Source organism: Mastomys coucha, unplaced genomic scaffold (assembly GCF_008632895.1).
Source record: "Mastomys coucha isolate ucsf_1 unplaced genomic scaffold, UCSF_Mcou_1 pScaffold18, whole genome shotgun sequence".
Lineage (NCBI taxonomy): Eukaryota > Metazoa > Chordata > Mammalia > Rodentia > Muridae > Mastomys > Mastomys coucha.
In genome coordinates, this window is record NW_022196900.1 from 84,143,434 (window position 1) to 84,215,522 (window position 72,089).

Sequence of the window (72,089 nt, forward strand, 5' to 3'; positions counted from 1 at the left end):
ACAGCCACACCTGTTCTGATGTGGTAATCACAGGTATCACTGTCACACCTGGTCTGATGTGGTAATTACAGATGTACATAGCCACATCTGGTCTGATGTGGTAATCATAGGTGTGCACTGTCACACCTGGTCTGATGTGGTAATTACAGGTGTACACAGCCACACCTGGTCTGATGTGGTAATCACAGGTGTACACAGCCACATCTGGTCTGATGTGGTAATCACAGGTGTGCACCGCCACATCTGGTCTGATGTGGTAATCACAGGTGTGCACCACCATATCTGGTCTGATGTGGTAATCACAGGTGTGCACCACCATACCTGGTCTGATGTGGTAATCACAGGTGTACATAGCCACACCTGGTTGATGTAGCACTTGGTGACTGAGCCCAGGGCTTTTGTATGCTGAGCAAGCACCCTATCAACTGAGCCACATCCCCAACTCCTACCGCACTTTTCTTTTTCAGACTTTCTCTTTGTCGTAGTGCCTGTGAAGTTTCTCATCCCTGGAGATGAGTCTCAAGGGGTTAAAGGCTGTCCATACTTACCCTGTCCAGATGTCTGGGTTAACCCTGGAGGTGAGTTAGTGGGAGAGGCAATGCCTACCTAGGGCTGGTCTAGGGAGACTGCTCAGCAGAGTTCTCAAGGTGATCTCAAGGGCAGGCCGTGGCACAGGAATGGGTCTTGGAAGAGCTGGAGTCACAGCAAAGGGACAGTGCTCAGGGATGGTCTTTTATTCAATAAGTGATCAGAGGCAGGACCATGCTGTCGCCCAACTCTTCATTCACAGATCCTAGAGCATCTCTCAGAGGCTCTGCTTTCTCTGTGCATCTGTAGAGGGTCTCCCTGTTTGCCTCCCAAGGGTGGTCAAGCCTGTAGGTCTCTCCAGCTCCACCCTTCTGTTCAGCGGACTGTGAGATGGAGCTGGCAGAGACACAGGCTCAGAGCTGATGAATGGGCTAATGTTGGTCTCCATCAAGAGGGAAACGTCCCCCATCTGCATTGCTACGTGTGGAAATGTCCCTCTTATCAGAGCGCTAAGTGCTCAGAAGGGAAGGGAACATAATGACAGAGACAATTTGGCATCCCATTTAATTTCCTCACCAAAAAAATTAACATTTTTTGAAAAGATTAACTTTCTCTGTGGCAATTCTTCTCCAGTGTAAGCACTCACTGGATGATGGGCTCTTCCAAATGGTGGTGAACATGACGACAAGGCCTCTACAGCATGGGGTGCTGCTATTGCTCTGAGCAAAATCACTGGGGAATAGGGAGGATTTCAGGTCCCACAAGCAGCTATTATCTTTGAGGAGTCCCCATGGATCAGAACACAGTTTCTATGGCTCAATAATGCAGACAGCCAGGAATCCGGGAAGAAACACAGGTGGAGGCACTGGGCTTAGGAGAGCTAAGATCCTGTCTGGCCAAGAAACACAGCAGTCAGACTAGACAGAGATGCACAAACTTGTATTCTTTTGTCTTCCAGCCCAGGGAAGGATGGAGCTCATGATTCAGATGCCTGCAGCATTTTCTAAGTTCAGCCTTAACATACTGTGGATCACCGTGCTCATTTTTCAAGGTAGATATCCACCCACATCTATCCTCTCTCTTCTCCACCCTCCATCACTGCAAATGGCTTCTGCTACTAGCCAGAGTGAACATGTCTTCAGCTCTTGCTGAAGATGTACTTGAGTGGCTTTTGTGACCGTGCCCTGAGGAAAGGACCAGCATGTCTATAAGTAGTCAGCCCTTCTCTCAGTCTCTGGATGAAAGCATCCCTTGAACAGTGGCGAGGAATTAGTCAGGGACTGTCTGCATTTTACAGAGGAAAGTGATGGCATCATTATGAATGGACATGAAGGCCATCTTATTGTCCCTGCCATAGTGTGGTGGTTAATCTCGTTGACTCCAGACAGAGGTTGATACTGCCTGATACCACAATTCTCCAGTTTCCTCTCCTAAGGAGGCCATGGAACAGCCATTACTGCTTTTGTTTTTTTTTTTTCTTTCTTGAGATGGGGTTCCATTTTACTCTAAGATAGCTTGAAGCTGGCTAGCCTCAAACACAAGATGATCATGCCTCTGTGTCCCGGGATGATAGGTATGAGCCACCATGAGGCTACCGTAACTTCTAAGGTCACACTTATTTTGGATCTTTACATCACAGGTGGTTGACTATTCTGCTGATATATGCCTATTGAATACCCTGCCTCAAAGCATCTAGATATGAGATGCCAGCAAATATCTGAAGGCTCACTCATTCTCCGTGGAAGTCTTTGTAGCCTACCTTTGTGTCTGTCTTCTGGGCAGAAGCTCCTAGAACTGAGTGGTGAGTCAAAGAGGAGGTTCTCTGCCTGACACTCCCCTCCAACACTCCTTCCTTACACCACTTCTACCATGCACTTCATCATAGCAAAGAGGAAAACAATTAAGACTGTTAGCTGCTTGTCCAGCATGTAATTTCTCCATTATCAGTCGTGAGGAGTAAGGGTCAAGCCTAGATACCTCGAGAGGCATCATGCATTGCTACCTATCAGGGAGCAACCAGATTACACTATGAGCATATTCTAAACTCTGGAACGACACAGAAAGAGCCGTGTTTGTCCAACCCACCTACTGGGAAGCAGTCCGAATCAGGAGCACCCCAGCAGACCCACAGGTCTGTGGACTTGGAAAGAAGTGGCAACTGTTTTGAGTGACTACGTCTTGGGGGTAGATTTTATGATTATTTTGTTTCCATCAAAATGTTCTCAGGGCAAGCATACTCAAGCATACAAAGTATGCGTTAAGAAGGTTCTCCTGGGGCTGTGGAGGTAGCTCGGGAGGTAAACTATTTGTGTGCAAGGCAGGAGACACATTCAATCCTCAATTACTCCACATTCAAGGAGTAAGCCTTGGCACCTAGCACATAGCTATACCAGGGAGGAACTAGTGAAGTTAGGGGGAGGAGTCTCTGGTGTTTGCTAGCCAGCCAGTCTACCTAAATCAACCAGTTCTATGATCAATAAGAAACCATATCTCAAAATGTAAGGTGGGGGATGATTGTCAATGTCCCCCAACGCTGATGTCTAGCTTCTGTAATCATGGACACATGTGTTTACTCACCCACATTTACATACGCACAGTGTGTGGAAGGACAGGGAGCCTCTACTATCCCTTAAAGCCTTTAAAGCATTTCTCTATCCTAGTGTGGCCAGGGTCCTTCAAAAACCCATTGCTTGTGAGTGAGTTCAGTTGTAGGTATGAACAGGTAGGGTCCTACACCCTACCATCAACCTGGAATCTCCTGATTCTGGATTCTTTCTCATAACAAAGAACAGAGATAGATCCCTGGACCTGCTTGGGGCCTCTTCTACCTGATTTACCACCCAGCCATAGAGCATCGCACTATGCTCTCCCATCACCTCGTGCCTCCAGGACGTGGCCTGCACACCGGAGCCACATCAGCATCTTTTCCTCCATGAGCATGTGGCGAAGATGTCCCTTTGCTTCCTTTAAGGTTTTATTTTTATGTCAAGTGCATGAGTGCCTTGCTTGCATGTGTTCATTTGTGCCACATGCCTGATTGCCCTCGGAGGCCCAATGAAGGAATTTGATCTCCCGAGGCCTATAGTTAGAAGCCACTTGGTGGTCACTAGGAACCAAACCTAAGTTCTCTGCAATAGCAACAAATGCTCTTAACGGCTGAGTCATCTCTTCAGCCATAAAAGTATTCGTGTCTTCATTCAAATCCCCTCCCAAGCTGGCTCACAAGCCCTAGCTCTCCTTGGTCCCCAGAAAATACCATGTTCTCCTTCTCCATGCCACTGGGCATCTTTTCCCATGGTTTGTGTGTCCTCTTCCCTACTGTGATATGATCAAGTAAAAAACACTAACAGCCACAAGGAGACAACAGTTTGAAACCAAGCAGAAAGGCCAGCAGTGAGGGCAACGCAGACCTAACTTCCCACTGCATCCTGCAAAAATACAGCCCCAAACTTCCCCTCCCCCAGCTTTGGGCTTGTTACCTACCACTCAGTCATACCACTGGTCTGCCCCAGGCTCAAGCTATCCGCAGCCAGGAAGGTCATGGAACTATGAGTTTGTTTTTAAATTTTTCAAACCTCACCTGTCACATGGCCAGTGCTCCGTGCCTCCTGGATGAGGGATTGGACAGCTGGAGTCAGGAATGGGAAGATAGCATCGTGCCAGGTTGGAAGGAGCTGCCTCGATGTTAGGTGCCTGCACGGAGGGACTCAAAGTTGTATTTCTCAGTGGCCTCCCTAACTCTGGGGCTGTCTCCACGAAGCATCCAAAGCAACAGTCCAGAATGTCGAAATGACCACAGTGTTCTTCAAACCATGTGAGTGCTGTTTCTCTAAGCTCCAATTCTGAACCCTTTCAAGTGATTTATAAAGGAGGGCGGTCATATGGAGCAAATGAAAATACAGCACAGAGGGGCTGGGCTCAGGGCTAGTAGTAGAGGGCTTGTCACGCAGGCACAAAGCCCTGGGTTTGATCCCTAGCACTGCATAAACTAGGTGGGGTGGTAGTTTGAGTCTGTAGTTCTAGCACTCAGAAGGCAGAGTTAGGAAGATGTGAAGTTCAAGGTCATCATCTTCTGTATAGTGAGTTGCAGGCAGGTCAGGCTACATGAGACCCTGTCTTAGTTAGGGTTTTACTGCTGTGAACATATACCATGACCAAGGCAACTCTTATAAGGACAACATTTCATTGGAGCTGACTTACAGATTCAGAGGTTCAGTCCATTATCATCAAGGCAGGAACACGACAGCATCCAGGCAGGCATGGTGCAGGAGGAGCTGAGAGTTCTACATCTTCATCTGAAGGCTGCTAGCAGAAAACTGGCTCCCAGGCAGCTAGGACAAGGGTATTAAAGCTCACACCCACAAGGCCACACCTACTCCAACAAGGCCACACCTCCCAACAGTGTCACTCCCTGGGCCAAGCACATACAAACTATCCCAGACACTGTCTCAAAAAATAACAATAGAGGTCTGGAGAGATAGATCAGCAGCTCAGAGTCAAAGTGGCTGACAACAGTATGTAACTCTAGTTCCAGAAAATCCAAGGTCGTCTTCTGGCCTCTGAGAGCAACAGTCATGCATGTGGTACACAGACAGTCATGCACACAAAACACCCATAGACAGATAGAACATACTCATATGAATCTGAATTTTTAGATGACCGTCAAATATTCCTTTTAGTATAAGCATATCCCCATGCAGAGTTTAGAATACACTTATAGTGAAGACGAATTGTTTATTTGAAAATCAGATTTATTTTGATTTTTTAAAAAAAATTGTGTATTAAACATTGGAAATCTTTTATTGATGTATATTAATGGCATTATCCAGCCACACAGTGAAAGCACACCATTTTGAGGAACTGGAGATCACCTTATTAAACAAAATAAGCCGGGATCAGAAAGACAAATATCACATCTCTCTAGCGCACAGAGTCTAGATTTCAACAAGGCTGTGAAGGGGCTTTGGATTTATCTGGCAATCCTATTTACAAAGCCCTCCACCTCTGACCCTGCTGAGCTCCGCTGCCGAGTCCTCTGTCTCTAAGCCTCAGCTTCCACCTTCTTACACACCCCATCAGTCCTCCGCTGCCTCTTTCTAGACTTTCTGGGCCAGGGCTCCTGTGGGGATTAAATGAGCTACACCACACAAAGCGCTTTGAACAGTCCCTGCTTCTAAGGGACTGAGCTGGCTCCCAGCAGCGGGCACTAGGGTTTTTGTTGTTATTGCTCTTGCCCACACCATTGGCCACACCCACTCTACATTGCTGCTGTTTTGCCTGGTTAATCTTACCTGTTCCTTTTGTTTATGTATTATTTAATTGTCTGGCCTGAATCTTCCTTTGAGTTCTATTGTAATTGATACTGGGGATGTGAGGGAGTTCAAGTGCAGCCCATTGAATTCTTGTGAGAGGATTGTCATAGGAGAACCAAACCTGACCGGGCCAGTTCTGTCTTCTCTCTCCTCAGATTTGGGGGTGTAACTACACCTCTTCTTGCTTCTTTGATGACCTCCTTCCTTCTGACCTACAAAACTGTGAGACAAATAAACTTTTCTTTGCTTCAACTTCACTGGGTCCAGGTATTTTGTTACAGCAACAGAAAGCTGACTAACATAGCCATCCTGCAGCAAGACAGTCTCTTGTCTGGAAAGCCTTCTCCAACTGAACCTTGAATGAGATCAAGGTCATTGACACATTTACTCTATTACAGTTCTGTTATGGCGTGGCTATGGCTTGTCCAGAATTCACATTGCTAATCAATCTGTAACACAGAAACAATGGAAGGTGGTGAGGTCTCTGAGAAGTGATGGGGAGTGTAAAGGAGCTGTGCCCTCCTCCTGGGATTGAGTTCCCATTCCTGTAGATTGGACCGGGTAGCATGAGGACATGGTGTGGCAGTGCAATCCTGGCACTGCCTTGAAGTCTGTCAAACAAGCTCTCACCATTCATGCCCTTCCCCTTCACTCCCCCCGCTCCCCCGCCCCGAGAAGCCAAGAAGATGTTTGAGCCTTCCTCTGGGGCCTGCATAACCTTGAGCTAAAACACACAACTTTCCCTTATGAATAACCCAACCTGAGATATTTTGCTATAGAAACAGAGAATGGATCAGGATAAGCTCTTAGTCCACATTATCATGATTTCCCAGCAGTCTATTGTCCTGGCAGTCTGTGATGTTAGGAGAAGCAGGGATCTGCATTGTCCTAAGGCTTTGTCTTCAGAGTCAGGCACAAAGCCCAAGGCAGGAGGCAATGTTCACACCCAGTGAAGAGACAGCACCCTGACACCGTCTTGCTCCTTGGGAGCAGGTTTCTTGGGTGTTTGAGCCCTTTGTGGACAAGGTCCAGAGAGGTTCCAGATGTGCCCAGCTGTGATAGCCATTCCTCTTGGTACTCAGGCTGATCTGGTAGCAAGGAGGTAGCACACCAGAGTGTTTATTTCAGCCCTGCTTTTTTCTAGCTCTATAAATCATGTGTCAGGCATTAGGCAAGTTTCCTTCCCTGAATTCCAGAATCCTCATTTAGCATGTGGGATTCCACAGACACAGCTGAACATGACTGGGGGATAGAAATATCTAGAAGGGAGTGCTGGGCATAAAAGAGGACATGAAAGAACTCAGCAGACAGTTTTCTTCTTTTCCTTCCTAGTAGGCTAACTGAGGCCTCGTTCCTACGGAGACAATGGAGGAAGCCTAGCAGCCTGTGACCAATATACCTGGTCAGTTTGCCTAAAGCAGTATATTTTGGGTTCCTGATCAAAATCAGGAAACTCCACACTTTAAAGATGAGAAGGGAAAAGTGCGGAAACCAGAGAGGCCTCGTGCCGAGACTGGACAGAGAAGGGGGAGAGGCAAGAAGCAGTGGATCAATCATCAAGGTGAAAACTTAAAAGACGATTGATTTCCCACCTTGATGTCTGCCTTTCAAGGGCCTTGTTGGGCTTCCCCCGGGAAATCAACTTTGAGGCTTGTCGGCCACAGAAAGGTATTTCCTCAGAGTTCTGTTTCCAAGTGGCTCCCTGTGTCTCCACAGGTAGAAATTCTGTCCTTGGAGATCAGCAGTTTGACCTTGAGACCATACCTCTCCTCTCTACCTATTGTCCAGACCAGGTTAGGAGTGACAGGCCCAGAGTAGCCATACCTAGATCCCACCTTGCTGCCCAGCTGGTTTCAAAGACCAGAGATTAAGTGAGCTCTGGGGTCCAGGAGAAGCCAGATGTCAGGAGCAACACTCAGTGTGAAAACAGGGGGAGCCACTCTTCTCCGGGAAGAAGAGCAAGCCAGGACAGAGGCATGGAACTAGGCACAGCGGGGAGGGAATGGTGCGAGCGGATAAGTTTCCAGAGCCTGCTGGGAGCTGGAGAAGGAGAATGGTAGGGGAGGATCTAGAATGCCCAAGGGATAAGTGGACAATTCTACTAGAGGCCCAGGGTCAAGGCTAGCTGCTTTACCTCTAACCTCAAGGATGGAGTGAGGATGACAAGAGGTGATGGGTGATGAGCCCCCTCTCAGAGGACTTGACAGGCTGAGCTGAAAGAAAACCATAAATCAGAGGCAGCTAAGGGGGCTTGTTTGGTAAAGTTCTTGCTATGCAAACAGGAGGATTCATTTTGATCTCTACAACTTACATAAAACAGCTGGGAATGGTGGTACTCACTTGTAGTGTCAGGACTGGGAAAGTGCAGACAGCCTATTTGAACACACATACACACGCACACACACGCAAACACACATGCACACACACACACACACACACACACACACACAAACACACCATATCACATTGGTGCACACATGCAACACAACAAAAGAAAAAAGGGCAAAAGAATAAAAAATTGGAATTTCTGTCTCCTTCCACTGCCTTCTTCTTCTATGCTGTGCCCACCCCGCTTTCTTAGCTTCAGATATCAGGTTTACAGGACCTTCTAGATCTACCTCTAGGAATGCTCTCCTGACCCTGGAGCCTGGATCAGGGCCAACCACCCCTGGATCTGTGGGACACTAGTGTCACGATTCACACAAGTCACCCTCCACTCACTTTCCCTATCCACTATCGCTAACATCCACACCCATGTTCTATGTGAACCCTTAAAAGCATGCGTGCCTTTGGGAAATGAGGATTGCTTTAGTCCTTGTGTCTTCAGTCACCCTGTTTGTTTGAACTTCTGCCCACGTGGCTGTATACACATCTTGTTTCACTGCTTGCTTCATCTTCTGAGAACACTTGACATGCTTCTGGCTCCCTCTTCTACACATCAGGGGTTATGTGTAGTCTTGTGCGTGCTCCTCTGGGCTGATGTGGGGTTTTCTTTGGAAGATTTCAGGGCCATAGGGTATGTCCTTCTTCATCTTGCTCTGTAATGTGACTGTACCAGTCTACATCTTACCTGTCCAAATGTAGCCCTTTCTGACCTTTCCAGCCACACCTGCCCAGACTTAAGCCTATCTGACCCTTCCAGTCACAACTTCTGTTCCTTGCGTCCTAAATTTTCACTGCATGGCGTACATTCACAGTAAAGCTGTGAATTTCTAGGAACTGCCCAACCACCATGCTTTACAGGCTAGCACACTAGAGAGTGGGTATTTGTGTCTCACATTCACATAGCTTAGCCTGGTCCAAGTAGGCAAACCCAAGAGACTCTTGGTATTTCATAGTCTTGTCTCTTTACTCCAAGGTCAAAGATTTTTCTTCTTTTACAGAAGAGGAGAAAAGAAGCCCATGAACTTGAAGCTACTGGAGATAAGAGGGAAAACTCAAGCCTGAAATTACCTTTCTTCCCAAAAGAAGTCCCACCCGTGGAGTAAGGAAGAGCTGGAGTAGGGCTGGACTCCAACCACAACATGCAAAGCAGCCAGGGCTCCGACAGCCAACTCTGCAGGTCCCTTTCTTTTACCCCTAGCCCTGAGGCCAAGACGATCCGGTGGCTCTGTCATCAGCCTGAGTTTTCCTAGGCTTTAGCTCTGGGCTATACCTTCACTTTATTTAAAATTTTTAATTTATTTTTTAAAATGTTCATTTTATTTTTCTTTCTTTCTTTCTTTCTCTCTTTCTTTCTTTCTTTCTTTCTTTCTTTCTTTCTTTCTTTCTTTCTTTCTTTCTGTTTTCCTTCCTTCCTTCTGTCCCTCCTCCTTCCTTCCTTTCTTCCTTTTGTGTGTAGGTTACTGAGACAGACAGAGAGTGTCACACACCCTGGAGCTGGAGTAGTAGGTGTTTATGAGCTGCTGGACATAGGTGCTGAGAACCAAACCCAGGTCCTCTGTAAGAGCAGAAGTGTTCCTAACAGCAGAGCCATCACTCCAGGCCCACATAATTGTAAATTGTTCCAATGGATTAAAGCTGGTTTGGGAAACCCAAGGCCACATGGAAGTCAGTTTAAAGTTTATGACAGCATTCAGGGGATGTTCACAATGTAAGCAAAAGAACCGAGCAGGTTCCTTGATGTATCCACAATGAAGTCCTTACATGGTTTCAGGGGGGTGGGGCAGTTATCTCCTGTCCTCTTATGCCTCCAGGATATTATTTTCTCAGTGAATGTAGGCATGGGAGGATCAGGATGGAGTGGAGGACACTGTCTATTGGGACTGATCTTTCCAGGTACCTCTGCCACCAGACCAGGCAAGAGGCTCACCCGTAAGGAGTGATCTCCACATACAGGGAGTGATCGTCACATTAGAGACACTCCTTTTGGTCTCATGCAGCTAGATGCCACATGTCTATACTGTATAGATCTCTTCCCAGCCTCTGAAGTGAGAGCCAGGAAATTGGTCTCCTTTGTTGCGTGTTCTTTATGCAAGACAGCCGCAGCTGCCTCCACACCTCTGCCTCCCTTCAGCTCCTTAAATCCACCCTGGAATCACAGGCAATTTAACAGGGAGATCTAATCTCACCAAGGTTTCAGAGCCATCCGGTCTCTGCCTGTCCTGTCCTTCTTCTCCTCCTCCTCCTCCTTCTTTTCTTCCTCCTCTTCTTCCTCCTTGTCTTCCTCCCCAGAGGAGACAGGACAAAGACCTGGAAGGCAGAAGTCAGAAGTCCTACTCAACAGTGACTCTTTCTACTGGACAAGTCTCTGGCATTGCTGAGACAATGCAAACTGATGGCTAAAATACAGAATGTCCAGGGAGTCACAAAAGCCTAGTTACAAGCCACGTGAACTTGAGCAAGATACTAGACCTTGACCTCCTGCCAGCAAGATGTGAGGGCACTAATATGAAACCAACTATCAGCAAATCTTGTCTGCTTGACTTGTTTGTGGTACTCACATGTGTTGAGGCCTATTGTAAATGCCAGAACCATGTAACGAGAAGCAGGTGTAACGAGCAGAATCATGGTTGATGAAGATGGCCAGCCATGAAGCCACAAAAGCCAGGGAGGGACAGGAGCTGACTGGCTACATGATCTTGTACCTCATTCCCATCGCTGTCCAGAATTCAGAGATTCTACGTGTGTGCAGAAGGGATTCTTGGACACCAGCACTGAGCTCACTGGAAAAAATAGTTGTGACGGTTAATATTGTCATTTTAACAGGATCTAGAATCATCTGTGAGGAACCTTCTAATATGTGTTAATTGAGGTGGGAATACTCCACCTCACCAAATCCCTTGGCTGGGGTCTCAGAATGAATAAAGAGAATGTGAGCTGAGCGCTCACATTCAACACTCTCTGCTTTCTGGCAGTGAACACATGACCTCAAGCTCCTGCCACCATGTCCTCCCCATAGCAGTGGACTGTACCTTTGGTCCTCCTTCTTTCTTCAGATGGCTATTGTAATGCAGCAACAATTAATTAATATAGAAACTATTTCCCTGTTGAGGCCAATGAGGTTCCCATGTTTGGGACCTCTATTTTGGCTAGAGCTCACAGAAACACATGTGGCACATTAAAGGTTAAAAAGTACTCTGGGGGGAATGAGGGGTGGAGGGGGAACCTCTAGAAAGTCCCAGAGAGACCTGGGATGTGAGAGGATCCCAGGACTCAATGGGGATGACCTTAGTTGTAATACCCAACAGTGGGGAGATGGAACCTGAAGAGACCACCTCCAGGATAGAGATGGGGCCCCCAGTGGAGGGATGGGGTCACCTACCTACCTTCAAAGTTTTTGACCCAGAATTGTTCCTGTCTAAAAGAAATGCAGGGACAAAAATGGAGAGAAGATCGAAGGAAAGGCAACCCGGTGACCAGCCAAACTTGGGATCTATCTCAGGGGTGGGCACCAAACCCTGACACTATTACTGATGGCATGTTGTGTTAACAGACTATCATGGGTGTCCTCTGAGAGGTTCTATTAGCAACTGACTGAGACAGATACAGATACTTACAGACAACCGTTGGACTGAAGTTAGGACCCCTATGGAAGGGTTAGGGGAAGGATTGAAAGAGCTGAAGGGGATGGCAACCTCATAGGAAGACCAACAGTCTCAACTAACCCAGACCCCTGGGAGATCTAAGAGATTAAGCCACAACCAAAGAGCATACCTGGGTTGGTCTATGCTGCCCACCCTCATATATGTAGAAAGACTGCCTTGTCTGGCCTCAGTGGGAGATGATGCACCTAATCCTGTAGAGACTTAATGCCTCAGGGAAGGGGGATGTGGGGGTGTGAGGTGGGCAGTGAGTGGATGAGGGAGTTGGAGGAGCATCCTCTCAGAGGCAAAGGGGAGGGGGTTGTGAAGAAGAACTCTTGGAGGGGGGAACTGGAAAGAGGGTCAACATTTGGAATATAAATAAATAAAACAATGTTTAAAAAGCACTCTGAGTTCAAGTTTCACAGCAGTGGGTTCGAGTGCAGGCTTTGTTTTGCTCTCCCACTGGACTGGACGTGAGCTGGAGCCCTGGACTGGTTTTGTATTATTCCCCATTGTAGCTTCAGTATTTAGTACCCCATGACACTCATGAAGCATGAGGGAAAATCCTGTCATGACACAGGAATGAGTGGGCACATAAAGAAGTGTTTGCCATATATAACTTAGAATCTCCATTGTTTTGGGGTCCTCTGTGATGAATGGGGGTCTATCCCTGGAGGAAACACACTCTTGAAAAGAGACCAGCCAGTCCTGCGGCATCTTATTTGCTGTCAAGACTGAGCAAGCCTGGGTTGAGAGTCTTGTTTCCTATTGGGGCTGACCTTGTGTCTACTGCGTATGCCACTGTCATACTCAAGTGAGCCCAGCTATGAAGGAGATTAGGTCGGTCTGACATGAGTTGCTGTGAATGTACCCATGCAGCCGACAGTCAACATCACTCTCCATCTGGGAACTCATCAATCCTGGACAAGCTTTTCTGGTGAATGTCATTTTTCTGTTCCCAGTCTTCCAGCCACCATCAGACTTGCATTGTTCTGCAATGATCAAAAAAATCATAGCTATCACCCTCTGCTAGAGTTAATAAATATTAGCATGTTGTTTGTCTGTGCACAGAAGCATGGGCAAAGATGACATGCAGAGTTTGGTCATGGTTTCTTTTATCCACACCAGTGTCTATTCTAACCTTTCCAGTCCAAAGACTATGCTTAAATACGGGGGGCGGGATGGGGCGTTTGTGACTCTCCCATGGCCATACAAGATCTGTAGGTAGTTTGGAAACACCCTACTGTTCACAGCTCTCTTTATCTTGCTCCCTGGAAACCCCTTCTCTATGATTACTCATAGAGAATCCTTTAAGGGTGGAAGAGATGGGAATGTGTCCAAGATTTCATACCAGGGGCTGAAGTGATGGCCTAGCAATTGGGAATATTTTGTGCTCTTCATGAGGACCTGAGTTCAGTTCCCAGCACCTAATTTCAGTGGCTCATAACCATAAGCAAGTTCAACTTTAGGGAATCTGATACTCTGTTCTGGACTCTTCAGACACTGATGTACATGTGGTATATATATATATATATATATATATATATATATATATATATACACACACACACACCACACATATATATACGTATACATATATACGTATATATGTATATACATATATATATATGTATATATATACATATATACATACATACAGACAGACACACACGCATATACACATGCATGCATGCAGGCAGGCACACACACACACACACAGATTAAAAAACAACAACAACATTTTATGCCAAACAGACCAGAATTTAAATCTCAGATAGAGAGGGGTAGACCATCAGGGCAGAGACATTATCTACATGGGGATTCACATGGGGATTCCAGTTCCCAAGAACCTGAGACATGTGAGAACCATCCCCTCCCTTAAGCTTTTTGATCCCACCTGTAGGTCTCCTGTGGTACCTCAAGGCAAAACATTCTGGCTCCATCTTCACTCCTGTGAAGTTATAAGTGTGGGAGGCTGGTGGTTGCTGGTTCTGAATACCCACTCCTGTCTTTCCTTTCCTTCTTCTCAATAAACTCCCTGTTCTGCTGGATGTCTACCATGCCCAGCTTGCCCATGTGTGATGGACCTAGCTCTTCCTAGTCCATCCAGAGTCTGTATTCAATGTGATCATTTTGGTGCTCACAGCCAGTGATTGGGTTCTATTTCTGGCCAGAAGCCTGTGAAGAATATATTCAGGGTTGTTTCTGGGAGGTGTGAGAGCAAAGAGCCATTTCTGAAAAGGCCAGAAGGGGGCTGGGAATGGGGATGACTTGAGCTTGGATGCAATCAGTAGATGACAGAGACCATGGACCATCCCACAGATAAGTGGGCCTGCAAAGGGGACTGAGCATATGGTTCTATGGGATGGTCAGTTATGGGATGAGGGCTGCCTTGGGGTGGCACATGACCCTGGGTAAGGCCATAACTTTGGAAAGAAAACATCAACTCTTGGGGAGGACACTGGGAACCATCTTCAGGTAGCATTGCTGAGCAGGTGTCTTCCTCTTATGGAGGACAATGGTGACTCATTCCCATGTCCATGATGCATCTGATACAGAGATCATAAAGTGGTTTAGTTGTTCTTAAAAAGACCCAGAGAAAAGGTGTTGCCTTTTTCTCCCTGTCAGCAGGCCTGGCTAGGGTACTTGGAAATAGCTGTGACCATAGGAAGAAGCCAACAAAGCCAAGATGTTCTAAACAGCAGAGGGAAAACATCAAAAGCACCCAGGTCCTCTGTGACCTTGGTAGCCTCTGAGTTAATCAAACCCGGGGCTGGCCTGCCTCTGGATGAGTTGTACTGTGAGATAATGAGTCTTCTTATTGTCTGGGGCTGTTGAGTTGAATTTGCTGCATCCAGAAAACCAAAAAGCAAAGCCTGTGATTAGATCTAGACATCTCAGGAGAGCCGGCGGCTTCATCGCTTATGCCCTCATCGATCTGCAAAGAAACCTGGTTCTCCAATCATGCCCTCAACCTTGCCCCTGCCACCCCCCTAACCCCCCCCCTGCAACACACACATCTGTGTCTAAGTTAGGCAGAAAATGGGAGCAGTCATGTGACTAGCCCTATAGGAAGAACCTACATATGTTTAATGTCTAACCGATAAAGACCCTGTTTTATTCAGATCAAGGAAATGAAGCGACACCAGGTAAGATTGGGTGTGAACAAGCCAATTAAATCGTGACATTTATTAGTGTCTGGTCCCTGAGCATAGGGCCTAATTGGTACACATTTGTCCAGGAGAGAGTTTCTGAAGCTATAATTCTGTTGTTAAAACTAAAACTCATAATTCTGATGCTAAATGGTCCTTCTGTTCAGAGACCATTATGCAATTCAAGAGATAGCCTGTGCCTGATACATAACGCTCTCATAAGGAAGATGATGCCAAGCCTGCTGGGCTTAGCTTAGCTGGTGTCAGCCTGCAGTGTCCCCAGAGATCCTCCCTCCCAGCTACTCTCCTTCTCATCTCATCTTCTGCCCAGTCCAAACCAAGACTTCACAGCTGTCTCAAGTAGAGGTCTCCTGGAAAGATAGTCTATGGTGGCCATTTGTATCCAGGGTATGTAATGTACAGAGGCAGGGAATTGTAGGAAGGCATTATCTCCAGAAAGGCCAAGTGAGTGGGACAAGTAAATCGGAGGTGGACTTTAGTTTGGATGTAATAGCAGCCAGTCATCCTACAGCTAAGTGGTCCGTTCAAAGGAATCTGAACCTATGACCCTACTTGATGGCCAGTTATGGGCTTCTGGCTATGGTGGGACAACACCTAGCCCTAGGCAAGGTCACAGCTTTGGAAGGGGAAGGACAGTTACCTGGGAGGACATTGTGAGCTATCCACAATTAGTACTACTGAGCCCTCGGGGACTCTTGAGTCACATCTTCCTCTCAGAGAAGGATCTGAGAGGCTCGCAGCAGCAGCACCCATGACTCAGCTAAGTCTACTACAAAGCACTAAGCAGAAACACTCTCTTACTCCTCTCTGCTCACTGCACCTCCTGAGCACACCCCGTGGATGATCCCACACTCATGTATGCGACGGCAGCATTCATCGGACTCAGTTCTTCAAAACAAGCAAGCAAACAAACATTACCTATATCTCATAGACTATGAGGCCTCAACCCAGTCTAAGATGAAACCTGCACACATCCCCCATCCCCTCTTTCTTGCCACCACCCTATCCCTGCCACCTTTGAGAGACACTTGATAACATTTAAATTGTACAGATCTACTTCAGAGGAGGAGGAGAAAGGACAGTGTGAATCTGGGAGAACGTAGGTATTGGGGACAGAGAATCAAAGTTGCAGCTGTATAGCAGACAACAGTATTGATTGTATGTAGTTAAAGAGTTAATCATAAAAAAATGAAACCATAAAAAAAAAAGGCGGATCCAACTGCCTTCCAAGTCTATGTGCTCATATCCTTGGATTTGGGCTGCACTTAGCCTCGGTCAGAGAAGCTGCAGTGGCTTGGAACCGTTTGTAGTGCTTAGACTAAGCGACTGAGTGCTTAGCTGTAGATGAAGCATCAGTACCAACCTGCCCCTTGATGCTCAGGGAACATGGTGGAAAGGGATGGAAAGAATGTCCATCCCTGTGCCCCACCCGTACTGGCAGCATGCCCATCCCTGTGCCCCACCCGTACTGGCAGCATGTCCATCCCTGTGCCCCACCCGTATTGGCAGCTTATGGCTGCCGGGCAGAGTGTCATTGTTCTTTGGGGAGTGGCCATTGGTAGGTTGCCCATGCCACAGTGGATGACTCTAAATCCAAGCACACTTATGAGTGTACTAATTAGGCTCAGTGGGTTATTTAAAAGAGAGAGGAGGGGGAGGGAACGTGAAAGGAGAAAGAGGGAAGAAAGAAAAAGAGAGAGAGGAAGAAAACATGAAGTTGGGAGCGAGATGTGTTGGGGGAGGGAGGAATTGGGAGGAGGAAGGGGAAGTTGGATATAACCAAGATGCATTATTGTTTGCATGTATGAAAATTCCAAAGATTATTTTTTTAAAAAGATCTGAAGATCAGTCCAAAAGGATGTTTGTATAAACTAGGGTTATTTGAGCCCCTTTAAACATTCTTAAGTTTGCAAGGCTTTCCAAGCAAACCAATAAAGGAGAAGATTGATGAATTTGATTACTTAAGAACAAAACCTTCAGTGGGTCAAAAAAACACCATACGCAAAATTAAAAAGCAAATGGCACACTGGGGAAAATATAATAAGCATATATTATAGATTAAAGGTTGATGCATATGAAGAACTCTCCGAAGTCAAAAAGGGAAAGATAACCAAGCCCATAAAAATGGGCAATTGACATAAATAAGCAATTTACTAAAGAAAAATTACAAATAGACAATAAACTTATGAGGACAGATTTGGCCCCACTGGAAGCAGAAGCTTTGTAAATTAAATCAGCAATGAGTGTGGGGAATTGGGCTTCCTGCAATCCTCTGGAAGGAGTGTGAATCGGTGCAACCTTTTCAGAGGGCAATTGGCCATATCTATCAAAGGCCTTTAAAATGTGCATCCATATACTTGACTCAGCCATTCCCTTCTAAGAACTTATCTTAACCATCAAAACCAATATATATGAGAGCTACTTATGCATGAGGACATTCAATAAAGCGTTATTTATATCAAGGAGACCTGGAAATAATCTGCATATGCGACCATAGGCAATTGGTAAAATAAAGTATAGAATATCCATCATGTGAGATAGTAGGAACTATTAAAATGAAGCCACTGAAGAATATTTACTAACATGTGAAAATGTGTGTAATGTGTTGTTAAATGGAAAAAGAGGACAGTGATGCAAGAAAGATAAACACCATGATGTGTGTGCATTTACTTATGTGTGTATGTACTTGAGTATATGCATGTGTGTATATGTAGGCATTTTTGCATATATATGTGAATTATGATACAGGTCTGCATATGGTGTGTATGTACATGTGTGTATTTATGTATGCGTGTGTTTATGTATGTCTTGTGTAGGAGGTGAATATATGTGTGTATATATATATATATGTATGTGTGTGAGTGTATTTGTGTAAGCATATGTATGCATGTGTCAATTTATGTACATATGTACCTGTGTTTGTGCATATTTATGTATGTATGTAAATATTTATGGGTTTATGTGTATATATATGCATATTTATGTATATTTGTATATCAATATAGGGTTATGTGTGTTTATGTATGTGTATGTATGTGTATTTATGTACCAGTGTATGTGCATATTTATGTATGTGTATAAATGTTTATGGGTTTATGTGTGTGTTTAGGTATATGTGTGCATGTATGCATGTCTATGTATGTGTGTATGTATATAAGTTTGTGTGCTTAGTTTATGTATGTGTGACTATGTATTTGTGTATATGTTTGTGCATGTGTTTATGAACATGTATTTTCCAAATGTTAATTTTATCTGCTTGGCATCAAATTAGTGATTTTTTTATTTCCTTTATGTTTTTTCTGCATGCTTTCCAAATTTTCCAAATTAATCAAGAATTACCTTTATATTTAGAAAATAAAATGTCAAGAACAAAATAATTGGGTTTGGTAGAACAGGTACTAACAATGGTCTTGTTAGTATTAAGCAGCAGGACTGGACTCCTGGCATCAAGGTCAGTCAGGCTCGGATCTGTCTTGTTTGAAAGCAGAGGACTAAAAGCTCACCTGAGAACCATGGAAAGTGCCCAGGGCTGGTATGAGGCCATCTGTTATTGTAGGCAAAATGAGTGCCAAGCACCTCAGTGCCCAGCCCAGGACAGACAATGAGGTGGACAAAGGTGTAAGTGAGCAGCATAATTAGTAATCCTGCCTTCTCCCTCTCCTTTCTCACACAAAGTTCACTGCAGGAGAAGAGCCAGCAGGATGCTCTTGTCACCAAGGCAACCTGATTCTGAGCAGAGGCTGTGGCCCCAAGGAGGCTAGCTTCCACCTCATTTTCTTCCTCCAGCCTGTCCTTCCCTCTGGCTTTAGTCCAATTTTCTCTCCAGAGAGTGTCTCTACATTGAAGAGCAGAGATAGCTGAGTTCACTGTATGAAGACGTTTTATGTTAAACTTGACCCCCCGACTCAGCTGCACAAAACTCCTAAGTGCTCCAAGCACAGACTGTTTTGATTTAGCTTTACTGCTGGAATGGATGGTAATGCTGCTATGAAGCTAGGGTGGGGGAGTGGATACATGGATTAGATAGATGGATGGGCAGGTGGGTATAGATGGATGGGCGGATGGGTGTAGATGGAGAGGCGGATACATGGATGGATGGGATAAAGGAACGAAGGATGGCAAATGGGAGAGTGTGTGGATGGCTAGACGGGCGGGTGGGTGTAAAGGATGAAGGAACAATGGGTGAGCGAATGAATGGATGCATAAAGGCATGGATGGAAGGATTGGTGGGTGGAGAAATGAACTGATCAAACATCGACTGTTTCTGAGCAGTCTACTCCAAATCTATGTGAATTCCATTTAAGCTCAAGCCTTGTTAAAATGGGTAGGATTCTCCATTTTACAAACTGGACAACTGAGGCCTGCAGAAGTTGAGTCACATGTTCAAATTCATTCATGCCAGGCCCAACTGCTGATCCCATCCACTCCTCTTTCTGGTCTTCTTCACTCCCTCTATAGCCTTAGGTTGGGAGCTGTGACTAAACCACATGACTGTGTCACATGCAAAATCTGTATCACTTGCCAGGCACAGAAGGCTGTGCAGTCGGACCACACAGACAATGTCGCACTGCATGCTTTCCAATGGTTCCCCTCAATAGAACAATCCAGGCTAAAGATCACAAGATAACTAGTTTGGCAGCTCCACATGCCAGCTCCGCTATTCTCTGGTCACTGGTTGATCACACCATTGCATCTGAGGTCGACTCTATTTTATAAGTCTACTGATGGCACTGCCTGCATGCCCTTCCCAGCTGTCTCTGGATCAAGAACAGCATCAGTTCCAGCACTTTTGGAGAAGATGGGTCTGCAGTCAGGTCCTGCATGCCCACTCCCTTTTCTGAAAGCAAAGTTAAACCTCCTTCTTCACTCTCAGCTCCAAGAATTCATGTCTGCCTACATCTAGAACACATATACACTTGCCTGGTCAAGATCAGAGACGCCTGGTCCTCCACTGAAAGAAGGAGCTGTGCTTTCCCTGTGCTGAAGGCAGCCAAGCCCCATCCTAGGGTCCACACTGTACTCTGCTTGTAGGCTTCTGGTTGGGACCCTGACCTCCCTCTAGTTTCAGTCCTGAGTTCCTACAGTTTGACTGGCTGAGGCCTGGCCACACATCCCCTGCCATACCACTCTCCACAATGACTTTGTTTCCCTGTGCTCTTAGCTGCTATCTGGGTCCCCCAGGCCCATATGTACATTCTCAAGCCAAAATAACCAAGACAAATGTCTCTCTCTCCTCCCTATTTCTGGAAAACCACCTTTTGCATTTTAGCCTGATCCTGAAACAAGGGTCATTGGGTCTGTGGAGTCCAGCTAGACTGCTAGTCCCTCTCTCAGGATCCAGCATGGTGTCTGCCTCAAGTCAAGGCCTAGAGGCACCTGCACATTGGATTAAAGCTGTATGTTAATGTTAAGCAGTATTGGGGGTGTTCTGTTTTAAAATATAGGTGGGGCCTCCATGAACCTACAGAACTGGTTCTGGAGAGAATGATTAATCAATGCATAGTAGAAAACGGCAGGCTATAATTTGTTCTGGTCTCCAAGATCACCAAGCAAAAATTAAGGATTCATCCATGAGTGTGCAAACCTGTGTGTGCTAGAGTGCATTTTACACTACCTTTATGAGACATAGCACTGACTGATCTTACTGTGTGTCAGGCACTGTTCAGCATCGTGGCAGCTACAAGCTTTTGCACACTCTGTCTTTGAGTCCCGTGTGGTGGGGTTTCCTTTCTTCATTTTGCTCTTGAAAAAACTAAGGTACAAGGAGACAGGAAAATGGCCACGATGACACACACGTCTGGGAACAGGTAAGACAGAGCTTGTTGAATCACTACCATTTCTTTCACCTTCTATATTTTATTACCAAAGTACCAAAGATAGGTGTGATCTGGTGCAGCCAAAAGCCATGACACCAGGGCAAGTGGGAAAAGTGGAAAAGAAATAAACCCCTTGAGTATCAAAAATACAGAGAAAGGGGACATTGCAGAAAAGGGTGGTTCCCATGTAGCCTGTGGAGAGTTAGCAAAGGCCTTGCTATCTGGGCTTGTAGGAAGTGTTTCATTTCCTCCTCAATCAGATGCCCATTCTGCAGATGAATACATTATGGCTCAGCAGACTGTCCAATAATCACACACAGTATGGTTTAACTGTAAAATGTCTTCCACAGGCCCATGCATTTGGAATACATGGCTCCCCAGATGGGAGGTTGTGGACATTTTGGAACTGTGGCTAACTAGCAGAAGTGGGTCTTGAAGGTGATGCCCTCTTCTGGCTCCAGCCTGAGCCCTCTGCTTCCTGATTTGCTGTGATGTAAGAAGCCCTCACCACCATGGACAGAACCATTGTGCCATGCCTCCCAGGATGGACTGTATCCCTAAACTGTGAGCCCATTTCTCCCCGTTGTAGTTTGAATGAGAAATGTCCCTCCATAGGCTTACACGTATTTGAACACTTTGTCCCAGGTTAGTGGTGTTGCTTGAGGAGGGTATAGAGCCTTTGGGAGAAGGAGCCACAGGAGAGAATGCATCACTGGGAGTGGGCATTGAGGGCTCACATGCTGGCCCTGCTTCCTGGTCCATCTCTCTGCTTCTGTGAGCAGTTGAGGTGTGCTGCCTAAGTTTCCTTCATTGATTGCCATGCATTGTCTGACTCTATGGGCATCTGGCCCTCTGAACCATAAACCATAATAAACTCTTCCTTAAGGTATTTTTTTTTTTTTTGTGGTGGTGGTAGTGGTGGTGGTATTTTTCGCAGTAATACAAAAGTAACTATCTCCCATCCCCAATTAACATTGATTCTGTCAGGTATGTGATTAAATAATAAAAAAAAGCAATATAACACATAGCACACACAGGTCCTACAGTGAATCCCAGAACCATGACCACATAGACCTGGGGCTACGTAAGGATCAGATTTTCTTTCCATGGACTTATTATCCACCACGCATAGGTACAGTGGTATAAAGGGAAGGGACTCTGTTTCCTTGCTCTATCCATTCTGTCCTATCCAAGCCCCTCCTTCATACCCCCTTGTCCTTACACACACCACCTACCCCTCTTCACTTGTTAGGGATTAAGTTAGGAAAACAGAAATGAAATGAACACAGTTCTGGCAACCCTTCCCCAGAGATGCTGACTTACACGGGGCTCATGCTGTTGATGATCTTCTATTGATTTCCCCTCTAATTGCTGGAGCAGGATCTATATTCATTTTCTGTCTCAAACTTCTCTTTTGTTGGTTCAATCAGCTAAATGAAGGGCCCATTTCTCTCTGCTCCTGTCTTCTGAAAAGCCAAAGAAGTTTCAAAATGAAGAGCTTTCCTCAGAAGCCGGAAGGTCAGCAGGCAAGGGACAGAGAGGATTACAGCTTGATGACCTCTTTTGAAGACTTGGCTAAGAAAATGGATGGTAAAGAAAGTCCCAGAAGACAGGTTAAAATGAAAAGAAGTGGACATATCCTATCTTGAATTCACAGATAAGAATTCCACCCATCCATCTGTCCATCTATCCATCTATCCATCTAACTATTCTTAACTCTTGTCAAACAACTACCATGGATCAGACTCTGTGGTAAGATTAGTTATATCCAGAATAAACCAAAGTGATACAGTGTTTGCCTACCTGGGGCTATATGTGAATCGAGTTCACATACATTAGTCAAAATTCCATAGGTATGAAATCTGTGCTGTGTGAATATCTATGCCAACCACAAAATCAAAAGGAAGACACCCTAGGGTTAGGAATCAGAAAGGATCCAAGCAAGGCTTATGATGTCTTTTCAGTTCCACACAACTGAATAGACACATCTGAGAGAGAAAGCATGGAAGGAAGTTTCCAATCTGCATGAGAACTTGCTGCCTTTCTCGCCAGCACTCTTTAGACAGAGGAGATAGGCTGAGGCATTCAGCATGGGAGTTGGAGGAAACAAGATAACTGATAGAGTAAAACTATAGCCAGCATGCTGTGAGAAATGTGAAAGGCAGAGGTGTGGTCTGGGGGGTGAGATGCAAGACTTCCTGAGCAGGCCTCTGAGGACTTCCTAGAATCGTGATGGTCCTCTTGCATCTTCTGGCTGCTTAGACATTTGACAAAACCTATGTAGGATAAAGTGATGAGTTGGGCTGGCCACCTGAAATAGCAACCATCTCAACTGAGACTCAGTGTGAGAAGCAATTGGGGAAGCCAATTGCATTAACCATTGCACCTGCTAGTTCAAGCCCATCAGGTCTAGAGCTTGCATGCCAAACCTGGCCCCTTCTTTTGTGATCTGCATCCAGTTTGGGCCTGATTGGTAATCATGCCACCTACTCTTAGCATTCACCCCTGATTGTGCAAGAGACACCTGAGATCCCTCAGTGTCTATTCTTAGAACCTGACTCTGTCTTATCTCTTCAGCTCATTCTGTAGTCAGTGATTTGCCTTCTTCTTTGCTCCTCTGGTCAGGTGAGCAATATGAGGCATATTGGGCCACTAGCTGAGACAGACCAAGTTATGTTTCAATGACACATATCCCTACTCTGATATAAATGGCTTAGCTATATCCAGAATAATTTATTCTTTGTCCATCAGAGTCTTCAGCAAATTCATTGTCTCTCACGACAATTCCCTCCTGTTGGTGCTTTGGGGAGATGGTTAGATTTCCTGGGAGATTCTCTTACCAGACTGTATGGTTTGCTATGACAGGAGGGAGAACTGGACAGTCAGTCAAGAACTTTTGAGTGCATCTAGTCCAAAGCAACAAGAATGTATTCTTACAGTCTGTAAGAAGTTGTAACACAGTTTTATCTAACTTCAAAGTTTCTAAGGAAGAGCTAGGCATGGTGGTGCACATTTTTAGTTCCAGCACTTGGGAGACAGAAGCAAGCAGATCTCTATGAGTTTCAGGCCAGCCTTGTCTACATAGAAAGTTTCAGTCCATCAGGGCTATATGCTGAGACTCTGTATAATGTGTGTGTGTGTGTGTGTGTGTGTGTGTGTGTGTGTGTGTGTGTGTGTGTGTGTGTGTGTATGTATATATACCAAGTTTATCAGTCCATCAATAGGAGCATATCCTTATTGGAGGTCTCAAACTTTGTATCCACAAACTGGACAAATCCAGTTTATCATTTCTTATTCCCATTTGTGACATACTGTCTCCATCTCCACTAGACAAACTTCTTCATTGGCAACTGGTAAGCTGTGACTGTCTTCTTAGGGGAAACTCCCACCTTTTTCTTTACACTGAACTCCCTCTGTTAGAAAAGCCCATACCCTCAGACCATCTCTACCATTTTGTTGTTGGTTTTAATGTTGCTGTTTTGGGGTGTATTCAGGTGTGGGCAGTCCCATGTATGTTAACACACAGAGATGCATGTGTCTATACATGTATATGTAGATGCATGTGGAGGTCAAACTCAAGTGTTGTTCCTCAGGAGCCATCCATCTTGATTTTTGAAACAAGGTTTCTTAGTTGGATCTGGGGCTCACACATTAGGTGAGGCTGGTTGGCCAGAGAGCTCTAGGAATCCAACTGTCTTTGCCTCCCTAGAAAAGAGTTACAAGTGTAAGTCACTATGTCTGTTACATTACATAGGTTCTGAGGCTGGAACTCGTGTCATCATGCTTGCCTGGCAAGAGCGTTACTGAACCATCTTCTCCAGCTCCACATTTCTATCTGCATTGGGGCAACATTAAGGCAAATGGTTCAACAGAACAGTTTAAGGGCACTGGTAAAGACTATAGCTTTTGCAGAGAGGCACATTTAAGTACAACCAGCTGTGACCTTTAGTATTTGAATGGCCTTTGGCAAAAAGACTGCCTGCCTAACACCTGTAAAAGGGGAATTGTAATGTTCCTAAGTTGGGGGTTGTGATGCCAAAGCAGCTGATGTAGTTAGTAAGAGCTCAATAAACAATAACTATTAGTGTTATTATCAATTTCTAGACATCGATATCTAATCAAGGGCTTGATAGCTTGATTCAGAAGCTTTGATGAAGATGCTAGGGCAGGGGGAGGGGGAGCAGGGGCATTCAGGAATCTGAGTTTTCTGCAGGCTCCAAATGAGTTGCTGGGCAATTAAGCTGCCAAGGAAGATGGGAAGTTAAGGATATTTTGAGCATGCACCTCAAGAGAAATGGGATTTAGAGGCAGAGGTTACTAAATCCCCTAATAGAAAGAGGAGGTTGGGTGGGGGGTGCCAATCAAACTCTCTGCTATATTCTACATCCTGAGATTCAGGCTGGTTCTCTAGCATTGCTTGAAGTAAATGTCGCCGTGCGGGTAAAACACACAGTGATAAGCCTATAGCTTATGCTGGTTAAGTAATAATTGTTATTAGCAACATGATCATTATGATTATCATTCTGCTCCATCAAGTTGGCTCCTTGTTGTAAGAAATGATAACAAGACCATTATCTCTAAGGAACGGAGGATGTGCATTCCCAGCGTTTGGGGACCCAATTTGAGAACAAAGCTTGGAGCTTGAAACTAGGAAATACATTTGCTTCACAGCTTCAAGAATCTATGGTCTAGAAAAAGAGTTTGGTAGGGTTGCAAAGAGGGATGCTGCATGGTGCTGTGGTTTGTGTATGAGATGCCCTCCAATGGGGTCATTTTGAGCACTTGGTCCCTAGTTTGTGATGCTTTTTCAGTGTTGAGGAGCCTGTCAGCAGATAGGGCCATCCTGGCTTAGGGAATTAGATCACTAGAGGCAACCTCCTTCTGCTTCCCGACCTGTCATGATGGAAGAGTCCCTACAACATGCTTATCACACTGTGGACTCATCCATGCCTTCTCCACAATGAGGAACTCAAGTCTGTTAAAATCCGTATGTTACATTGCCAGTATTTTGGCCATCGTGACATACCACTATTTCATGTACCAATTCTGTCCCAATTATTAACACAAGCTCAAGCCTCATGGCCGTTTGACTCAGTAGCTTTTAGTACCCACCAAGTTCACACAGGAAGAGTCAGACCCCAAGCTCTTTAGCTTTCCAAAGAATCTAACAAAATTTCGACTGACTTGTGAAGATTCAAGACAATGGCTATGAAGAACATTCAAGTGTAGTGGTGGTGTGACATAGGATGACAGAGATGTCTCCTGAGCACAACAGAGACGTCTGTTTAGCTGCTGCCCGCAGCAGGAAAGTTTGTGGAAATGGGTGTTGATGTGGGAATCTGAGAGCTTGAAGAGGTATGTGGAGTGATTCACAGGCACGGTGCAAGGAAGGAAATAAGGAAGAGCATAAAAGGTGAGGAGGTTCTGTGAAACGCCCCAGCTCCTCTGCAAGGAGATGTATATCCTATCGGACAGAAGGCCACCTGACACTTTTGCAGCCCTAACTCCACCACCCCCACTAGGTCCACAGTGATATGAAAATCATTGAAGTACCTCGTCTGACATATAACTGTCTTGTTTTTGTTTTTTCATTTCTTTTAATTCACTTTCCAAAACTAACCGGTTGCAGTGGATAAACCTTGGTAAGGGCAATGCCAATTCCCACTCCCACTCCCTGGATAGATAATTCTGGGAGCAAGTGGGGTTGTCCTGGCTACCATTCCCATTCATAGTCTGCCTGGCTTGTCGCAGTGACAGAAGACACAAGGGTATGTCTGATGCCATCTGCATCTCTGCACTGGCTCTACTAACATGGAGCATCTGATTCCTCTCTGTCTGAGGATCTGACTTGAGGTGATTTATTTATGGACCCGTGAAGAAGCCTGTGCTTCTCGGGATTCACTGGAGATAGTAGGCAACGGGTAGACCTTTCTGGAAGACTCCTCAGAAAGACAGTCTTATCCATTAAAGGTCAGTAAATTCCACTCTGCGGGATATTTTATTTTAATTTGGATTAAGTGTCCTTGCAGCACAGTTCTGTCTAAGAAAGGTAACAGCTTTCAGAATTCAGACAAGTCTTTACATGGGGAATTTCTTGATCCAACCAAGCAAATCCCAGAGGCAGAGCACAAAGCTGATTTGGACAAAGAGAGACCAGGACCATGGAGAGCTCCTGCCTGCTCCCGTGTAGCCTGCTTGCAGGCCTGGCTTCTGTTAGACCATCAGCTCTCAGGGGGAAGGTTTCTCTACCAAAACCACAGTAGGCACTGAAGCCTTTATCCCTGATACGCTGCTGCCAATCACGATCCTGATGGTGACGATATGATTCTGATGGGTAGCATTCATTATTTATTATGCACCAAGGGCGTTTTCATGCACCTCACATGCACTGAGGTGTTGAGTGCCTAGGAGGTAGGCACCATCATTGCACCAAGACTAAAGAAAGCTTCCATGTGGCACCACACCGCACAGCTCCAAGGTTGCCTGCCATTCTAACTGTGGTTAGTGTAAATGGAGTCCACTGGGGTTATCTGGAGCACAAACTGCAGCTGGTCTGCAGAGACGTCTTGAAATGTACCCAAAGTCTGAAACATAACCATCAGATTGCTTAGTTCCAGAGTCCTATCCCTGACTACCACTCTCTTCCAGACCTTCTATGTCAGGATTCTGGCTAGGCAATTACACTGCTGGCATGGTCGGCTATGTTAGCTTTCAACTGCTGTAATAAGTGGGTAGGATAATGAATTGATAAAGCAGAAAGTTTTGGGTTGGCTCATGGTTTTAGCGCTTTCTGTCCATGGTCAGTTGGTCTTGTTGCCTTTGTTCCTATAGGGAGGTGACATGATGACATAGCAAAGCTATTTACCTCATAGCTGGGTCATGAAATGGGTGTGAAGCAGCAGGGTCCCACTATCTTCCTTAAGAGTATAGTGACAGTGACCAGAACACTGCTCACAAGATCTCCCTTCCTGAAAGTTCCACTAAAGCTAGAGCAAGCTTTTAATAGAGACAGCTTTGGCTACAAATAGGATCCCTGTTGTAAGCACAGAACAAGATACTTCTTCAACTCTTTTTGTGAATATGCACATGGGCACACATGTTCCCATATGTGTGTAGAGTCTTTATTTCTCTGGGTATATATATGTACATGTATGTGAGTGTACCTGTGTGTTTATACATATGAGTGTAGATGCCAGAGACCTATGTCAGTTGCCTTCCTTAGTCACTTTCTGCCTTACTTTTTTTTTTTAAAGACAGAGTCTCTTACTGAATCCAGACTGGCTGGCCAGTGAACTCCAGTATTCTCCTGTTTTATGACATGCCTGCTGGAGATCTGAACTCAGACCTGCATGGCTCTATGGCAAGCATGCTGTCTCCCCAGCCCTTTAATCCATTCTCAATATTTGTTATTACAAAGTTACTCCATGCCTCCAGCAGCCAAGGCAGACATTACAAAAGCAATCAATCCCTCATCAGGTCCCCTCATCCTCACCCCTTCCCTGTAGGGCTCTGTCTCATGCATTTCCACTAGTCATCAACCAACAAGAAATGGACAGAGAAGAGACAGGGCTGGATTGATTGGATTTCAATTTGAGGCAAGCCTGACACAAGAAGGGGAGGTGATCAGGCTTTTATTCCATGACAAGCTTTCCGCCACTCAGGGCCTACCTGCTGCACCTCTCTGGTCTAGAGATGAGATGGGAACGCCACCCTGCCCACCCTATGCACAACTTCAAGGAGTCTCTTTTCAAGAGCTTTCTAAATGGGTTTCTCGGGGCCTTTGAATTTTACTGGTGCCTATTAGACTCCTGCCAAGAGGACAAAGAAAGCATCAAGATATTGTAGCAGGAGCTAGATGGCTTCTGCCCTCGTATTATGGATTCTGAAGATCAGTGGGTTCTTCTGAGCAGTTCCTGGCTAAGGCAAGAGTGGCAGCTACAGCATCATTGCTAGACAAAGGTCATCCACCCCCAAGGACAGTCTTCATATTACAGGCACCCCCAGGCATTTTCTTGTTTTGCTTTTAGGAAATGAGATCATACTCTATTTGTCTGCAGTCAGTTTTTCTGCTTGGCTCACCATTACACACCACACACCTCTTCCCATACTGGCACAAAAGAATAACAAATACTTTTCCCCCATAAGCTGTGATGGTCTCTGGTGACCCTACCGATTTTTTTGGTTGGCTTTCTGTTGGTGGGTATTGAAATTATTTCCATTACTTTCCTTTTTTATTGCTATTAACCGTGCTATCATAAATGCTTACACACGCCTTTTCACGTCATGCTAATGCTTTTGAATAAGGGGAATTGCTGTGTCAAAGGATACGCTGTCAGTCTCTTTTAATGGTATAGCCAGGTGGTGTGAGAAACAGAGGGGATGGGTTTTAATATGAGGGTGGAGGCATAATGGCTTGAAAGTGGTCCTGAGGAGTGCCTGGGTGGGAGAAGTTGCTGACCTGAGAATCTTGTATCTTGGCAGAATGAGCAGCCTTGGCTGGAGCAGACCATGGAGGTGGCTAGGTCCTCTGGGGAAATCTCATTCTCAGTTAAGGCAGGGGGTAGCAGGAGGGTTCTTGGAAGAAGTCTGAGTACAGCATGTATGGAAGTCTGTCTGCAACAGGATGGGGAGGTGGGGAGGGAAGGGGAGCTGAGAGGTTAGAAGGGGTGGCAGGTTAAGGGGACAAAGAGCAAGCAGGTGTGGGGAGGAGGGGGCAGGAGACAGCAGGGGCTGGAGGGAGGGCAAGTCTTTTGTAGTTGATTTAAATAACAATGGGTGAGAGGGGTGTGAGGTTGGAGTGGGGGTGCCGGGATCAGCTGGGTCTCAGGTGACAGTTCCTAAATAGAACACAGATTTAATGACGTTTTAGTATGAGCTTTATCTTGGATTTGAGTCCCTGAAAACAGCCTGGTGGATTTGCTTGTGTGTGCTTTGTTGAGAGGGGACTCCAGAGGAAAGCTTGTAGGAGACAGAGGGGAGCAGTCAATGGTAGGGGGAGAGACTCAAACAAGGTCTAGCCTTGTCTGCTTCAAGGAGTAAATCATACCACATCATGGTCACTTGGCTAGACAAAAGGGACATGTTTTCATAATAGATTTCAGCCAGTCACTTGAGGACAGCCCCTGGGACACTGCCGGGACAAGGGCAAATTCCCAGGAAATGCGCAGACACAGGTAGGAGACCCAAGCAGCAGCAGCAGCAGCAGCAGCAGCTTAGAGAGCAGCCCGTGTGGGCAGGCAAAGACTCTGCAATGTCAGTTAACAAGCATGATGTTTTTAAACTCTTTTTAAATTTCGTGACCACGCCTATAAGTGTCCTTCATGATTAAGTTAGCTTACAGACCTCAGCTGAGATGACTGTAAACAACAAATTCCCTTCATGCACATAAAACATGACATGATTAATGGGTACTTGCTTCACATGTAATATCACAGGGAAGTAACCCAGTCTCCCTGTTATGTTTGCTTAGTGTCTCGGTGTACTTGCCCACACTGCACTTCCAACCACAGCAACCTTCTCGCAGCATGCATTACTGGAAGTAGACATCAGCACAGCGACACCCAGTGACACCCTTGACCTCTGAGAGATGGGCTAGATCCAGTGGTTGGGTCTGATTGCATGAACTGATCGTTAGGTCCAGGTGAATAAACCAGGAGTGGGCCTCCGGTTCTTCTGGGAATCTAGAACGTCAGGTCACAGGCGCCAAGTGTCAAATTGCTGCTGAGATGCCACCTCGGTGCTGGCTTTATAGAAGGAGGTTGAGGACCATGGCTACTCACCTCTCCCAAGTGCTGGCTTGCCCCTCTTGCCACTTGTTCATCTCTTCTTTCGGATTCTTTAAACCCACGAGGACCCCAGTAACTCCTTTTTATTAGATGAATCGGTACATCTCTGAGACGTAGCAAGCAAAACAACCCAGTTCAGCACTCAGCACACTCTTGAACTTTCTGCCTGTCCCTTTAACATCATTACATTCCCTTTAATCTTTTAAAGTATAATGACACTTATTCTGCTTCATCAAAGCTGGCTTTATCAGGTTAACTAACAGACATTCTATGTTTATGATGCAGGATTTACTTTCAGGAACTACATTAGGTATCAAACACAAAAAGCAAAACTTCAGTAATTTCCCTGACAGCAAAAACCTTCCCAAAACTTTTAGTTTACCTGGACATCTTCTCTCTGTAGGGACTCAGCTATTCTTTCAGTCTTCTCCAAGGTCTCCTGGGATGGTTTTACATGTGTGTGTGTGTGTGTGTGTGTCTGTGTGTGTCTCTGTGTGTGTATGTGTGTGTATGTGTGTGTATGTGTGTGTATGTATGCGTGTATGTGTGTGTGTCTGTGTCTGTATGTGTATGTATGTGTCTGTGTGTCTGTATGTGTGTATGTGTGTGTCTGTATGTGTGTATGTGTGTGTGTATGTGTGTGTGTATGTGTGTGTATGTGTCTGTGTGTGTGTGTGTCTGTGTGTGTATGTGTGTGTATGTATGTGTATATGTGTGTGTGTCTGTGTCTGTATGTGTGTGTATGTGTCTGTGTATCTGTATGTGTGTATGTGTGTGTATGTGTGTGTGTATGTGTGTGTATGTGTCTGTGTGTGTGTGTGTCTGTGTGTGTGAATGCATAAACACATACATAGGCATGCTACAACGCGCATGTGGAGATTGGAGAACAGCTTGTAGAAGTCAACTCTCTCCTTCCATCACGTGGGTTCAAGGGACTGAACTCAGGTCAAGCTTTGCCACAAGCCCCCTTATCTGCTAAGCCTTCTTACGAGGCCTAAGTCCTCCTTCGAAAGAGCCATTCTCTGGCTCACTATCTTCTGTGGGGTCCCCTTGCTCTTCCGTGTCCCCATGACACTAAGTGATTCTGCTGCAGCGCTTTGCCTGCTGGTTTGTGTTTTGCTGTGTATTACAACTGTGTGTCCCTTCAGGGAAGAGGCAGCCTTATTTATCTAGGTGTTTTCAGCTGTGGTCTTAGTCCGTATGCCATAATTGTTTATTAAATTCTTGACTAATTGATTAAACAAATGAACATGTAGAGCTAAATTGGAGTTGGGCTCAGGAAGGGTTAACTCTGGGCCCCCTCCCTTAGGTAAGGGTGGCAGAAGGCCATCAGTAGCCAACTCAGCTGGGCTGCACCTTCATCATCAGGACAGCCATCAGATGTCAGAACCCCTCTGTTAAAGGAGTTGTTTTACTGCTTCGAATGAAAGGCTGAGATGGGGACTAGAGAGTCCCTTGATTGAGACTTTTTGTCTTCAGAGGTCCTCACATAGCAGACTCCTGGTCACCTCTTTGACCCTTGGTTGTCTAGAATAAGTCCCTGAGGAATAAAGAGGCCACTCTCTGCCTGGGGATGGGAGTTTAAGAGAGCCTGGTCAAGCTGGGGTCCTCTTTTATAAGGGTATCACTCTGCCTGGCTTCAGAGAATCTTTTGGCTATGGCTCCACAGTGAAATTTAAACCCTGCAGCAGAGTGGGGATTTCCAGAAACCGCGGACTACTGACTGTAACTCTGACCCACCGTGCACAAGGCAAGGGTAATTATGGCAAAGCAGGCCAGGAGCACACAGATGGACACGGTGCTGATGAGCGTCTAAACACTCCAAACACAGGCCATTGGAGAAGGTGGGCCATGGGACCACAGAAAGGATGCAGGGGAATGTCAGAAGAGCTGCAGACCACATAGGAACAAGGCTGACTCTGTCCCTGATGGCTGTGCTGGTGTCGGTTGGAAACTGGATCCGAAAGACAAAGACTTAGAAAGATAAGCTCTCGGAAGCAAGGATCCAGGCAAAGGATGGCTCATAATTTATGATACCATTATGGGGACAGACTAACAATAATCACAACTCACACGCCAGGCACAGTTTTAAGTACCCCAGATGTGTCAGCTCATTCAATCCCCATAATAAACTGGAGAGATCAATGCCTCTAGCATTCCCTACTTTACAAAAAATGAACTCAGCCCTGGTGTTGCATAACTTGTCCAATCTGGCACTGGTGGATTCCAGGGTCCTTGTGCCAAGCCTCCAGGCCATAGATATTCCTCTGCCACCCTGGACTCTTTGCTGCCTCCAGGCTTTGGCTTATGTTCTAGCCTCTGCCTGGGCTGGTCTCCCTGATGCATAACAACAGAGGAGCCAGATGGAAGTTTCTACTAAGCCCCACCTGCCTCAGATCTCAGCTATAGCACGAGGGAAGTTCTCATGAGTAGAACCTGAAAAAAAAAACTAGAAAAAGTATCCACTCCCTGCGTAAATCCGTAGGAAGCATTTCGCTCTTGAAGAGTCAGCTAATGGAATCTTCAATAAAGAGTGAAGGTGGGGGATTTTTGGAGAGAGAAAAATGGAGGCAGAATGGCTTTAATGCATTCAAGGTTATCCAAGAAGTGGGGTTTTGTCATGTGGCCTAGGCAAGCCGAAGTGGCTCTTGAGTGAGCCAAGCTATGATGAGCCAAGTTAGTATCCCTTCTTTCTGCCCCTGTCTACGTTATTTCCTTTGCAGCTGTATGTGAACACGTCAGTGAATTCTTGATAATGACACGAAATGTGGGCAAGTTCGCCACTTCTAGGCCTGGCTCCCACCATCACCCTGTGCTGGTTCTCTTCTCATTCAGCCCAGACGGCTTCTTCAGAGGACAAGGCTGGAAGGACTGACAGAGTCACAAAAACAATAGATCAGGTCCCCAAACTTCCACCTACAGGCCATTCTCCAAACCCCATAGATGAGGTATAAAGTTTTGGTTTTGCTAAGCCACTGAACTCGGGGGGCGGGGGAGGCAGCGGGGGGGGGGTGGTATAACGGGCACTGAGGGAGCGCTTTCCTGGGAGAGAGGCACAGATAAGCAAGAAAGGGAACAGAATTTCAAAGGGAAGGCAGTGAAATTACTCGTTAGACTGAAATTGGAATTCCTATGCATGGCTTCTCCTACCTTACTGGCAGTGCAACACTGTAACTGCATGGCTTCTCCTACCTCACTGGCAGCACAACACTGTAACCCTGGGACAAGGTTACGGGGCAGTGTGGATTTGTGTATGACTTCTTCTAGCAGGGCATCAATGAGAACTGCTCCATGTGTGAGCTCTAAAGCTGTAACAGCAAGCAGAAAAGTTGAAAAGGTCTGCAGTTGAGCAATACCATCAAAGAAAACAAGCTGTGTGTGTGTGTGTGTGTGTGTGTGTGTGTGTGTGTGTGTAGAGGTCTAAGAGATCAGAGTTCCCTCTGAAGAGATGACGCACAAGCAAAGAGTCAGTGTAGTGAATCTTGTAGGATGAAAACATTTCTAGAGACAAAAATCTCAAAGGCAAAGGCCCTAAGGTGGGTGCTCCATACACTCGCTAAATAAAGAAGCCAATATGGCTAAAGCAGAGTCAAGTGTTGGCTGGTGGCAGAGGATCCAAGTTCTAAGAGGCAGTGGAGAATTTGGGTCTTTCTGGACTGTTACAAGGTTTTTAGATCTTGTGAAGGCAAGATTTAAGGCTGAGATGGGATCAGGGGTGTTCATCGTAAGAATGACACAATCTGATGTGGATGTCTAAACAACCAAAATCCCACCGGACCGTTAGATTGGTCATGGATACAGGGTGGCAGAGTGAGGATGCAGGGATGCAATAGTGGAGGAAAGGGTGCCAAAGAAGGCTATTGTGGTGGGTATGGACTGGATTGTCAACACAGCTGGATCTAGAATCACCTAAGAGACAGGCCCTTAGACATGTCTGTGACAGTCTATCAAGATTACGTTAATTCAAGGTGGGAAGGCTCACCTCAACCATGGACCTGACCATTGCCTAGGCTGAGGTCACAGGCTGGGTAAAATGGAAAGAGTGAGCTGAGCCCAGCATTTACTGCCACTTCCTGATGGCAGTTACCCTGGATACCTCCTGCTCCTGCTGCCATGCCCCTCACCATGATGGGATCATCTCCCAGAGCCCATAGTAAGTCTACATTGCTCTAGCAGTTAGTTTTATCACACATCTTGCAAGAGATGATGACAAAAGCTTGGCTGGGAAGTAGCCCCTCAGTCGTGTGAGATGCCTGAGTCTGGCCCAGTTTTGAGAACAGAGCTGGTAATGTAGACATGGAAGGAAAGGGAGAAGTGAAAAGAGTTCTGAAAATTGAGCTTGATTTGGGGATATTTCAGGTACAGGATGCCCATGAGCTATTCAAGGAGAGAAATTCACTATACTCATGTATGCGATTCTTCAGGGGAGATGTCCAGGTTGGGGATACTTACTTGGGACCCTTAGCCTAGACACTGTGTTTAAGGTCACAAAGTCAATAAGATAGCTTAGTTCAAGTAGAGAAGTTTGAGACTCAAAGACCGAACTTTAGGAGAGGAGCCCACCAAGGACTTGACGTCTGTGGCAGCAGGAATTGGATCTTACAGCTAAGTGGAGAGTATTTCACAGCACAGAGACCCGAGACTGTGTGTTCTGCTGTGAGGAGGCTGAGAAGGGAAAGGCATGAGCTTGGATTAGAACTCATGGAGTTGCTGGTATGCTTGTCAAGGGCTGCTTTGTGGAGCCGTAGGAATGAAAGCTGTTTGTGTTCAAGGTTATTGGAGGCAAGAGTATGGACAGAGCATACCCAGGTAATGCTCAGAGATGCTTTACCATAGAGAGCAGATGTGGGCAGGAGAAGTGTGGTCAATAGTGGGGAGGATCGTTGTTTTTAATAGTAATCTTTGGATACTTATGGGAGTGGTCCCCTAGAGAATGAAGTGTCACCGATGAAATTGAGGAGACAGATTCAGGATTAATGGGCATCCTTCTGAGGCCAGAAGGGAGGAGATTCTAAGCATAATTAAGGGGTGGGCCCTGTTGGACACATGAAGTACCGTTGCACAGGAAGAGGATAAGCCCTGTGAGAAGCTCAGGAAAATTGCTCAGTGTTGCCATTTTCTCAGGAAATCAGGAGGGAAAGTTAGAACCAAGAGTAAGGAGAAAGAAGCAAAGAGAGCAGGAGCTGTGGAGGTGCAGGTCAACGCCAGGCTGTTTTAAGGGCTTATTTGAGGATGATGGACATACACTGGAGGGATGAGCAGTCAGCATGGATGGCTGTCCCCTAGAAACTGCATGCAACCACAAGCGGCCAGGTGTGCCAGTGGAAAGAAGCATATATGTAACTCCAGCTGTCTTAAAATGGACAGTTATGACAGAGGAGTTTGTTCATCCATGAGACATTTTCTTCAGTTGTCCCCAGAGCTCTGGCATCAGGGTGTCTTAGTGTCCTTGAAACTTCATAAGATTTAGTCGTAGATTCACAGATCTACGTTTCGATGACTTCCTCTCTACTCAATGGCATTCTTCTGGGGGAGGTTGCGGCAGTACAGGGTATTACTTTGTGATTCAGGATGACCTGTAACTTGCTGTATTGCCTAGGACTGGCTCGAAACTAATGGCAACCCTCCTGCCTCAGTCTACTGGGTGCTAGAATTACAGGTGTACTGGATAATATTCTAAGCACGTCAAATGTGATTCCCTTGTAAAATTTCATGATAAGCTATTACACTGATGAAAATACAGAGGCACAGAGAAATTTCCATGACTGCATCTGTAATGGTTTGTGCTAATGGTTAGACTCTCCCGAGCATGTCTGTGGAGGTTATCTAGAATTATACACTAATTGAAATGTGAAGACCCCACTGTGGGTAGCAGCATTCCCTAGGCAAGGGATTTAAGACTGTATAAGAGTGGACATAGCAAACAGAAAGTATGTATTTCACTGCTCTTGCCAAGTAATGTGGCCAGCCGCTTCAAGCTCCTGATGCCTTGAAGGCCGTGATAGGCTGGAACCTTGAATTGTGAGCTAAAGTACACCCTTACCCTCTAAAGTCACTATGGTTGAGAGTATTTTACCATACCAACACAAAAGAAGCTAAGGCAGTGTCCAAGGTCACACAGGTCATAAATGGCAGAGCCAGAAGTGGCAAGACATAAAGAACAAAAGTTTCCCTGGGAAGTCTTGTCTTCCGCTATAACTCCCAGAAGTTCGTCATTGCTGTGTGCTCCAAGAGGCACTAGCTGATCCATGGCACTCTGGGCTCTGTTGCTCATCTTATCCCCATGCAAGGTGGCAGAGTTCCTCAGTTTGGATACGGGAAGGAGAAACACATTCCAACAGGCTGGCCTCTCCTATAAAGGGCTCCAACTGAGCTCAAGCTCTGGATGTATGCTTGCCTAGCAGAGGGAGAGAACATGAAGGAATGATGCTTAGTGACTCACAGCCTGGCTGCTGTATTAGCTGGCAAATAAGGGTGGAAGAACGTTTGCTTCGGCTCCCAAACTTCCTCAGAATTAGCAGTATTATGATTAGGCACGACAACTACAGAAGCCTACAAGGCATTGCACTTGGCATGACAAAGGGTGGGGCCACAATAAATATGCTTCTTTCTTAGTGAGCAGGTAGTGTAGCTTGTTGATGGGGCCAAAGAGGTAGGAGGAAGATGCTTCAGTGAAGTCATTTAAAGATTGATTAATGTTGTGACCCCATAGCAGGCCATTTTTCCATTTTCTTAACCCCTTGTTTCTGTGGCCCATAAGCTTCTAGTCATCGTGTAATATCAGCAACCACTGTTTTTCCAGATGCTTGAAGGCATCTGGAGCTCCTTCATCAAGCTAACCCGCCTCTGCTAGAGTGTTCATTTCTGATACAACAAGTAGCTTTTGATAGCATCAAATGTCCCCTTCTCTGAGGGGTTAGTACTAAGCCACAAAATCCTATAAGGAAACACTAGGCCTATCACTGAGGGAGATTCTAACAGAGATTTATTTGGGGCTATAAAAGTGCACAGACCCAAATGCAAGGAGGCTGGAGAGTTGGGTGTGATGGAGAGAGATAGTGTTGCCCAGGATGGACTGCTCAGGATACACTGTTCATGCTCTACCCCGACCTCAGGGGGGAGATTATGACAGCTATTCTAATAGCTTAAACCTCAAGTAGCTCATGCATGCCCATTCTTCTATCTCCTCAGTGGTACTGACATTGATTTGATCTACAAGAGCAAGACAAGAAGTACTGATCCTAGAGGACCCAGATTGTCTTCTGCACTCAGGGTCAAGCCCCGAGCTTCCAGTCTGGGTGCTTGAGTTGTTAATGGAGCTACTGGGGAGGGAAGTAGAGAAGTCCTTGACCACAGAGCCTTCCCTGCTCCAACTCTGCTTCTTGGGAGCCGCTGGAGCTTGCTACCTGGTACAGGGAGAGCAGGAAGCAATTGTCTATGGCTCTGTGCTGTCATAGAAGAAGTCCCATCAGGAATGGTCCTTGTAGCCCTTGGGAGATTCTAAAATCTACTGGTGTCTGCCCAGCACCAGACATTTGTAAGTTTAAGAGGTCTGAGTTAAAACCTGCCTGGGTGGTGGCCTAGAATGGCTCTCCCACTGCTATTATTATTATTAATTATTATTAATTATTAATTATTAATTATTAATTATTAATTATTATTATTATTAATTTACTTTCTTTACATCCTGATTGAAGCTTCCCCTCCCTCTTTCTCTCCTCCTAGTCCCTGCCTTTCCACCTGTCCCTCCCCTTTTCTGAGGAGAAGGGGAGGTCTCCCATGGATATCAACCAACCTTGGCATATCAAGTTGTAGTAAGACTAGGTGCATCTTCAACTGAGGCTAGACAAGGCAACCCAATGAGAAAGGGATCCAAAGGCAAGCAATGTAGTTAGAGACATCTGCTGCTCCCCCTTTAGGACTCTCATATGAAGACCCAGCTGCACAACTGTTGCCTATGTGCAGAGGGCCTAAGTCTATCTTACGCACGCTCTCTGGTTGGCAGGTCAGTCCCTATGAACCCTTATGGGCTCAGGCTAGTTGATTCTGTAGATTTCCTTGTGGTGTCCTTGACCCCTCTGGCTCGTTCAATCCCCACATAACCTTCCATAGGATTCCCTGAACTCTTAATGTTTGGCTGTGGGTCTCTGCATCAGTTTCCATCAATTGCTGGGTAAAGCCTCCCTGGTGACAGTTGTGCTAGGCTCCTATCTACAAGTATAGAAGGTTATTATTAATAAAGTCAGGGGAGCAAGTTAAAAAAATAACTCTTATATAATACTGTTTTTAAAATGGCTATGTATATGTGTGTCTCTCTGTGTATGTATGCCACATACACACAGAACCTGAGGAGGCCAGGAGAGTGCATGGAATTCCCTGGAGCTGGAGTGACAGGCAGTTGTAATCTCATGTGGGTGCTGGAAACCAAAGTTGAGTCCTCTGCAAGAGCAGTGCACACACCTAATGACCGATCCAGCTCTCCAGTCCCTCACCACCATATATTATTTTCTTTCTTTCTTTCCTCCCTCCTACCCTTCAGTCTCCCTCCTTCCCTCTCTTCCTCCTTTTTTTTTTTTCCTTTTTGGTGGTATTCAGGATCAGACTCAGAGCCTCATACATACAAGGCAAGTACTCTATCAACTGCACTGTGTCCCCAACTGCTCTGATTGCTGATTTTTAAGAGCATTTAGTAGAGGAATGTATTTAACTATAGAGAAGTTAGAGAAGCCAGGATAAAGTCAAGGAGTCCTATGCCCTCTGCTGTTTCTGACACCTGCGAATGTTTCCGTCTTTCTGCCAGAGCTTCCCTTTATCTACACATGAACGCATTTCACAGGTAACTCAGCCAGCTCTACGCACCATTTTGTCACCTTCTCGTCTACCTGATGCTATGTCACCTGCAGCTCCCAGTGTCAGCACACAGAGCAGTCCATCATCCTTTGTGCTGACATTGTGGTGCTTTGGACTGATGCGCTAAACTTCATTCAACCAACTCTGTGCTGTTGGGTGTTTACGCAGCTTTCATGCTTCTCCTCATTATAAATAGGACCATAGTAAATATTTCTATACCTCCAGCCTCCCTCTGAGGAGCTTGGAGTATACGAATGTGGGAGTGGGCATTCCATGGTTCTTGTAAGTGGTGGATGAAATAGGAGTGTTCCTTTTAGTGACAACAATAAGAAAAGCTGGTCATATTAAGAATTCACTTTACACCACTTAGGCACTGTGCTAAGGGCTATACACACACATGCCCTTTGGTTCTTCTTACTGGTATTATTAATATTTCTATTTTTCTTTTTTAATGCATATGTAGGGGAATGTGGTGCATGGGTACCTATGGAAGTAGAGGCCTAAGGAGACTATGCTGCATAAATATGCTTCAGTCCAGCTAATTTTTAATAAATAAATAAGGAGGAACTGTGACCTTCCTCCAGCCAAGAACTGGTTCTTTCAGACCTTGCCTTGCCACAAATAGCCACACCTCTCTCCAAGCTCCTGCTAATAGCCACGCCTCTTTCCAAGTACCCGATACACCAGAAGCCCCGCCTCTAGAGACTGAAGATAAAGATGCTGATTGGGCCATGAGATACTGACGGACTGGGGGAGGGGTTTTTCTCTACCTACCTGCTTGTAACAAAGACAGTTGAATAATGATGGAGGACTGAAAGCACACCATGCCTCGGTCTCATCTTTTAACCCCTTTCCGCAGTCTGGTTCCCTTAATTTTTCACAGACTCCTACTCCCATTCCAGAAGACCCGTTTGTGTGTGGCTGCCGGTAGCCACAGAGGAGGACATCAGATGTTTCTCTATCATTCTCTGCCTTATTGCATTCCAACTAGGTCTTCCACTGAACTTGAGGCTTACTGTTTTGGCTAAGCTCAGCTAGCTAGCCAGCAAGCTTTTGAGATCTGCCTGTTTCTTTCCCCAAACACTGGGTTGCAGGCACACACGGCCTCACCCAGCCTCTTTGATGTAGGTGCCGAGCATTCAAACTCAGGTCCCATAATTCACAGCCAGTGCTCTTATGCACAGAGCCATCTCTCCGGCCCTAATTTCCCTGCTTTTCAAAAAGGGAAAGGGAAAGCTCAGAAGATGGAAATGATTTGCTGCAAATCCCATGATGAATAAGTACAGACAGAATTCAGATCCAGCTCCGAAGATCCCCAAGCCGGTGTTGTAGACTAGACACCAGGCGTGTTCTCTGGATAGTATGAGGAATACCTTTTTTTTTTTTTTTTACACTTTAGCTTCATACAGAGTGCTTACCGAGCATTGATTAAGTAATGAAACAAAGTATCAGGTCATTTGCGGATGGAAAGGCAGTGGGCTTTATCTCCTTCTGGTCATATACTTCTTCTGCAGTGTGGAATCAAAGCTCCTGCCTTGAACACCCAAGCTTATTTCCATATCCTCAATCTAGTGCCAGCCTTTGCAGCTTGCTTTACTCATGGGCTAGGTCAGACGGGACGTGCCGGACTTCCACTTGTGCCATGCCCTGGCATCAGTACTGCAATGAGGACAAGGTACCTTATAAAAGCTGAGAGGCACATGGCTCTGTGGCAGATCCCACCCACTGACAGATCCCACTGACAGACAGGTTCCTGAAGATGCTGGAGGGACCTCACAGCACAGCAACAGGACCTCCGCTGAAAGGCCAGCTCACAAATGCTTATCAAGTTGCATCTACAAGCCATGGTCTGATGGCAATGCTGCCAAAGCTAAGTCCATGGGACGACTGAGCAGGTTATGTGTGGCTCATGTAGTCTGGGTGACAAGAGGAGCTGTAGGGAGGTGGGCTAGGTGTAGGGAGGTGGCTAGGAAGGTGGTGCCACAGAAGAGGCGGCAGCTCATGCATTGCGGAGTGAGCAATAAACAGCCAAACCTCCTGAAGCAGAACAGGAAAGTGAGCCTGCATGCACAATGAGGCAGACCTCACTGCGGGTGTGGGTGTGGTGGGCTGCTGGAGGCAGCTTTCCAGCTCCAGAACCAAGCAGAAACCTCCCGCTGCCTGGCAAGGGCACCAGTGCAGAAAGAGAGAAAAACACAAACAAGACTAAAACACAAATAAACAACAACAACCATGACAAAAACACCTGACAGACTTCCCAACAGCCTCTCCCAGGACTACTTGAGGGCTGGAGCAAACTTGGCTGGTACTGTTCACCCCTTCAAGTAGAGGACTGGGATTCTAGTCCCTGACCTCTGCAAAATGCTGCAGCTTCTCCTCCCTGTGGCTGGGACCCACCCGGTCTCGAGGCATCTTGTGCCCTGGGATGTCCTGAAAGAACAATTCGGGCCTCCTCCCACACTTTGCGCAAGCGATGTTTTCCAGTAGCCCCGATGCAGGTGGCATTCACAGCAATATTCTGATGAGAGAATTGAGCCAAATCCTCTCCCAATAGGGCACTAACTCATTAATTCATTCGTGCACGCATCCATTTGTTCACTCAAGCATTCATTCACGCAAGCATCTACTCTCTCGTGCATGTTTCCACTCTCTCATTCATTTAATCACTCACTCATCCATTCACTCACTCACTCATTCCGTGAACACTCCCAGCCCAGGCATGACACATTATCTAAAATGCTGGAGGTTAAGAGCCTAGCATGGAAGTTAGATCCAAATAGATGCTTGGGAGACATAAAGCTCCACAGTCACCAGCTCCTAGTACTACTCGAATGAAGATGTCTCTTGAAACTATGTGTCTGATCTCAGGTACACCTAAGTGATTGCGAGGCTAAAGCAAATGGTGTCTCATAGGTGAACTTGGTCTGGTCTTGGCTGTGACTAAGCAGTATTCAGAAGATGAGGGAATCCAAAGAGCTGGGGTCATCAGGAAAAGAAATGAAGACACCAGGATGGGGAAACCCAGACAATTTTGGGTTTTGGTGTCAGTTGCAAGAGGAAGGACCTGGCCCAGGTAGCTGAGGTTCATTCCTATAAGAAGCCAAGGCAATAGGCTTGCATCTTGAAGGCAATGCTACCTGGGTTTATACCACCACACCAACAGGAAATGTTGGACTGTGAAAGGCAGCCTGTGTCCTTGGTTGAGGCTTACTCCAGAGACCCAATAGAAAATTCTACAAGGGCTGGAACAGTAAAGCTATGCCCCCAGACATAGACACTGACACCATGAGTCCTCACTCCATTATCCTTTTACTAGACAAGGCCCCAAGCTCCCAGTACTCTGGCTGGACTCCACCCCCAGTCAACTGACTACAGCCAGGTATGCCCCACCCCACAGTTACCTGGGAACAGAAAGGTTGCACTGCCCACTATAAAAGGGGCTACTTGACCCCTCCTCTCTCTCTCTTAACCTCTTACTCTTAGCTTGTTGTCTTTACTCTCCCTCTCTTCCTCCTCTCTCCACATGGCCATGGCTGGTCTCTACTTCTCTACCTTTTCCCTATCTCTCTTTTCTATAATAAACTCCTTAAGACCATGGACTGCCTCCTTTCATCTAGACTCGTCATGCTGGGACAATGACTTAGGCCTTCCCCTAAAGAACCTTGTCTAATTTCCCACAGGAAAGTCTTCCAGCTCCAGCTGTGAGACCAGACCAAGGAATCTTGCCCCATGCTCATGTGGAAACAATGGGCCGCCCTGCCCTTTCTCTCCCCTCCTCCTTTCTCTCATCACCCCCTGGGCTGACTGAGTTGTCTCCGGGCTCCCACCTTGTTCTTAGCTCTCCCAAGGTGTCCAGTTGCGTCTGGGATGCCTGAGACTGAGAGCCCATGAGGCTGCTCCCTTACCACCTCCCCATGCCCCCAGGACTGGGATAGTGACTCCACACAGCCAGAAACCTGGTGGAGAGGAGAGCTCATGGGTAGCCTCCTGTATCTACCTAGCCAGAGTACTAGAGCTCTAAAGAGATGCAGGTTACCCTCCCCTCTCTTTATTTTCCCAGCACCCCGGAGCAGTGCCCAACAACAACAAAAAATCACTCACCTAACAGTATTTTGTTGTTGTTGTTGTTGTTTTCTCGAGACAGGGTTTCTCTGTGTAGCCCTGGCTGTCCTGGAACTCACTCTGTAGACCAGGCTGGCCTCGAACTCAGAAATCCGCCTGCCTCTGCCTCCCAAGTGCTGGGATTAAAGGCGTGCACCACCACCGCCCGGCTCAGTATTTTTAAGATTATTTTTGTTACGTCCAATTATGTATATATGGGGTTCGGCCTATGTAAATGCTGGAGTCCGTGTCAGCCAGAGCTCTTGGATGCCCTAGAGCTGAAGTTACAAAAAGTTGTGGGGGCCCAGTGTCTGTTTTGGGAATCAAACTCAATATACAGTAAGAGCAGAATACTCTGCTAACTGCAGAGCCATCTCTCCAGCCCTCTAACAGCACTGTTAAGCTGTGTGTATCAGTGTCTTATTTTACTGGCCCCGTGAGAAGTGATTTGGGTATTACACAGGATCCTGCCTCCAGGAACCTGTGTCTGTTTGGTTGTGGGAGATGTACAGATAAATAGTTTCATGCTGAGGTGAGAGATGCTGTGATGGGAAGAAGCCTGGGTGTCTGGAGCGTCAGGAAAAGGCTTTGTCTTGGAGTTGCATGTGTAGGCATTCGAGGTGATGGAGAGGGGTTTCAGGAGGAAGGAGGGATTGAGCTCACCAAGACGGAGCAGAGTGAAAGAATATAAAATACCCCAGCATGCCTGAGTGTGTAATAAAGCTGAGTTTGGAATGAAGTTGGCAGAAGGCATGCAGCGGGGTGGACTGTGCAGGGATTCATGGCCCAGCTGGAGACCCCGTTGTTCTTCAGTCTTTGAGAAGCTTTTGCCAGAGTGACATAGCCAGGGATGTCTTTCGGAAAGTGTTAGATGGTAGCTGAGTGGAAGGTGGCACTGACAGCTTCTAGAAGATACTCTAAGCATCTCAGCACGAGACAGTGAAGACAGGCAGAGTGGGGAAGCTGTGGCAAAGTGTCTGGGTGCAAAGGCTCTGGGACCAATCTGCAGAGTTCAGCCTCTCCCCCAGGTCCCTTATCAGCTGCATGACCCTGGATAAGCCACTTAACCTGTCTGCCTGCACCTGACTTTTTTCATCAGTAAGCTAATGCTCATATAAAAAGCAATGATGCATAACGGTTGTTCTGTGGGTGAAAGGAGGTGACCCATATAAAGTCTCTGGTGCACTGTGAATGCCCTGTAATCACTAATTGTTTTTATTAAGTCCATCAGACCTGATGAGTGCACATGGACCACCAGGTAGAGGGTGAGTTTAGAGTCAGCTTCCATGGGGTGAGCTAGTACAGTGCCATTCCTAGGAGGAAGAGAAAGGAGACTATGTTACGGTCAAGTAGTGATGGACCAAAAAGGAGAGGCCAAGAGACAGCTACACAGGTCCTCTGAGGCTCAAATCCAGCACATCTCCCACATCCCAAGCCACTACTGTTTTCTCAGTTTTCCTGGACTTCCCAAAGGCTGGCTGATGTCTGAGCCCCGGCACCCCGCAAGAAGCTACCAGACTCTTGTCCTTCCTGCCTTGCTGGGAAGAAACAGAGCGAGAAGGATCAGGTTCAAGGTTCCTGAGTTCTGCTAACATTTCCTTAGAAAAAATTCAATCCCTTCAATATCCTTGCTCCAGTCCTGAGATCATGGGCGACAGTCCAGAGAGGAAGAGCAGGATATGGCCAACCTTTCAGAGAATGATTGAAAAAAGAAGAGAGAGGAGGAGAAAGAAATGCGACACTGTGATTCCCTCAGCTCATCGACTGCTCACAGCAACCACGAGGCAGTCGATACCATCGCCATTATTTTTCTATGAGAACACAAGGAGCCGGAGGAGTCCTGGATCCAAATGGCTAATCATTCTGCTATGGTCATCCGGCCTCAGGTGGAGAACGAAGGAGCTGGGTGCCTACTCAGAGTCAGCTTTGTTACCCACCCGAGAAGGTGCGCTACCTTTAATTAGTGCTTTTGTGAGGACAGCCAGGCAAATGAAGTACAGTTAAACGGGCTCTGTAGAGCAGTAGATGAGGGAAGAAATTTGTTTTTCTCCCCAGGCTTAATGTATATCTGTCTCTAGCCTGTAATAACAATCGTAGCTAACAGGGAGGGAACACTCAAATGGAACCTGCTAGTGAAGTGATCAGCACCTCATATACACAATGTCACTGAAGAGCCGACACGACCCATGAATCAGTCTGCTAGCGTCATGTTGATTGGAGTCTATGACTCTTCATGTGTCGAACTTGATTGTGTTCCATTTGCCATCTTAAGAACCCAGAGGCTTAGATGAGTGAGATAACCTCCTTATTCTCGTCTCTATTTTGTGTGTATAAGTGAGTGAGTAGGATCCTGGTGGTGTGCATGCGTATTGGTGCATTTGTGTACACACTCATGTGGGGGCCAGAGGGTAACTTTAGGGTAACTTTTCTTGATTTTTGAGCCAAAGTCTTCCCTGGCCAAGACCTCACCAGGTAGGCTTGGATGGAGGTCAATAAGCCCAAGGAATTTGCCTGCCTATGCTTCTCCATTGCTGAGATCATGTGTCCTACCATGCGTGGCTTTGTTTTGTAAATGTGGGTTCTGAGAGCGTTGGATAAAGGTCTTTGTCCTTGAAAAGCAAACACTTCACAGAGTGAACTTCTCCGCAGCCCTGTAGTAAATTCTCACTCCAAGTTCATACAGTTGCTCAGTGTCAGAGTGTTTCCATGTGCCCTGGAGCTTCTGCTGCTTTTTAAAGTTGAGGAAAACCCCTTCATAGTTACAGGACAGGGTAAGTGATACACATAGACCACCCATGATACCCAAATCCACCTTAGAGGTTAGTGTGCACCTCCTGAGATGATCTTAGATCAAGAGTTCCCAATCTTGGATTCACCTCTAGGTGAAAAGTCTGTGACCCAGAACCTTGTGTTAAGCATATATCCAAGTAGCTCAGACAGATGGATCACCATGGTGCAGGACTGGGGATGAGAAGAACCTAGGAATTCTCACCCAAACACTTCCCAGATCTTGTCCTTCAACAAGAGGCTCAGATTCCTCTCTGGAACGAAGTATTGGATACCTTCTCAGCACAGCAACATGATGTCGGACAGAAAGGAGTTATGAGAGGAAATATTTACTTAGGTTCATGATAACACGGAAGGCATAGCAGAAGTTGTGGCAATGGGAATCTATGGAAGAGAATTCTCACATCTCGGTGGATCAAGTAGCAGAGAGCAGCCCAGAACCAGAAGCAGATACAAACATGAAAGTCCTGTCCCTAGTAGCCTACTTCTTCCAGCAAGCCCACACCTCCTAGAATGTCTAAAGACTTAAAAAATGATGCCACAGGCTATGGGCCCATCATCATAACATGAGCCTGTCAGGGATATTGCAGATTGAACCACAACATGGACCAATAGCAACCTCGATGGTTCTGATAGCTTTATAATACCCAGCACCCAGACTTAGCAGGTTAAAACAACTGTTCCTGATTTTGTGAGTCAGGCACATGGGAAAGGTGAGGCTGTACAGAACAAGGGCAAGGATACCCACAGCTGGAATGAGAAGTCATCTGGGCCTGGTCTGTCTGCAAGTTCCACTGAGCTGAACATCTACAATAGACTCACAGGGCTTTACCCACAGTGTCTGCTGTCGCCCGAGAATTTAGTGAGCTGTTGGGGCATCTGCATGTGGCCCCCTCTGGAAAAACAGTCTTTAGGGCATGACTTTTCACATGACATTCCATAGCTCCTAAAGAGAGTTCTTTTTAAGAGGGGAAACCACACCAGTTTTATTATCCAGATTTCAGAACCAACCAGTCCCTTGATGACAAGTGAGTCACAGGATGGCCAAACTCAAGGGGGACTAGAATTAAGTTCTGCTTCTGAGTGGGAGGAGGGAATTCCACGAGGCAGACTGCTGTGTCATCAGCTTGGGGAAACGCAATTGCCACCCTTGGTCTGCAGTCGTGCGCACAGAAAACACTTAAGGCAAAGCTTAACATATAGAAAGTGCTCGGTAAAGGGTAACTGTTGTTATTGGATGTGATGGCCTTGGAAACTGCCTCTCAACACGTTGAGTTGGTGGGGAGAGTTGAGGAAAGAATTAAAGGGGTTACTGGTGGGAATGTTGGCAGCACTGGTCCATGCAATGGCTGAGAAGATAAGATTCCCTAAGAGCCAAATCTCGTGTCTGTTGAACTGAATGGTTATGAGAGAAACAGGACTTGTAGAGGGGAAAGGAGCCATGTATAGACTGCAGGGGAGGGGGTTCTAAGGGGATCGGTGTGGTCCAAGAGCCTGGAAAGAAGAGATAGAAACAAAGGCCAGGCTGGCTAAGGGTAAGGGGCTGGAGTGGCATAGCCTCAGATACAAGGCATGAGAAGAGATGGGTCCTGAAGAGGATACAGAATCCGTAGGCCTGTCACGGAATCTCTGCAGTTCTGGAATACAAGGCTCTATCCAATAATCTTCGGTCTGTGTCCAGCCTGGTCTAAGAGTGACCCACAAGCTGCTTCACCTCTGGGGGCTGGGGAATCAGGAGGTGTTTCATCTCGATTTCCTGGAACATTTCCTGACCAAGGGAAACTCAGCAGGAAAATTTAAACTGCTTTTAAAGGAAGTTGAGGGTTGGCTGCTAAGAATATTTATACTAACCAGTCAGGATCTTGGAAGAAGGGGCAGAAAGAAGGCAAGAGCCAGAGGATGGGGAGCATTGCTGTGGAAGGCTGGCCTCTAGATATGGCTGTCACACAAACTCACAGCAGCTTTTGCTTTTCATGAAGGACCAGAAGATGGGGATAATGGCTGAGAACTGCTGTCTTCCAGGTATGCTGCAGCCAGCACAGTCAAGATTCATGGCTGTTGTAGCTGTCTGTAATTGGTCTACACAAGGCTCAGTCATGGAACAGGGAGGGGAATCAAAAGAAATGTGTTGTCTTGTGGATTTAGAGCCAGGGAAAGTCCAAGATTAGGGAGGTGGAACTAAGGGTCTTCTCGATGCGGCATCCCATAGTGGCTACTATCAGACAAGACAGACCTGGGCTGGGGCTTTCCCTCTATGCTGACGTGCTTTCCCAGGTTGCACTAGGCTCTGGGAGTCAATGCTCAGCACTAACCCCACCTGATCATGGCCCCTCAAGATCCCCAACCTCTCATCCTTAGGAATGACAACTAAGTTTCAACAAGAATTTGGAAAGAGATTTTTTTTTTTTTTAAAAAAAGGATACCCTTTTATTCTTTGATAAATCACTGGGTTTTTTTTTTTTTTCCTTTACGCCACTTGCCGTAATTCTGTGTGCTTGTGCACTGGACAGCTTTACTGCTTGTTGCCTCCTTTCTCCTGTAGACTGTGAGCAAGATGAAGGCAGAGGCTATGACTGCTGTCCCCGCTTTGCATACATGGCTAAAGCATCTGGCCGAGTGCCTGCCAACTCAGAAGCCACGCAGTGAATGTCAGCTGTGGACAAGTCAATGACCAGTGTGTGCTCGAACCAAAGGGTATGGATAGCCACCATCATGAAGCCAGGGCAGATCAGAATGGAATGCTTGGGGGAGGGGTGGAAGGATTGGGAGTTTTGTTCCTGGGGTCAAAACCTCTTGCAGGTGGCTGTGAGAAGCAGGGCTCCTTTTGCTGCTGGGCTCTTTCCGAGATGGCTTTCTAGGAAATATTTTGTTTGTGCTCATAGCCTGTGTCTTCCCATACAGAAATGAGAACACCATTACCCGGCATGTTCTCATCCCAGGAACAGAGTCTATTCCAATGTCTGCCACTTGAATGGTTTCTGGGAGGAGCCTGACTCTATCATCCTTGAAGGTCAGGCTGTTCTCTCTGATTATGAAGTTCCCTGTATTTACAAAGTATCCTTGAAAAAGCTTGTGTCTCAAGACTAAAGATAATATCTCTCTCTGTCTCTGTCTCTCTCGCTCTCCTTCCCTCCCTCCCCCTCCCTTCCCCGTCCCCTGACTCTATGCCTCTTGCAATGTGACCTCTCAGCTCCTTCCACCCAATACTGGACCCATGTCTTGAATCTGAGCTAGTCTGTGACTTGTCTTGATAAATGGAAAGCGATGGCAGTTGCAGCATGTACCACTGACCTCTTGAGACATCTTGGCCATTTTTAGCCTCTCTAATAAACTTCCAAGTAGTCACATAAACAAACATAGCCAGGCTGTATTGGTGGAGTAGGCCTTACCCATCCCAGCCAAACTCCTGCTAGACCAGATATCTCCATTAAACAGGAACTATGGCAGTGAAAGCTTCTAAGGGCATCTTAGCCTCACCCAGCCCAGAAGGGGCATCTTAGCCTCACCCAGCCCAGAAGATCTGAGAAGCCAGCCCGTGGACCTGTGTGCAACCACCAATGGTTGTTATGTGAGGAACTTAATTATCCTAACTGAGCTATGGATACACTTTCTTTGTGTGTGGGTATGGGAGTATGGTGTATGGATGTGTGTCGTCTGTGTATGGAGGAAAGAGGTAAGGTTTAGTGTCTTCCTCAGTTGCTCTCCACTTTATCCTTAAAGACAGGGTCCCTCATTCAACCTGCAGCTCACCAACTCAGCAGGGCTAGCTGCCAACAAATTCCTGTCTCTGCCTCCCTGTGATTGTACTATAAGACTAAAGACTCTCTCTTCCCCCCTGTACTTCCTCCCTCCTTTCCTCTTTTTCTCTCCCTCCCTCCCTCCCTCCCTTTCTCTACCTCCTTTCCTTCCTCTTTCTCTCCCTCTCTCCCTCTCTTTCCCTCCCCTCTGTCTTCCTTTCCTTCTCTCTCCCCTCCCTCCCTCTCCCCTCTTCCTCCAATTCACCCTGACTTTGTGCCTCTTGCAATGTGATGTCTCAGCTCCTTGGCCCCAGTACTGGACTCCATTTTCTCACATCACCATCATGCCTGGCTTTTTATGTGTGTTCAGGGGATCTAAACTCAGCTCCTCATGCTTGCAGAGCAAGCACCTCAGTGACTAAGCCAAATCCCCAGTCCCCTGAATATGCTGTCTTACATGAATGACTTAAATCTGGATTTTTCCTGACTCTAGTATGTCCTCAAAATTCCTTTCTCCACGTGGAGTCCTGTGGAAATGCTACCAGTAACTCTAAAACTCCAAAGGGATGTGGTCAAAGGCCACTGCTTTGGAAAGAGGCTGAGCAGTTTATCCTGACCCTGTGTGACCCCCGGGGCAAATCGTGCAACCTTGATGGATCTTGCTTCTTTGATGTAGCTATCAAGAGAACAACTTAAGCTACTTTCAAGCCCTTCAGCTCCTGTCACATGTACAGCCCTGTGAGTCTCAGTCTCTGGTACTTTCATGTCAAAGCAAGAAAGGCTAATCCAGGACTCAGCCTGCTTGGCAGGATAGCCCAGAAGGAGGCAGGGCACTTTCAGGAGCATGAGTGTCTTAAACAGCAACAGATGCTGCCAGCTGCTGACTTCCAGATAATTCACCAGGTGTTATCCACGTGCATGAGCATTAGACCATCAGAAACTGGAATAGAGCCAATGTCTGTGTGACTTACAGGCGGTCTCCATCATATACCCCCAAAGAAACACAAACAACTCCCTTGTCTCTGTCTTCTCTCTGGCTCTCCGGGTAGCTGAGGAGTAAGAGACGGAGTGTCTCTCCTATGATGGTTTGAATATGAAATGTTCCCGGCAGGCGCATGTGTTTCATGACGTGGTCCCCAGATGAAGGTGCTGTCTCAGAAGACTATGGGAGCTTTAGTGGGTGGGAAGTGCATCACTGGGGATGGGCTTTGAGGTTTTATAGCTTGGTCCCATTTGCTTCTAGAAGTCAGAGGCAATGTGACCAGCCAGTTTCCTGCTCCTGCCACCATGTCTTCCCTCCATGTGGTCCCTACCATGATGGGCTCTATCCATCTGAAACCCTTTCTCCTCTGTTTTTGTGAGGTGTTTAGTGCAGGCAGCTACCAATAGAAAATGAAGCACAACTTAGAAGATTTCTAACAGAAGAGTCCAGGCTTTTCTGAGGGCAAAGCAAGGGCAAAAGCATCAGTTGTCTTAGTCAGGGTTTCTGTCACTGTGACAAAACACCATGACCAAGGCACTTCGAGGAGGAAAGGGTTTATTTCTGCTTCCAGGTCCATGCTACGGTCTATACCACAGTCCATCACTTAGGGAAATCAGGGCAGACATTCAAACAGGGCAGGAACCTGAAGGTAGGAACTGATGCAGAGGTCATGGGGGAGTGTTAATTACTGGGTTTCCTCTCATGGCTTGTTCAAACTGCTTTCTTATACATTCCAAGAATCCACAGCCAACCAGGCCTTCCCACATCAACCACTAATTAAGAAGCTCCAGTACAGACTTGTTTACAGGCTGATATTACAGAGACATTTTTTTTTTCCCGGTTGAGAGTCCTTCTTCTTATGTGACACTAGTGTGTGTCATATTGACATAAAACTAGCCAACAGGATAGTGAATGTTAATCAAATCAAGCAAACCATAGCTAGCCATGAAGAATTTAGAGAACTCCTTTGGGCCTAGAGGGCTCTGGGCCACAGCGGTTCTTGGGATCCAGCAGCATCTAGCAGCCCATTTTGGGTACCACACAAGAACACATTTATTAGTGCTAGGCCAGTCAGACCGAACTGATGTTAACTGGGATGGAGACTCAGAATAAAGATAAAAATACCTGGGAAAGAAACTTGTTCTCAGAAAACCAAAACAATTGGAGACGGATCAAGCAGCACTCTGATTTAACAATGTACATTTCATAGACCTCGGAGGCAGCCCGCAGATGCAAAGGGTGTCATCTTCAATGCTCAAATTACCATGGCCCCAAGCTCCCACCTGCTGGATTACAAAATTTATAAAACAGAATCACAGCTTTTCTGACAGTTCTGTCACAGTCTGCCACCCAGGCCCAAAGCGGTTTACCTGTCCACAATACCTCTCAACAAAACAACTCAATCAGCTGCTGGCTTTCACGCTCTACCCAGTGAGGCCCAAACCTGCCATCTGGGATAGACAGGAATAGACCGCAAGGCCATATCCCTCACTGATCTCTTCTGCCTCTATCCTGTAGCTGGACTCAGACAAAGCTGCCCTCCCTCCTTCCTTAATTCTGTCATAGATACATGCCAAGGAGAGTTCACTTACTGGATTAATATTTATGAGTGCTAATACATTATGTGTTGCACTGTCCGGCTTAATGGAAACGATGGGGAAAAAACGGGTAAACATTGTGTATCCACATACCCACAACAGTAAGAAATGTGCTTCAAACTATGTGGATAGAAATTAATGTAATCCGTCTCCTTGGCAGGCCAAAGAAGAAAAATCATAGGAGCATATAAGTGGATGCATAAAGGACTATTTGAAAACACCCTTTATCCATTCAGGATAAAGAATTCTCAGCGAAATACCCACAAAAAGACAGATTTTCTTAAGTTGACAAAAGTCTCTACAAAGCTCCATAGCTGGCAACCTTTCTCACCATGAGACACCAGAGGTTTTCCTAGGAAAATCAGGAATAATGGTGTATGCTTCCAATGGCCTATGCAATGTAACAAGACAAATGTCTTAGTCTGTTGTCTCAGTTAAGGTTTTATTGCTGTGAAGAGACACAACGACCAAGGCAACTCATAAAGGAAAACAATTAATTGGGGCTAGTTTCAAAGGTTCAGCCCATTATCTTCACAGCGGAAGGAAGCATGGTAGTCTGCAGGCAGACGTAGTGATGGAGTACCCTAGCGGTCTACATCTTGGTCTGCCGGCAGCAGAAGGAGATCAGAATTCCACCCTTGGTAGAGCTTAAGCATAGCAGACCTCAAAGTCTGCCCCTACAGGGACATACTTCCTCCAACAAGGCCACAACTATTTCAACAAGGCCATACCTCCTAAAAGTGCCACTCCCTGTGGGACAAGCATTCAAACACATGAGTCTATGGGGGCCAAATCTATCCAAACCTCCACATCTGTGTTTATGGTGATATTGCCAGAAGGTTTTCCTGGGGAAGGAAGACCCACTCTGGATGCAGACAACATTATCCTATGGGGTGAGTTCCGGGGGTAATTAAAAATGAGAAAACAAGAGGGGTACCAGCATCCATCTCTTCCTGCTTTTTGTCTATAGACATAACATGAGCAAGCAAATCATGGTTCCTGCTCACGTGCCATCCCCACCTTCATGAACTGTATGCTCTAATCATGAGCCAAACTAACTCTTTCTGTGGTAAGGTACATGGTCAAGGCAACTTAGAGTATAATGAGTTTATTGGAGACTTTCCGTTCCAGAGGGTGAGCATGGCAGCAGGCAGGGGCTAAAGCGGTAGCTGCTTTGAAACCTCAAATTCTACTCCAGTGCCTCTCCTCATACAATAAGGCCACCCCTTCTAACCTTTCTCAAACAGTTCCACCAACTGGAGACCAAGCATTCAAGTATAGGAGCCGATGGGGGCTATTATTCTAACTACCACACTTTCCTTAATTTGCATTGTCAGCTGCTTTGCCTCAACAATAGAGAAATTATATATATATATATATATATGTTCAATAGTGTATATATACACATACACACACTATAATGAAAAATTGGGATTTTGTTTTTTTTTTTTAAAAAAAAATCACCATTGGTCTGAGCCAACGCAAAAGGAAATATAGAGATATAAATAAAGCTAGAGAGGCAGGGAGGGAAAATCTGTATTAAGAAAACATTAAAACTCTAAAAAACCAAATGAAGCAAAATAAAAGCAAGTGGAGAGATTTTTAAAGCAGGGACTTAAGATTATAAAGATACCTGTTATTCTAAACATAATCTATCACTTCAGTGTAATCCCAAACAGGGTCTTAGTGAGATACCCTTTGTGTACCGACAAACTGATTCTGAAGCTTATACAGAAAGACAGAAGACAGAGAACACCCCATCCAGTGCTGATGCAGGAGAACAATACTGGAGGAAAGACACTGCCTAGTTCAGTGCTTAGTATGGCTGCAGAAATCAACACAGTGGGGGAAATTTTGAAAGAAGAGATTGATGACAAATTTGAAAGAGTAGATTGATGGGACACAACAGGGCTTGACCCAGAGTCAACTAACCTTTGACAGAGAAGCTCAGACAACTAGCAGAGAAACGGTGGGGCTGGGACCACTGCACACCCACGGGGAAAGGAATGAATCTAATACAGACCGTTCACCTTTCATAACATTAATTCAAAGTGCACAGGAGACCTACATCTAATACTCAGCACTATAAAGCTCCTGCAAGACAATACAGGAGAGTGAGACAGATAAAATATGTGCAGTATAATCTCTGGTGCAACCACAAAATAAATAAATAAATAAATAAATAAATAAATAAATAAATAAATAAATCCAGAGACATAGATAAGAAGCCAGGACAGCAATCAGAATAGAGTGCTAACCGTATTCTGCTAACTCAGAAGAAGACTGGAAGAAGAAAGCATTGGCTAGAAGGGAGGACTAGCAGAAGGGCCCTCCACGAGAGGAGATTAACACCCATCTCCCCGGCTCCTCACTGGGGGGAGTTACAAGCCTTGGACATGACTGGAGAGGCAGTCAGAGACCTCTGGTAAGAAGGAACAGGAAGGTAGGGAGGTGGGAAGAACAGGGAGAGCTGATGTGCCCCTTCCAGGATTGGAAGGAAAGCATGATAGAGAATCTTGGGTTTTTCCAAAAGAGGAACAAAAGATGCTCCTCTATTCTGATGTTTCCTGAATTCCAGTCTACCAGAAGAACACAACTCACTCATCTCCTTGACTAAAATGGCCTCACCCCTACACCACTGGATTGAACAGCAGCCTCTTGAATTGAGTCAATGAGTATAACATTCCCAACTGGGGAAGCCATCTTGACAGAGGGGTACTCTTCTTTCCAGTTGAACCTACAGCCCCTCTTTCTACAGGCAGATATTAGACTGGGGAGGGACAATCCTAGAGGATACACTAAGGTTCTGGAAGCCTGTCTACCCTCTCACATCAGAGACTTTCTCTAAGTAGGCTAGTAGCCATAGAGACAGACTCAGACATAGACCATGGCGTGGCCCTGGAAGCCTGCTGTCTCCACAGGCCTAGAGCTTTCCTCACTAGCTAAGAGAAACCAGGTAGTTGGAGGACGGCTGTATCACCTGCAAATCTCTTCCCTCCTATAGTCACCCAGTCGGGTAACTCTTGGGGAGACCCCTTCCTTCCCACCAAGAAGAAGCAGCAGGAACCAGAATGAAACTTCACTACAAATCAGACTGCTAATAGAAATGCAATCCACTGGAGAAGGCCAAAGTTCTGGTGCTAGATTTAAATAAGGAGTCTGCCATGTGAAGTGAAGATTGAAGCAAAAGCAAAGGTCTCTGACACACTGGCAAAAAAAGAAAAGAAAAGAAAAGAAAACAAAAAAACAGCCCTGCATACCACTGAGAATTGGAGAATTGCTAGTCACAAGAAGCCAAGTTGGAGAAACCCACAGTCAAAACCAAATGAACAGTGAGTGACTGTATCAGGAGCCCTCAGCTCCAGACCCCATAGTGCTGTGCTGGCCTTAGAGTCCATCCTCAGAGGCCAGAGCCCCGCTTCTGCCTGTTCCACCCCAGTTCCTAACACAGGCACATAATTAACCAACACTGACATTGAGTTGACTCAGACACCAGAATTACATAACACATATCTTGGAGCAGCGATAATAAAGAATTTCTAATGATTAATCACACTGTTTCCCAGAGTGATTAAAAATAGAGAATCCAAGTAAGAAGCCCAGGTTATAAAATCGTCAGCTTGGATGTCTAGAACTGAGGAAACAATACATAAGACTCTGGCTGGGTGATCTCAGAGACAGCAGAGATGACAAGAGAGTGAACAAACTGGGAAGAAATAGCAGAATCCATGCCATCTGAGCACCCATGAGAAGACAGACTGGAAGAAACAACATACAGGGCTGGGGAGCTGGCTCAGCCGTACAAGTTCTTGCTATGCAAGCCCAGGGGCCTAAGTTTGGATTTCAAAACCACATAAAGCCTGATGTGTTACAAAGTATCTATAATCCTGGCATTCCTACAGCAAGAGATGCAGTAGAGACAAGAGAGTCCAGGAGCTCAAGGACCAGTTTGATAGGAGTTGATAAGTTGAAAATAAACAAGAGATCCTGTCTAAAGGGAGAAGGCAAAGACCAACTCCTGAGGCTGTGCCATGGCATGCATGAATGTGCACAAGCACACACGCGCGCGTGCGCACACACACACCCACACACACATGTTCATGCACACATGCAAACACACACACAATCATAAACAGAACCTCAGTTATTTTTAGGACAATAACAAACCAACTACTGGTTATATCCTTGGAGTCCCAGAAAGAGAAATAAGGGGTGGTGCTTAAAATATTTGAGGAGGTGCTGGCTGAAGTTACCAAATTTAACTAGTGTCAACGCCTGTGGAAACTCCAGCCAGGTGGAGAGCCAAAGGACTCCACACTGAGGCACACTGAAATGAAACTTTAACACTGTGGAAACAGCTAGAGAGAGAGAGAGACAGACAGACAGACAGAGAGAGAGAGAGAGAGAGAGAGAGAGACAGAGATCACCAAAAAGGGACACCGGTTTGAATGATGGTGTGCCTAAAATGATGGAGACCGTAAAGAAATGGAGTCCTAATTTTCCACGGATGAGAGAAAAGAGCTGTGCTGTCAGCTTTGGGATCTCTTTCTAGAAAGACTCTCCCCATGGAATCGCAGGGGATGGAGGGGAAGAAAAACATGTTCAGAGGACATGACAGCTAAAGTGAATTGTCGTAAACAGATTGGTGCTTCTCAATGGGAAAATAGAGTTCAGTAAACAGAGGGAAGCTACTAGGACTCCTGGAGTGTCCATAGAAGAGAGCAGCAGGGCAGGGGGAGCGGAGTGGGAGGAGCAGGGCAGGAAGAGGAGGGCAAGAGGAACAGGGAGGAGCAGGGCAAGAGGAGGAGGGTGGGAGGAGCAGGGCAAGAGCAAGTTTACAGAAAAATAAGCCATCCTTTAAACCATCCACTTTACAAGCCCTATTTGATGGTTGAAACAAAGCTTTTGATATATACCTTTGTGAAGATCGATATTGATAACCAACTTGACAGGAACTATAATTATTGAGAAGGCAAGCCTCTTGGCCCATCTGTGAGGGGGTTTCCAGATCCAGTTAGCCTCTGAATAACCTGTGAGGGATTATCTAGGTTAGGTTAACTGAGACTGTTAGACCCACCTTGAAGGTGGGTGGAGCAGTTCCTGGAGTCTCTGCCTGAACTAAACACCCGGTATCCATCTCTGTGCTTCCTGATGAGTCTGGAGGCCACAGGCTCTGGCTGTAGCTCTGGCTTCTCTGCTGTGATGGACTGTCAGTTCTGGCTTTACCACTATGATGAACCCCAAGCCAAAGTAAGCTCTTCCTTCTGAAGTTGCTTCTGTCAGATATTTTGTCACCTCCGAGACCATAATTAAGGTTCCATCTGTTCCCCCGAGTCAAACAAATAGAAATGAGGAGGCCCCAAGCACCTCTGTGGAAGGTAAAGGCCCCGTGGATTAGCCCAAGTGATTAAATGTGGATAGCAGCAGACTGACTCGAGTGTGTATGTCATAGTACTCAGACAAACACTAAGAAAGCTAGAAAAATCCACCCTAACAAACCAAGAGGGGGTGCTAAAACATTCAAGACCAACAATAAAAGCAATATCCTGCAAGAAAGATGGTTTACCCAACAAATGATGTTGGAAAATCTGGATGCCCATATGCCAAAAAAGAATGTAGAGACAGATTTCATGCCTTTCATATAAATTAACTCAAAGGCCAGGGAGATGGTACATACATAATATACACATCCATATACATATACACACACATATACCCAATCACATGCATATATACGACATACACACATATGCACATATACAATCATACATTTACCTGCTGCCAAGACTGAAGACCTGACCTGGATCCCTGGGACCTAGATGATGTAAGGAGAGAATTAATGCAATTATCCACTGGGCAATGGCACACACATACACCCCCCCCACACACACACCTACATAAATACACATACATACACAATCATACATATGTAACATATACATATATACACATATACACACAAACATAGACATATGCCTACATACACATATACATAATCATATACACATACGCAACACAGACATATATACACACACACACAACCATATACATATACACATATATGTGCAAGTGGGTACACACACATAATAAAAAAAATAACTTAAGATGGGTCATAAACCTAAATATAAATTGTGAAACTCCAAAACCATAGATAAGAGAGAATCTAGACAATTTAGGATTTGGCAATGACGTTTAGACACAGCACCAAAGCACCACCCATGACAGAAGTAATTGATAAGATAGACTTTATTGCCGGGCGGTGGTGGCACACGCCTTTAATCCCAGCACTTGGGAGGCAGAGGCAGGCGGATTTCTGAGTTTGAGGCCAGCCTGGTCTACAGAGTGAGTTCCAGGACAGCCAGGGCTACACAGAGAAACCCTGTCTCGAAAACAAACAAACAAACAAACAAAAACAAACAAACAAACAAAAAAGATAGACTTTATTAAAACTAAGAGTTCTGCTCTGTGAAAAATTCTGTCAAGAGAATAAAGAGACAAGGCACAGGCTGTTGGAAAATATTTGTAAAAGACATATCTGATTAAAGAAGCTATTCTTCAAAACACACAAAGAAGTTGTAAAGCTGGGCAATATGTTAACAAACAACCCAAACAAAAAATAGGTCAAAGGCTTGGGCAGACGCCTTGCCAGGGAAGATATTCCACAGATGGAAAATAAGCACATGAAAAGATGTTCCTCATCATATGTCATCAGAGAAATGCAAATTCATACAACACCTGTACACAAGGCACAGATCCGAATGGCCAAAAGCCAAACACCGACAACACTAAGTGCTGGCAAAGGCCCGGGACATCAAAACCCTCATGCATTGCTGGTGGGTTGCAGCCTGATACAGTTGTCGTGGAAGATGGCTTGTGATGTGAGCCAACAAGCCCATTCCGTGGAATTTATTCCAAGGGGTTAAAAATGTATGTCCATACAAGCACCTGTACATGGAACCATCAAATTCTAGAAGGAGAGAGTAGGATAAACTGTATGGAGCCTGTCTCTATAATGCCATATATGTTTTTAAAGATTTATTTTTACTTTATGTGTAGAGTGTTTGAGTGTTTGCATATGTTTGTGTGTGCATAACGTGCATGCCTTGTGCCCTAGGAATCTAGAAGAGGGCACCAGATCCCTTGGGATTAGATGGTTATAAGCTACTGTGTAAGTGCTGGGAATTGATCACAGGTCTTCTGAAAGAGCAGCTAGTGTCTTAACCACTCAGCCATCTCTCCAGCCTTATCAATCATGCTATTCAAGGCTGCAGAGATATAAACTATTAAGCTATAAAGAGACAAAGAAGAAACCTAACTGCAAATTACTCAGTCAAAAGGCAATCTCCTACACCACAGTTCCAATTGGATCAGATTCTAGAAAACAAAAACAAGTAAACAAAAAACCCAAAAGTATGTATACAGCAGCAAATCCAAGGCTGGGTGCAAGAACTTATATGAAAAAAAAAAAAATCCCAGCACATGGAAAGAGTCAGGAGGATCAGGAGTCCTAGGCCAAAAACCTGAGCTACATAATGTGTTTGAGGCTAGCCTAGGCTACATAAAAGAATTCAGTCTCAAAAAGAAGTGTGATGTATCCTAAAGGTTTGAGATGGGATGAGAGAGAAAGAGAAGTGGAGACGTTTGTCCACTATGAAGAAAGACAGAACAACCTGAGGCCATGATGATGTCTGGGCTCATGCTGCCTCTGAGGGCCATGTCTCAGTCCACGGCCCTGATGTAGTAGGAGTCTGTGTTGATGCCCCGGCCTGTTACCACCAAAGACCATGCAGATGTCCATGGTCTGGGCTTCCTCCTGAGGCCATGTTGTTGTCCAAGGACTTCACTTAGCTCGCCTTGCCCCTCACTAGCCATTGCCCAATGGCACCTGCTTGAGGTGTGGACAAGAGAGAGCTGGCCCCACCCCTTTCCTTGTCTGCTTGGGAAAGCTGGCCTTGTTGCTTGCAGGCTGCTGCAGCAAGCAGGAGAGATGGACCCATCCCTTACCTGGGCAAAGCAGAAGAGTGGACCCTAGCGGCATGGGCAGGCAGAGCTGGCAGGCTGACTGACTCAACTACCACTCAGACCCAGATTCAGGGCTTTGAGATGGCTCACCCCAACATCTACCCCATCTATAATGCTAGAGGTTGTTAAGGGGCTGGTCTTGCAGAAGCAAAGCTGTAGGATCTCCATGATTCAGGGTAATCCACGAGTCTGGGAGAGGGTCCAGTACTGATGGCGTACTGATGGTGCAGAAGCCAGAGTTACTCTAATGAACATTTGCAAATAAAGCTGTTTGGGCAAAGGGTATATATACTGTGTGATAACACGCAGGGTATTTTTTTTAGTTATTATTTTTAATTTTATTTTTTTGTTTTCTTTAGCTGGGAGGTTGCAAGGGTGGAGGATGAATATGGAGGGAATGGGTAATAAGTGGGATTAGGGGGCATTGGATTAGGGAATTTCATGAAGGATCAATAAAGAGAGAGAGAGAAAGAGAGAGAGAGAGAGAGAGAGAGAGAGAGAGAGAGAGAGAGAGAGAGAGAGGATTTTGAAATTACTCTGTGTCAGACTGTAATGGCAGATTCATGTCATATAGCTGTCCAGACTTATAGAATGTACAACAAGAATACAGACAATATAGACTATAGAATTTGGGTTATAATTTTGTGTCGGTGTAGGTTCATCAGTTTTAACAAATGAGCAGGGCTGGTGGGAAGGTTATGGTGCTGAGGTTATAAGAGCGAGGGGATGAGGGATGTGGGATGGGGATGGAGGCAGGGGAATCTATGTACCTTCTGCTCAATTTTGCTGTGGATCTAAAGCAGCTTCTAAGAACCATTTAGCTTTTAAAAGATAATAGAGGAATGTTTTACATTTATTGTATTATGGATAAAGAGTTTTTATGCTCATGAATTTGACAACTTAGAGAAATGAATGCTTCCAAAATTGCAAGCTACCAAAACTCAATCAAGATGAGATAGACAATCTTGAGAGTATGGAAACCATTAAAGAAATTGAAGGTGTAACCATAAAAATTCCTGAAAAATATCCAGGTCCAGATGGCTTCACCAGAGAACCTGAATGACATTCAAAGAAGAATTATCACAGATTTGCTACAATCTCTTTCAAAAAGTAGAGCCATGTCCCTGAGACATGGTAAAATACTGTTGTTATGGATGTTGGGTTGGGGGCTATCTTGGTTGGGTTTCTATTTCTGTGGCAAACACTATGACCAAAAGCAAGAAGAAAGGGTTTTATTTCATCTGAATAGTTACAATCCATCACTGAGAGAGGCCAAAGCAAGAAGTTAGGGCAGCAGCTCGAAGCAGAAAACACAAAACAATACTCTTTACTGGCTGGCTGCCTTTCCTATGTAGCCTAAGCTCATCCACCCGACTCAGTGGGCTGGAGTCATCCATGTCAATTAACAATAAAGGAAATGCCCCTACAGACGCGTCCAGGGGCAATCTGATGTGCATAATTCTTTACTCAAGGCTCCTTCCTCCCAATGTATCAAGTTGACAACCGAGATTAGCCATCGCAGGAACTTTATCTTGGATTATCCAGAAAGATCTAGGGTAATTGCAAGATTTATTCTGGTTGGGGTTTGTGAAGCTTGTTCAATCTGTTGGTTTCCGTATTTAGCCACATTTCCGAATGTTCAGCCAATGTTTCTGCCAATATTCTTTCAACACTACGTTTTTTTGTCTCCTTCTGGGACTCATCGGACCTTTTGTTATCTCGGCACAGGTGTCTGATGCTAGTAGCATTTGCTTCCTGTCTCCCTTCCCTCTCTAGCTCAAGTGGATGAATCCTAATACTCTCTCTTTGTCACTAAAAGGAGGACTTGCAAGATCCTAGTGAGAGAAAGACTTGAACATGCTCTGTGGATAGCTTTGAAAATGTGGGAAGGAGCCAAGAAGTGCAGGTGGCTTCTAGAAACTGAAAGGGGGGGGGGGGTGAGAACAGATTCTCCCAAGATCCAGAAGGAACGCATCGCATATGACATCTTTATTTTAGCTCAGCAGCTCTAGAACTGTAAAGTGATCCATTTCTTGTTGTATTTTAAGCCGCTGAGTTTGTGGTAATTTGTTACAGCAACAACAGGAAACTCACAGGCAAGAAGGTAACATAGGGAATACACATGTCCCAATTTGTTTTTTGTTTATGAGATCAGTATTATCCTGACCTAAAAAGCAGACAAGAATGGTCTAAGTTTTTTCAAAAAGTGATAGGACAATACTTCTCATAATGCCAAACATGAAAACCCTCAAAAGAAATGAACAAGCCAGAGCTTACAATATATAAAATGATTATATCCCAATTAAAGGCCTGTGACATTAGATATCCAAATGTGGCTTTAAGTGTAGCAAATAACGTCACTACTCAAAACTCAATCGACACAATCCTCCAAACTAAGGGGAAGACAGAGAAATAGTAAGTTTGTTTAAATGTATAAAGCATTTGAAAAATTCAACACTTATTCAGGAGAAAAACTTTCAGAGAAGGAGGACTAGAAGAAATTATTTTTACCTGATAAAAAAGTACCTTCATAAATATAGTCAATGTTATATTTAACAGTGGAACATTAATAACTCACAGATACGAATTCTAATGACTCTTATTAAACAGATCTGGAAACCCTAACTATAGCAGTAAGGCAAGATAAAAGAAATACAAGCAGACTTTACAGATTGGAAAGAAAATGCATAGGCAAATGTAGTTGTAAATAACAATGAGTACAGAGTCTATCCAGACCTCCCCCAACCCCATGGTGGTTTGTATAAGAATGGCCCTACAGGCTCATACTTTTGAATGCATCAGGGAGTGGCACAACCTGAGAAGCATTAAGAGTGTGGCTTTGTTGGAGGAAGTGTACCACTGGGGTGGGGGTTTCAAAAGCTCAAGCCAAGCCCAATGTTTCATTCTCTTCCTGCTGCCTGCAGATCCAGAAGTAGAATTCCCAGCTCCTCCAGCACCATATCTACCTGTGTGCTGACATGATCCTTGCTGTCATGAGAATAAACTAAACCTCTGAAACTGTAAACAAGCCCCACTTAAATGCTTTCTTTGATAAGAGTTGCTGTGGTCATGGTTTCTCTTTACAACAACAGAGCACTGAATAAGACCCCACCCCACCCCCTAAAAGAAACCTTACCTCCCTATAGAATTTATAAACAAAATTCTATACTGTTCATAGGATACAAGATCAAAGAGCAATTATATTTCTTCATACTAACATACAAATATGTGAATTGCAGAAACCAAAATTAAAAGCACAATTCCTTTTACAATATTTCCAAAGAAGGGGGGACGTTAGCAACTATGGGTTGGAAAGAAAGAAGTGCTACAAATGTGCAGGTGATATGAATGAACACACAGACAGGCCAGACAAATCTCTTTTCCAAGCTCTCTATGATTAATAAATGGTTTCAGCAAAATGGCAAATGTTTGTATTGAAAAGTAAAAGATGGGAGACTGGAGAGAAGGCTCAGCGGGTAACTTGCAGAGAATGCAAGTTTGGTTCCCAGCACTCATGGTGGGCAGTTCACTACCAACTATAACTCTAGCTCTGGAGGCATTGGATGCCCTCTACTGGCTTCTTCAGGCACTGCACTGCACTGCACTGCATACCCACATACACATACACATATGCACATGCATGTACACATGTACACACACGTTAAAAATAAAATAAATCTTTTTAAAAAATAATCACAAATTACTGATGAAAAGAAATACTAAATAAATGAAGAGATGTACTGTATCTGTGAACTAGAAAAATTAACATAGTGAAGATGCAAATTCTCTCCAGACTGATGTATAGTTTTAGTGGAATACCTTTAAAAAATCCTGCACAGTTTGTGAAAACAAATATATGTTAATTCTAAATTCTTTGCAAAAAGAAACATACCTGAGCTAGCTTAAATAACTGATGCAGAAGAATAAGGTGGGTGATGTCACCAAATACTAAGGTGTATTACACAACTATAGCAATAACTGTAACTGGTAACTTCAGAATATCTGTAGACCAATAAAAAAGAAGAAGAGGAGGTCACACAAATGTGCCCAAGTGATTTCTGCAAGGGTGTTGATACAATTTGATAGAAGAGAATAGATTTTTAACAAATGGGGCTGGAATTTGAAACATACAGGGACAGGAAAATGAAGTTCAACTTCAGTCTCACATCTCAAATAAAAATTTACTCAAGATGGAATATAAAATGAGAAACTTAACAAAGAATATATATGAGAAACTCTCTGGGATCCAGGGCCAAGGAAAATGTTCTTGGGCTTCTCACCAAAAGCAAGACCCATAAAAGGAAAAATCTGCTGCTTTGAGTCTCTTTTATCTTTAAAATAAAAATTTAAAACTTTCACTCTGTGAAAGACTTCATGGAAAAGACAAAAACGCCATGTAGAGAGAAAATATTTGCCAGCCACATTCTGCAAAGGACGGCTATCTGAAATACATAGAGAATATCCAAAACCCAGTCAGCAGGTGAATGATGATTCACAAATGACTCAGAGTTAAGATGTTGGATGTCACTAGTTAAAATTGCTTGGGATGCTACAGCACACCTATCAAAACAGACGGAATGGTGACCAAATACAGATGAGAATGTGGAGGAACTGGATTGTTCAGTCATGGCTATGAGGAGTACAATTATCCCAGCCAATCTGAAAACAGTGAGACAATTTCGTTGACAACTAATTATAGGAGGTTGGAGAGATGGCTCTGTGGTTAAGAGCACTGGCTACTCTTCTCAAGGACCCTATTCAATTCCCAGCACCCACACAAAGGCTCACAAACATCTGTAGACCAAGTCCCAAGGAATCTGATCCCCTTCTGGCATCCAATAGTACTACATGCACATGGTACACAGAGATAAGTGTAGGTAAAACACTCGTCCACATAACAAAAAAAAATTTAAGAAAACAAAACTAAATGTACAGTTACCATAAAATCTAGTAGTAGCCCTCATAGGCATTTATCCCCGAGGAAGGAAAGATTGTGCTCACACAAAGGCTCACACCAGACGCCATCTAACACATTTCTTTTAATAGCAAAAACTGGAATCAACTCAATTATTCTTTGGCCAATGTCCAATTAAACAACTCTCCTGCATAGAAATCAGGAAACAGGCTTTCCACAGATACCAGCAAAAGATGACTTTCTAAGGAAGAATGATGAGAGAAGAAAGATTAAGTACTATAGTGGTCCATGGGCGTGTGTGTGTGTGTGTGTGTGTGTGTGTGTGTGTGTGTGCACGCGCGCGCGCACACAGACATGCACACGTTTTTTGAAATAGGGTCTCACTACACTGACTAAGCTGACCCAGAACTCATTATATAGACCAGGATGGTCTTGAACTCCCAGTGATCCATCTGCCTCTTCCAGTGCTGGCATTAAAAATGTAATATATTTATGTATTTTTAAAGTCTTTTGCTATCTTATATTAATTATATGTAGTAGTGACTTTCAAATGACATTTTCTTACCAGTACATAATGTATTTTGACAACATTCAATCCAGATAACTTCATTTGTCCTCTTACAACTACTAGTAATAACTAATTTCCTCTTTTTGATTAGCCCTTTTTTCATGGGGCTTTCCTTGGGACTATGGTTCCATTTATACAACATTTTTGAAATGACACACTTTTGAAAGCAGAGAACAGAGCAGCCATGGTCCTGGGTTTGGGAAGGGGAGGTAGGGAACCTGAGAGAGAAGCAGGCAGCAGGCGGGATAGGGCTTGTTGGACCCTTAGTGCTGCGGCTGTGGTGGCTGATGTGCAAATCTGTACAGAGGATGAAATTGTACCAACATAACCTGGCACATCTGAGTGAGACACAGTGACAGATTGTGTTCAGATTGGTATCCCGACTGTGACATCATCAATGGCTTTTCAAACTATTACCTTTAGCAGTGGCAAAAATCACAAGAGACTCTCCAGTATTTCTTCTTTGTTTTAATATTTTTTGGCAGTTAAAAAAATCACCTGGACAACACCCAGAGGAAGCTCCACTCCCAGGTGCTCTAACATGCCCAGGATCAGAGGTGAGGAGGACACAACATCTGTCCCAACACCGGGAGTAACTGGGACCAGCAGGACTCAGGCACACAGGAACTCCACCAGCCCAGTTGCTCGGGTTGCTTCCAATCTGTTTGGGACGGTTCCCTAAGCAGACCTTGGGCCCAAATTTTGCAGCCAGTCCTACAGCATCCAGAGGTGGCTCCCCTCCCAAGCACTCTGATACGCCCAAGATCAGAGGATCTGAGATGGGGAGGACACATCTTTTCCAACACTGGGAGCAGCTGGGACCTGCGGGACCCAGGCACACAAGAACTCTGCTAGCCCAGTGACATGGGTTGCTTCCGGTCTGTCTGAGCCCTGAGCAGACCTTGGGCGCAAACTCAGCAGCCAGTCCCACAACACCCAAAGGAAGCTCCACTCCCAGGTGCTCTAACAAGCCCAGGATCACAGGATCTCAGATTCACAGGATTACAGAGACAGCTTGACTCTGAGGAGTTCTGACACAACCAAGATTATAGGAAGGACAGGTTTCAGGATTTAGCAAGGGCAGGTAGCACTAGAGATAAATAACCAGGTGGCAGGAGGCAAGCATAAGAACATAAGCAACAGAAACCAAGGTTACTTGGCATCATCAGAACCCAATTCTCCCACCATAGCAAATCCTGGACACACCATCACAACGGAAAAGCAAGATTCAGATCTAAAATCACTTCTCATGATGATGATACAGGACTTTAAGAAAGACATAAATAAGTCCCTCAAAGAAATACAGGACAACACAGATAAACAGCTAGAAGCCCTTAAAGAGGAAACACAAAAATCCCTTAAAGAACTACAGCAAAACACAATCAAACAGGTGAAAGAAATGAACAAAACCATCCAGAATCTAAAAATGGAAACAGAAACAATAAAGGAACCAGAAAGAGAGACAACCCTGGAGATAGAAAACCTAGGAGAGAAATCAGGAGTCATAGATACCAGCATCACCAACAGAATACAAGAGTTAGAAGAGAGAATCTCAGATGCAGAAGACACCATAGAAAACATTGACACAACAGTCAAAGAAAATGCAAAAAGCAAAAAGCTCCTAACACAAAACATCCAGGAAATCCAGGACACAATGAGAAGACCAAACCTAAGGATAATAGGTATAGAAGAGAGTGAAGACTCCCAATGTAATGGGCCAGTAAATATCTTCAACAAAATTATAGAAGAAAACTTCCCTAACCTAAAGAAAGAGATGCCTATGAACATACAAGAAGCCTACAAAACTCCAAATAGACTGGACCAGAAAAGAAATTCCTCCCATCACATAATAATCAAAACACCAAATGCACTAAACAAAGAAAGAATTTTAAAAGCAGTAAGGGAAAAAGGTCAAGTAACATATAAATTACACCAGACTTCTCACCAGAGACTATGAAAGCTAGAAGATCCTGGGCAGATGTCATACAGACCCTAAGAGAACATAAATGTCAGCCCAGGCTACAATATCCAGCAAAACTCTCAATTACCATAGATGGAGAAAACAAGATATTCCATGACAAAACGAAATTTACACAATATCTTTCCACAAATCCAACCCTACAAAGGATAATAGATGGAAAACACCAACATAAGGAGTGAAACTACACCCTAAAAGCAAGAAAGTAATATTTCAACAAACTCACACAAACATAATTCCACCTCTTACAACAAAAACAACAGGAAGTAACAATTACTTTTTCTTAATGTCTTAACATGAAAATTGATATTACCAAATTATCCTAATCAATTGAAATCCAAAAATATGAGGAATTAGAAATTTGTTGACTGTCATCCAATGGTCTCTCTAATTTGGTAATTGGAGAAATAGGTCCAATACTGTACAATCAATCATATACACTTTCTGCTTGTTTGTACATGACAGTGTCTTGCTGTGTACAACATAATGGTCTTGAAATCATGCTTCTCCTATCTCAGCCTCTCTATTAGTAGGATTGTTTATTTCATGTTTTTACACTATACTATGGTTTTCAGAACAGCTTACATATTTCAAAATTATTTATGCAGCCAAAAGAAACGTAGACAATTAACTTGGGAGGTAGCTTGTAAGAGAACAACAAAGAGTGAGACTAAATGTTTTGCTTGATGTTTGTAACTATTTTATCAAGTTTGAAGAAGAGGACTTTATAAGTTACTCTTTCTCTGAGATGAATGCTTTTCCAAATTATCACAGCCAATGAACCAGATTCTTACCCTCACCTAATGTCTGTGCCACTTTCCAAGCAGGACTATTGTTCATTGAAATCATTGGTGAATGACTTTATGGATAGACCATCTTAATACACACACCATTTCATAAATGAATGTAACTTGTTCTCTGTGGGCTGAGAATAAAGACACTCACTCAAGTTAAATAGTTTTGACCATAGCAGGAAGTCTGTATCCAAAAATCGTGCCTACAATTCATTCCTTAGTGCAGCAGAACTGTCAACTCTCAGCTTAGCTATGATGGAGGTAAAAATCCTTTGCTGATATGCGGGTCATTGAAGTATAGCCTTATTACAATGAAATCTAATGTCTAAAAATTGTTCTTATTTTGTGTTTTTACCACAGTAAGAGACGAGATTTTTAAGCTCCACTAAATACAATACAATACAAACAAAAAGACTTTATATATTTATGTTCATGTAAAAAATACTAGTAGTGATGTATTATTTTAAAATATACAGTTAATATGTTTGAAGTTATTTAAAATTTATATGGAAAAACTGTATATATTTTCAATATTGCTGTAGACAAGCATCTACATCAGACTGTTAAATTAATTGTTGTTTTATATCAAACAATTTTCATAATACTCATTTTTATGGTTATAATATGTTATAAATTTTAAAGAATATGACAAAAAAAGTATTGTAGGTATTAAAGGGGGTCTCTGGGAGGAGTTGGGGTACAAAAGGAAAACAAGAATGTGATTTAATTCTTTTACTTAAAATGTGTTTTTGAATGTTAACAAATTCAGATAAATTGAAATCATGTATCTTTTCCCATCATAATGCAATAAAACTTAAATAAAAATAATCACCTGACTGCAGTATGGGTGACATAGAAGAAGATGTACATATTTAATATACACAAGCTGATAAGGTTGGAGATAAGTAAACATTTATGGAACCTTTGCCTCCATCAGGGCCACAAGCACATCTGTGACTTCCCACAGTCTTTTCCTGTGACTTTATTACTGTTATTGTTTTTGGTGGTAAGCACATGTAATGAGAGATCTAACCTTGTAGCAATTTTTAAGTACATAACATATCATATAGTTGGGATTAGGGATGTAACTCAGAGATAGAATGCTAGCCTAGTTTGCACAAAGCCATGGGTTCAGTCCTCAGTGATGCATAAAACCAGATGTGATGACACAGGCCTGTAATTCCAGCAGGGAAAAGTGGAAGCAGGAAGATCAGAAGTTTATCTTAGGTGCATAGTGAGTTTGAGGCTAACCTGGACTACAATGAAACTTTATCTCAAAAAATAATACATGCAAGTTGATTGGTTATAGCTCTCCAGAGTGTTTTGGATTCCATACCCAAGGCTTTTATCCATATTGTAATTACATATGAATCAATAATTAGTTCAATAAAATTTAGATTAATGATTGGTTAGCAGGTTGTGCCGCTAAAGCCCACATTTATTTTTTTAATGATGTTAAATAGTATCCTAGCTAGCATTCTTTCAGCCATATTGTAATTACATGTGAATTTATAATGATTTCAATAAAATTTATATTAAAGATCAATTGGCAGGTTGTACCCCTAAGCCCAAATTTGTTTCTAAAAATAATGTTAAATAGTGTCTTAATTAGCATTCATAGTTGACTTGAATCAGCCTAAAGTCATCTGAGAAGAGAATCTCACTTGATGGATTGCTCAGATCTGATTGCACCATGGGCATGTGTATAGGGGATTGTGTTGATTTTTAATTGATGCAGGAGGGCCCAGCACTCTGGAGACAGAGCCATCCTTAGGTAGAAGGTCTCAGGCTAAGCATGAGCCTGAGCGATTCAGTCAGTAAGCCATTCCTCTTTCAAGCTCCTGCTTGAGTTCTTGTCTTGACTTTCCTCAATGATTGACTGTGATCTGTGAAGTGAAATAAACCCATCCCTTCCCTAAATTGTTTCTGGTCAAAACAGCAACAGGAATCATATTAGAATAGAAATATGCAGGTTTTAAGAAAACAGATGTTTCTGGATGGGGAAAATGAGAGCCTAGGAATAGGTTGACTGTAAGATGTAACACTTATATTATACAAAGACACAAATAGTGGAAACATTGTTTCTTCTTTGTTTTGAGAAAGGTTCTTGCTAGGTAGCCAAAGTGGGACTGAAATTGTTATGTAGCCCAAACTGGCCTGAAACTAAGAATTCTCCTGCTTTGGCCTCCAGAGCTGGAATTACAAAAGCATGCAGCCACGTCATGCTTAAGTTTAAAATATTCTTTCGTAAGGGAAATAATATTCTACACATAAAACCACTTTTAAGAAGTGAAATGACAGTGTGAATACCAGATGAAATAGGCTTTAAGGCAGGGAGTGTTGCCAGATTGTTTTTTTCAATCAAAAGATTAAAATGTCACTACCTTAGAAAATATAATGAATACAAATCGCTATGGTTTGAACCTGTCCACAAAAGTTTATGTGTTAGAAACTTAATACCAGGTGTTAAATGATAGAAAAGTAGGCATGATATGATTTTGAATTCTCCAAAATCATGACAGAGTTAATGCTGATTATTAGGCAGGTGGGTTTATAGTGAGGGTGGATTTACATTAAGAGAGGCCATTCTTGCTTTCTTCATCTTCCCTGAGAGTTCTCCTGTTCTCTACCATGTGACAACACACCAGAAAGGTCCTTTTCCAATTGCTTGTGCCATGGACTCCCAGTCTGTAGAATTGTGATCCAGGTAAACTTTGTTATTTATAGATTCCCTAGTCTATGGCACTCTGTCATGGCAGCAGAAAATGAACTAAAACACAGATAGACTTGCCTCTAATAATAGAGTTTCAGAATACAGGACGCTAGAATTCATAGAACTAAGGCAAGACAGAGAAAAAATATGTATTCTGGGTCCTCAGAAATTCATAAAATAACTAACTTTTTAAAAAGCAAGATTTTAAGGTTCTAAATAACACTGCCAACTGCTTTGACCTTATGTGACAGAAAAATGCATGCTTCTCAGAGAATTGTGGGATGTTCCACAAGACAGAAAATACATTGGGCCAAAACCAAATCTCTGTCAAGTTTCTCTCCCAACCTTTAAATGTTACAAGGCACATTCTCTAGCCAACATAGGAGATAAATAATAATAAAAAA